Source organism: Ovis canadensis, chromosome X (genome assembly GCF_042477335.2).
Source record: "Ovis canadensis isolate MfBH-ARS-UI-01 breed Bighorn chromosome X, ARS-UI_OviCan_v2, whole genome shotgun sequence".
Taxonomy (NCBI): domain Eukaryota; kingdom Metazoa; phylum Chordata; class Mammalia; order Artiodactyla; family Bovidae; genus Ovis; species Ovis canadensis.
The window spans coordinates 25,776,318-25,848,200 of record NC_091727.1 but is presented as its reverse complement, the minus strand read 5'-3'; the positions used below and the strand labels follow the sequence as shown (position 1 = coordinate 25,848,200).

Here is a 71,883-nt window from a genome sequence, read left to right as displayed (position 1 = left end):
TTTTTTTTTTGTTGTTATAGGTACTCAATGCTGTGTATACCTCTTTATTGATTTTGCTGTATCACACAACTTCTGATAAGTTGTAATTTTGTTTTCATTTTGTAAAAATATTTTAAAATTTCTCATTAGAGTTTCTCTTTGGCCCATGTGTTATTAGATGTTTTTTGTTTAGTCTGCAAATAATATTTAATTTTCCTACATGTCTGTTTGTTATCAATTTCTAGTTTATTTCAGTCACACATTTCTTGTAATTGTGAGGGTTTTTTTTTTTCTTTCTTTTTTTTTTTTTTTGTCTTTGTTTTAAATAGACACTCTCAGTAAAGGAAGATGAGGGGCTTATGTCAGATGTTGGCTGGAACAGATTCCTTTGGTAGCCTTGAAATTTTTTTTTAACAGGAATTCAGGGCTGGCCGAGATGTCCTAGAATGTGGCCTTAGATTGCTGCTAGAAATCATGCTAGAGGTCAGATAAGGTTCTTAAGGCAGATGTTTGGACAGAGTTGTTCATGCCAATAGTTTCTGCAGTTCTCTGTTCCTAACCTCAGCTTGCAGTTCCATGACACATTGCCCTTTTTATAGGTAACATCTGCTTGAGATCCACAGAAGGGTGGGGATTGCCAGCATTGTAAGGTCGTGGTGTGGTGAGGTATGCCAAAAATCTAGAGAAGAATGCAGAGTCCCTCAGTTTTGGCCTCTGATGCAGTTCTGGTCCTGGAAACACACTCAGATTAAGAACGTGTAGGGAGGGAATTGGGCTCTAGGACTTAGAGAAGAAACTCACCCAATCAAGTCCCTGATTATTTATTTGGTCTTAATTTGAACGTCATGCAGTCTTCTCGGTTAAACTTCTTGCCTCAAAATGGATAGAGCCATAGGGGAAATGAGAAAGACTGAGAGGAGAAAAGTCTTGGCCTCAGTGAGCGCCTTCACCATTGGGAATTCTGTCTACCAGGCCCAAAGACAGTGTCAACTGCCACCTAAGCGTTCTTTGGGGATGCACAGCCTGGGCGTCCTGCTTGCAGCTCTTAATTGAGGGGAGCCATGACACAGTGAGCTGACCCAGATCTTGCCCTGTGGGTCATGGAAAGAGAACAAAGCACAGAGTGACAGCAAGCAAGTGTTCATGGGAGAGATAGGGTAAAAGTCAAGAGTCTTCAGCCAGCAGTTTGGGCAAGGCCACTGAGATCACCATGGCAGCATCCTAGCAGAGTACGAAACATGTCACTGGTGAAAAGAGATTTCCTCAGTTCTTGCCCTTGTAAAGAAAGGGAAGGACTCTGGACTACTGCACATCAGGGGACTTGTCTGATGAAGGTCACTTTACCAGTCTTGTGAACTTGAAATAATTGCAAGTTATCCATCTATAAGTGGAGTCTGCTAAATCCTATCCTGCATGAATGCTGGAATGCATGTACTACATATAAAGCAGAGTCATGCTGATTAAGAAACACTGTTCTTTAATTTAATGGAAGTCATTATTATTATGAACCTCCAAAATACCATCTTCCTATCTGAGGTTATTTTTATCCAGTAGATAGCAGAGACTACACAGTGCATTGGGACAAAAGAAATAAATACTCCTAAATGAGCTAAATTAAGGCAAAGTATATTTTATTTTACCAAAAAAAAAGGGTTAGAGGAAATAAGGCAAACTACAAATTAAAAGATTTTCCTTTATATTTGCTTAATTGTTTTTTGGTTTCTCAATATTTTCTGTAGTCGTGTTTCACATTACCATGAAAATCTCTCATTCAGCAACATATTACCTACTTCCAGATCATAAAGACAATACAGATGGTTCACGAATTTCTTTTACATCTACCAAAACTGTAACTTTAAAAATCCTAAAACTGCAATAAATAAAACTGGAATATCATTACAAGTCAATATTCTGAAGAAAAAGAATCTGTTAGAAGTAAAAATATTCAATAAAATGAAATAAATAATATGCAGAAGTTACTAGTTTAAATCAAGAAGAAAATAGAGATCTAAACTTGGTTTGCTCGACCCCTACTAACCTGCACTATCTAGCAGCTTGACTACTCTTTGAGAAAGTTCTGTTCCAGTGTCATCTTACCTTGTGTAGATGGTGAACAACATATTCAGTACGTTCAATGTGTTTTACATATACCCAATCTGTGGCTTTCAAAACTTTAAAACAGCAAACAATGTGATTTATATGATTAACACATTTGTATTCTGAGGCACAATAAACCTTATGAAAAGTAATTAACATTTGAAAATACTAAACTCCTCCCTCATCTCCTTAATCTACTTTAAATCAGCGTTCACTAGATATTTCTCCTATGGATAAAAGAAAAATGGTATTTTTAAAAATGAGTTGTACCTAAACTCCCTTACTACATAAAACAGGAAAGAACATACAAGTTTTGTTCCCTCCACCCTACTACTCTCTACTATTTAGGAGCTTGACAGCTCTGTTCCAACACAAAAGGGTAGAAAGTGTCAGGGTCTCCCTCCCTAGATGTGGGAGGAGCTGTAGGACTTGGCCCTAGAAGGGGCACTGGCTTCAGCCATTGTGGGAGCCCTGGCCGTGCCTCTCAACCCTGCTCTCTCCGCCTGATCTCTCAGAGCCTCGGCATGGAGGACTGGGAAGGAAGTCAGGACGGTATCGTGGATCTTGGCCAGCACCTCCAACACCTTCATCTTATTGATCTCAACACAAGTTCTTGGGCCCCACAGGAACTCGTAGTGCGGAGGATCGCCATTGGGCACCTGATGGTACTTCAGGTACTTCTTCTGCACCAGATCTTTGGTGATGAGCTTTCTGGGCTCCCCAAAGATGCAGTGCTTCCTCCCAGTATAGACCCTCAACACACTGAGGAATTCCCAGACCTCCTCCCCGGGGGCGTGGTTGCCCTTCATAAAGATAATGCCCAGGAGCACCATGAGGAAACCAGACTTGGGCAGACCACCCTCCTCACTCGGACCTTCATCGCCCCGGAGGTTGAGCTTCTTGATGAGGGTGTAGATGTTCCTGCTACGGTCAACTTCCATCATCTCCAGGCCAAATACCAGCTCCATGTGCTTACAGGCTCTCCTGAGGATCTCATGGAAGTGCTGCCTATACTTCCTGCCAACGACCTTCAGCAGAGATGGGCTCTTTCTGGGTGTATTTCTCCAGAAGGAACTCCACCAGCATGCTGGCCCTCCTGGTCAGAGGATTTTTGTGAGGGCTCTGAGTGGCAGGGGCTGCATGGGAAGCACCTGCACTTTCCTCTTCTGGGCCCTGGGCACCTTCATCAGATCCTGCACAGGAAGGCAGGATCCTGTGCCCTGTGCCCGGCATCAGGAGAGCGAAGGGCCATGGCTTAACATAATTTGTTTCCCCACTCATCTACTGAAGGTCATCTTTGGCGATTTTGGTTTTGGGCAGCTATGACTTATTCTTCTATTAAAATTTGGTTGAAGGTTTTTGGATGGGCTTAAGGATTTGGCGCTTTTGAATAAATACCTTAATGTTCATTTGTTAGATCATATGATAAGACTATATTTAGCTTAAAAGAATTTGCCAAGACAGTTTGGAAAGTATCAGTATCACTGCATTCCCTTTAGCAATGAATTAATTTTCAGGTAGTTTGCCTGTTTCCTCTTCATTTATTTGGACTTCTGTGTTTCTGGTTGGTTCTTTCATTTGTGTAGTATATCTGTGCTTTCTTCATTATTATTATTATTTTAATTATGGTGTTTAAGGTCTCCTTTCCCCAGGCTTCAAGGTTGAATTCTTTCTTCCTTTTTGTTTCTGCCCTCTAAGGTTGTTCCAGTGATTTGTGTAAGCTTCTTATAGGGTGAGATTTGTGCTGAGTGTTTGTTTCTTTGTTTATTTTTGCCTCTGATGGGCAAGGCTGAGTAGGTGGTAATTCTGTCTGCTGATGATCAGGTTTGTATTTTTCTTTTCTTTGTTGTTTAGATGAGGCATCCTGCACAGGGGCTATCAGTGGTTTGGTGATGCCGTGTCTTGTATTCCAATGGTTTCCTTTGTGTCAGTTCTCACTATTTGATATCTTTGAATCAGTTCTCTGGTAGTCTAGGATCTTGGAGCCAGTGGACCCACTCTAAAGGCTCAGGGCTTGACCTCGAGTTTTGCGTGGGTCTATATATGCTTTTCTGCTGGTCATGTACTCCTGTCCACTCTCAGCTGGTATTCTGCATACACGTCTGTTCTGAAGGTGTATTCCTGACATATCCGTGGAGAGAGATGTATTGCACATCCACCAACTCCTCTTGCCATCTTGTTCCTCCTGGGCAAAAATCGAGAGAGTCCCTTGGACTGCAAGGAGATCTAACCAGTCAATTCTAAAGGATATCAGTCCTGAATATGCATTGGAAGGACTGATGCTGAAGCTGAAGCTCCAGTACTTTGGAGACCTGATGTGAAGAACTGACTCATTGGAAAAGACCCCCATGCTGGGAAATATTGAAGGCAGGAAGAGAAGGGAAGGGCAGAGGATGAACTGGTTGGGCGGTATCACCTACTCAATGGACATGAGTTTGAGCAAGCTCTGGAATTGGTGATAGACAGGAAAGCCTGGGATGCTGCAGTCCATGGGGTTGCAAAGCGTCAGACATGACCAAGAGACTGAACAGAAGAGATGAGTCATCAAAATATTCTTGTCATTCCTATATTTTCTGGATGAGTTGAAGCCTTCCCTTGCTGCAAGGCTGATTCCCTTACAGTGGCAAAGAAAGTGTGAGAAAATGTGTTCTCTGCTCGGTTTATCAACTGTAATCCAGGCATACATTTCCCTGGGCAAATTATACAAGCTTTAACCAAAACCTTGCAGGCTTCTTGAAATTATCATTGTCCCTATGACCCACAAACATCAGGGAGGATTGACAGAAACAATACAAAAACTGCACTCTAGCAATATAAGAATTAGGAACATGGGGCTTTCAGTTCAGTCACTCAGTCGTGTCCAACTCTTTGCGACCCCATGAATCGCAGCACGCCACGCCTTCCTGTCCATCACCAACTCCCGGAGTTCAGTCAGACTCACATCCATCGAATCCGTGATGCCATCCAGCCATCTCATCCTCTGTCGCCCCCTTCTCCTCCTGCCCCCAGTCCCAGCATCAGAGTCTTTTCCAGTGAGTCAACTCTTTGCATGAGGTGGCCAAAGTACTGGAGTTTCAGCTTTAGCATCATTCCTTCCAAAGAAATCCCAGGGCTGATCTCCTTCAGAATGGACTGGTTGGATCTCCTTGCAGTCCAAGGGACTCTCAACAGTCTTCTCCAACACCACAGTTCAAAAGCATCAATTCTTCGGTGCTCAGCCTTCTTCACAGTCCAACTCTCACATCCATACATGACCACTGGAAAAACCATAGCCTTGACTAGATGGACCTTTGGGAGCAAACTCATGTCTCTGCTTTTCCGTATGGATTCTTAGTTGCCAATAACATTTCTTCCAAGGAGTGTCTTTAAATTTCATGGCTGAAGTCACCATCTGCAGTGATCTTGGAGCCCAAAATAATAAAGTCTGACACCGTTTCCACTGTTTCCCCATTTATTTCCCATGAAGTGATGGGATCAGATGCCATGATCTTCGATTTCTGAATGTTGAGCTTTAAGCCAACTTTTTCACTCTCCACGTTTAACTTTCACCAAGAGGCGTTTTAGTTCCCCTTCACTTTCTGCCCTAAGAGTGATGTCATCTGCATATCTGAGGTTATTAATATTTCTCCCAGCCATCGTGATTCCAGCTTGTGCTTCTTTCATCCCAGCGTTCCTCATGATGGACTCTGCATATAAGTTAAATAAGCAGAGTGACAATATACAGCCTTGACGTACTCCTTTTCCTATTTGGAACCAGTCTGTTGTTCCATGTCCAGTTTTAACTGTTGCTTCCTTACCTGCATATAGGTTTCTCAAGAGGCAGGTCAGGTGGTCTGGTATTCCCATCTCTCTCAGAATTTTCCACAGTTTATTGTGATCCACACAGTCAAAGGCTTTGGGATAGTCAATAAAGCAGAAATAGATGTTTTTCTGGAACTCTCTTGCTTTTTCCATGGAGCCATAAAGACCCATTGGAAAAACAGCCTGGGAACTTGCTGACAGAATTCCCATAAGCATTACCAAGTGAGTAAGGAAAATCACTTCTGGCAGGCACAGGAACTTTAGGATGTTTTGGTGACTTCAGGAAGAGAGGAATTCATCCAGCTCTCTAAGTTTGACAACAAGTCTTTGCTGTGGCTTCCTAGCCTCAAGAAGCTATTAAAATTTCCTTCTGGACACTCCTTATAAACCGTTCCAGCAAAGCAGATTGAAAAGCGCCTATATGGCAAATCGTTATTCTTACTGTACTTAGATAAATAGTCAGGCCAAGTTAATTGAATATAGACTTCCTTTGCAAACAAATTAGGTCTTACTTTTCCTGTCTTTGGTAGAAATGAGGGAGATGATAGACAGCAAAAGATGGTTCCATAGAAAGTGTACTACCCATGTGTGGATATTAGCTTCTAGTGGTATTACGTTTCCTTGAAGTATTGTTATTTACCTGCAAACTGGGTCGGATCCTGAATTTTTCTAGTATCCACTCATATCTAGCTGCGACTTTCTTACTAAAATTCCCAATTTCTCCCATCCTTTTGATGTGTCTGTGGGGAGACAGTGAGCTCTGAGCGATACACCTCTGCCATCTTGATCCGCTCACTCTCCCATTCTTTGACTTGAATCACTGAGAACTAACATTGGCATTTTCCTGAAGTCCTGCAACGTGAAGCTACATGACTTGATGCAAAGATCAGAGAAATTGTCACAACAGCTCACGTTCAAATAGACTTCATGCCCGTTGCTATACGAGCCACTCAGAAAGTGAACCTGATCACCCAGAGATATTGCTAACTGTGATAGAGACATTTCAAACTGCAATAGTTGCTTTGATCCTGACACCTAGAAAACTTTTTGACTGACTATCCCCTGGGCTCAGTAACTGGTTGATAACCAGCTCCAATCATTAACATCTGTTTTTCTTTTGTTTCCATACAAATGCCTCTTATTAATAACAACATGATACTGCTTGCACCCTAGTCCTAGCTTTGGGAGCCCACCCGCATCACCACCTATTGAAATGCGATACCACTCTTTAAATGAACTGACCTGTTCCCAGAATTATGCAACTGCTGCCATGAAATGGAGGACTCCACTAGTCCATTCTCTCTCTCCACTTTGAGCATATCAGCTTTTATCATGTGAGACTTGCAGGCAAGTTTCAGAGGAGGGACCTGTCAAGGCTTAGGGCACTCTGCCCCCAAATATACCACAGTGGCATTGATTATTTTGAATTCAAGTTACTTAAGAAGCAGCCAACAGAGGAGGGACATCCTGCTGCCCCCGATTTCTGCCTCCCTGAGAGCAGGAAACTCTTCTCATATGAAGGATGTACGGCCTGCATCTGGAGGCAGAGGGAAACCCTTCTAACCAGAAATAGGCAGTTCAAGCAGAGAAGCCTGTATACACAAAACTTGTTAAGTCTTTAGTTTACTACCCTGGGTACAGATTCTGTTTAGATTCCTTACTAGTTGAGTACCTTACAGCTAAGTGGATTTGTCCTGTCAATTCCTCACAAATTGTTTTGTTGTCTACTAAATAAAGAAGCTGCCTGCTTTGCCCACTTCTTAGGTCCCCTTTCTATGACACTTCTTGTGCACATGAATTGCATTTGTCTCTTGTTCTCCTGTTACCCTGTCTTGTGACAAATTTACTAGTAGTCTGACCACAAGAATTCAAAGAGGTAAAGGGAGGAAGTCTTGCTTCCCTACACACCTCAAGGGAGTTCACCCTTACATCTCAGAAACTCCCTGGAGACAATGTGCGTAGAATACCAGTCTGTGCACTGGAATCTCCTGCATTGAGATAAGAGCAGAGACACCTTAGATTTCTGTCAGTTAGGGGCCAAATTGTGTCCCCTCCACAAATGCATATTGAAGGCATAACTCAGAGTACTTCAGAATGCAACTATAGTTAGAAATATGGTCTTTAAAGAGATGGTTGAGTTAAAATGAAGTCATTAGTGTGGGCCATAACCCAGTGTGACTATCAGAAGAAAGTGAGACACAAAAGGAGGCACCAGGGATATATGCACTCAAAAGGAATGCCAGTGAAGAGGGTAGCTGCCTGGCAGCCAAGGGGAGAGGCCTCAGGGTTATCCAGCCTTCGTCTTGGACTTGCAGCCTCTAGATCTCTGAGAAAATAAATTTCCGTTGTTTCAGCCACCCATTCTGTGGGTTTTTGTGTGGAGAGACTAACAGATCCGTACGTTACGGCAGGTAGAGATTTCTTCCTGGATAGTCTTTTTACTTTCCTGTCATTCCTAAAGGCTATCTCAAGATCTTGCTTATGTGATTGCAGCTCCTTCTTTCTAAAGTTGTAATGGGATAGGCTAGGTCTTGATCTTAGTCTCATCAGAACTAGCATAGAGCCTTTCAAAGAGCAGGTGCTCAAAAAATAAATGAAGACAGTAAGAGGTCTAACTTGGTAAGGTTTAATACCTCCTGCATTTTTCAAGAAGCATATCGAGGTATAAATTATTTAGTTTTACAAAACAGAAGACTGAAAAGATGGAGAACAATCAAGGTTGATCATGTTTTGAAACTTTTCTCATTTTATTTTTTCATTCCATTGTCCCAGCAGTTTTATTGCGGGATTGCTTCCCATTTCGGCAAAAGTCCCAATTTTGATGTCACATTTTCTTATCTGGATGATCTTTTAAAACTCTTGGTCTTCGGTAGGGGTGGGAGAAGCTGCTGGACGTGGCAGTGGATCATGCCTGGAAGGGACAGTGGTGCCAGGCATGGCTGGAACTGTGGCTCGAGCTCTCTCCTCCTCATCTTACAAAGCTTCTTCATATTGTGATGAGAAGGCACTGGGGACCGTATCATTGACTTTTGCCAAAAATTCCAGGACTTTCATTTTGCTGGTTTCAGCATGGGCTCGTGGGCCCCACAGGAACTCGTAATGTGGAGGATCGCTGTGGGCAACCTGACGGTACTCCATGTACTTCATCGTCACTAAGTCTCTGGTGATGAGCCTCCTGGCTCTCTGTAGATGAAATGTTTTCTCCCAGCATATACCCGCATCATATTCAAGAATTTCCAGATGTCTTCCTCAGTGGCACAGTCGCCCTTCATGAAGATCGCACCCAGAACTGTCATCAAGAGACCAGTCTTAGGTAAGCCCCTACCATCCCACACCCTCCCATTGTTGGGCAGATTCAGTTTGCTGACGAGGTCATAGGAGAGGATGGTTGAGTCAACTTTCTTCAACTCAGCTGCAAAGACAGCTTTGATGTGTTCAGAGGCTCTCTTGAGAATCTCGGCAAATCAGTCGTGGTATCTAGGGTGGATAATCTTCAGCATGTCTTCCTTCATGATGGGCTGCTTCATGTTATACTTAACACAGAAGGAACTGCTCCAACAAACTTGTCATGCTGTTCAGAGTATCATGGTAGGTGTTTTCGGTAGAAGATGAGGAACGTGAATCTTCCTCATCTTGACTGGTATCTTCTTCATCAGATGTTGGGTCAGCAGTAGTTGAAAAAGTGCTGGTAGTAGATGGGGCTTCCAAAGACCCCTGGGAAGTGCTATTTGACCCAGTAGCTGATGAGCTCTGTGATTTATCTTCTAAAAGAGAAGAGGTAGAGGGAAGCTCTTCCATTACTGCAGTGGGCTGAACTCCCTTGTGACTCTGGGGCTCATATCAGGCCTGGTGGCGTTTCTCATGGATGCAGAGCTTGTGAGTCTGACCCCGAGGCATGATGACTGCTCTGGGGGACAATGATTAGAAGTGTGAGTAGGAGGGCAGGTGATAAGGGCCCACAGGATAACGAAGGTTGAGTGTGCGGCCGCAGCAGGGGAATACCACCTTGGTTATCAGGAAGGCTACATTTGTGGTTTTCTTGAGGGCACTGTTCTGAAAACCCCCAGGGTTCCTATTCTCTTAATCAGCCTGTCCTTTGGGAAACTTATTGAAGGAAATTAGAGTGATCTTTAGGCTGCATCCTGCTACCCCTGCCTCAGGCATGCTGGGGTGACAGAAGGGGCTGGTAGTCTCCTACACAGAGGCATCTGTTATTTCACATTCAAGACCACCAACCCAACTAGTGGCCAGTCCTAGGACCTATTCCCTCTGCTGTTCTGTAGTTGGCATCACAAAGCTCCCTGGGATTTCTGAGAAGTGAAGAGGTCCTCACGGCATCACCTCAGTCACTAGTTATCACGCAGTACTGAGTGTGTACTGGGAAGTTTTCTGTCCCTGCCTCTGGAGTCCTCAACACGAATTAAGAGTGCTTCCTTTGGTTCCCCATAGGGCCTGGTGTCCCCACCCCTTTCTTGGAATGGTGTCTACACCTTCATACTAAGGGTTTCACCTCCGACACACCTGATACAAATGAATGTTGGTGGAACTTCAGCTTGATAGCTCTGTCCTGGTTCTTCAAGGGCTATAAGGAACAGGGCTGGATTCATTATCACTTCTTTTTATTGGTAGATGATCCCTCAGTCCTTGCTTTGACCTCTGTTGTGGCCTGAAATTCTACCCTCCCTTCCCCTTAGGTCCGCCCCTTCTACTACTATACTTTTCTTATAGTAGGGCAAGCATCTCCGTGAGACCCCTAGGAGAAAGTAAGATGCTCCTCATCCGTCCATACCCGTCCTTGGTCTTCTGAGGCGCAGACGATGAATCATAAGGTAATGGGGTGTGTGGTTCCCTTCGTCTTCAGGGTATTCAGTTGGTTTCTGGAAAACCTGGAAATAATCCCACTGCTGGACCTAGGCTATACCCCTGGGACCATGTCCCAACCCCCCTTGTGACATCATAGAAGGAAATGGGCATGTCATGTCATCAATGAGCAGGTATCCCAGGGATGCCAGGAAGGGCAGGGTTCTGTGCGATTTCCTCAGAGTTCTGAGGTCAGGGGCTTTCATACGTCCAAAGTTTGACTCCTGGCAGAGTGTGGGACTCCTTTGTTTACATAAGGGAGCTCTCCTCAGACTAAGCTTCTCCCTCCCTGTGATGCCCGAGAGGGAAAGTCTGGGAATGCCACACGAGTCTGCTCCTACCTGTGCCTTCAGGGATGACATCAGGATTGAGGCTTCTTGGGGCCCTCTGTGTTCAGTGTAGGGGTATGACCTGACTCAGGTGCCTCACCTTGACTCCTGGGGGACTCTGGATTTCCACTTTCTTTCAGCCTGAGGTGACCCATGTAGAGCAAAGACCATGTCCTTGCAAGCCCTGAAGAGAAGTGAGGGAATGTGCAGCCTGGCAGCCCTGTCTTGGCTTTCTGAGAGCAGACACAGGCCAGTCTCTCTGTGACTTCAGTTCCTCATTCATCTGTCTTTACCTTGACTCCTGTCTCTTCTATGAAAGACTTCTTGGGAAATGCCACATCTTTGAGAAGTCTTAGTCTGCCTGCACCAAATCTCACAGACAATGAGTTGAGACCCAGGAGTGATGGGGAAGCTGCAGTCCGGGAGGGGGCCCCAGCATAGGTGGTGTGCTATCAGAGAAAACACGGTGATCTCTTCCTTCTCTTCACTGACCAGAAACAGCCTCTTGTACAACCTTCACTATAACAGATTTACTCTCTGAAAGGAAGGGGCTCAATTAAATGATTTTGTGCATCCCTGATCTTTTGTGGTTTACTGATGTTTCCTTTGTAGATAAATTGTCACTGAATGCTCTTTCTTTATTCGTACTTCACTTTTATTTTCCTATTTTTGTTACTTATTTCTGGGGTTTTTAAATCCAAAACCGTGTTTGGGGAATGAAATTCTGGTATTTAATGTGTGAAATACCTTTTTTGACTAATGTTCAGAAAGAGGAAGTGACCAAGGCTGGCCTCATCCTGGCAGAATGGCACAGTATGGGCTCCGGAGGAATTCAGTGCTGGGGTTCAGTCCAGCTCCTATCATTTATGAGCTTTGAATTTGGCCTTCTTTATTCCAGCTTCTTTATCTGCAAATTGTGTTTGAAAAAGTCTATAGTGTAGGACCACATACATGTGTGATGTATGTACATCACCTGGCACAGTATGAGACAAGCTTTGGTACGTTGAATGAATGGCAGTTATTACGAAGGTGATTTTGACCCTGAATGATCACAAACTTCCATCACATTATTTTATTTCCAGGCTATATTAGAGAATATGCAACTCCAAACAATAATCAAATCCACATCAGCACTAATGCTCCCAAGCGAGTAAAACTAAGCAGTATTTCCCTATTAGAGCACCTGTTTAGGATGTGTTTGGGGTTATCTTCTCCACATAAATGCAAGTACAAGTTCATTTGTCTCAAGGACCAACAACTTCCCTCTCAGGTGCTGTTTTTTGTCTAAACCACCCCTAATTTAAGCCCACTGACAGTAAAAATTGAGCCCACCCTTAAAGTTTGCCAAAGTACACTAAACACAACCTAATTAAACTGCCCATTTAACAGAGCAAGTTCTGGTGCTCCCATCCCAGAATAAGAGAGACAGTCCAGTGACGTCTTGGCATCTCGCTTCAATGGGTATCACCCTTATTTCTCAGAAACTCTCTGGACACCTTTTGAGGAAAACACATAGTGTGAGTGTTCACTTGCCTGGCTCAAGTGCACAGGGCCCCTTCCATTCCCTATGTTGAGATTCCCTATGGTTTTCGGATATCCCCAAATAATGGTAAACATATGGTTGAGATATATTCCAGATTTACAGCATCACCTCTGAGAACCATGATATGAGTTCTGGCATCACTCCCACAGCTTCATCTAGCCCATCATGCATGTGGACTGAAAATGACCTCCCACCGAGGAACTAGACATTTCTCAAGACCCAGTGCCGCCTTAGTCAGGTAACTTAGACGTGCTTGCTCTCAGCTGGAACCTCCTCTTCCACACCTTCCCCATTTAACTTTATGATTTGTTGATTCCTTAGAGTTAGCTCACCACCTTCCTTATATGGTATCGGCTGCTAGACTCAAAATTCCATGGGCAGTGGCTTGGTCTTCATTCTCTTACCAACCCAGTACTATAAGAAAGCCTTCTAAACAGAAGATGGTCAATTCATTTGGCAGAAAACAGGAATAATGAGCAAAGACTCTATTTTATTATGATTTAAGTGTCATACAGTTTGAATAAGCTACACAAATCTAAATCCATGTTATTAGCTTTTACAAGGAAAGACGACAGATAAGACAAATGAAGAAGAAACCCGTGTTTACTCTGAAAGCTTTCTTATCCCAAATATTTATCTTTAGGATTCTTACACATTTCCAAGTAAAATCCTATTCCAATGCTGTATTACCTCATTCTGGACCATAAGGAAAATATTGAAGTCTTTTCAGGTTGTTTACAAAATATGAACTCCTAGTCATAAACCTAATAGCAGTAAACATGACTCCATGACATTAATAAACCTAGATTCTGAAGCAAAATAAACCTTATGAAGAGTAGTAATATTTAAAAATTGTATACAACACCTCTACCTACCTACCGAGATCATCTATTTTTGACTAGATAGTATTCATATGTATAACAGGAAAACATGCATATTTTGTTAAAACTGCACCTAAACTCCCATACTACTTAAAACTGTGAAGAATATATGGGTTTTGTTCCCCCCAAACCCTACTACCCTGTGCTATTTTGGACATGGACGGTTCTCTTCCAACACAAAAGGAACGAAGTGTCCTGACCCCTCCCTAGATGTGGGAGGAGCTGTAGGACTCAGCCCTGCTTTATCTGCCTGATGTCTCAGAGCCTCGTCATAGAGGTCTGGGAAGGAACTTGGGACCGTATCCTAGATCTTGGCCAGAACTTCCAACACCTTCATCTTATTGGTCTCAGCATAAGATCTCGGGCCCCACAGGAACTCGTAGAGCAGAGGATCGCTATTGGGCACCTGGCGGTAGTTGAGGTACCCCTTCTGCACCAGATCTTTGGTGATGAGCTTTCTGGGCTCCCCAAAGATGGAGTGCTTCCTCCCAGCATAGATCCCCAACACATTGAGGAAATCCCAGACTTCCTCCTCGGTGGCACGGTTACCCTTCATAAAGATGATGCCCAGGAGCGCCATGAGGAGACCAGACTTGGGCAGCGCCTCCTCATCACTTGAACCTTCCTCAACCCCGAGAGTGAACTTGTTGACGAGGGCGTAGATGTTCCTGCTGCAGTCGACTTCCTTCAGCTCCAGGCCAAACACCAGCTCCACGCGCTCAGAGGCTCTGCTCAGGATCTCCGGGAAGTGCTCCTTGTACTTCCTTCTGATGACATTCAGCATGGCATTCTTTGTGATGGGCTCCTTCTTGGTGTACCTCTCCAGCAGGAAATCCATCACCGTGCTGGCCTTCTGCATGAGAGGATCTTTGTGAATGCTCCGAGCAAGCAGGGCTGCTCGGGCGGCATCTGCACTTTCCTCCTCGGGGCCCTGGGCACCTTGATCAGATCCTGCACAGGAAGCCTCTGCATCAGGAGAGCTAGGGGCCATGGCTCCCTGAAGCTCCTGGCGATTGCCAGTAGCAGGGGAGCCCGGGGGAGAACCTTGAGGGACAGAAGAGGGGGAGGAGGGGTACTCCTCTCCAGGGGTTGCAGCAGCACTGGCCTGGGCCTCCTGAGTGTCCCCCTCGACCTGGTGGCGTTTCCCGTGGGCATGATGCTTGTTTTTGTGCTTCCGAGGCATGATGACACAGGTCAGGAAACGCAGGCGGGCGTGCAGTTAGGAAGGCAGGCAACGAGGGCACCTGGAGGAAGGACAAAGAAATGTTGTGAGCACCTTCACCAGGGAGAGTCGTCCCAGCTTAAAAAAGTCTGCTTCCTAGGGGGCCTTGAGGCCACTGCTCTACGACCCACAAGTCTCCTGTTCTCCTAGTCAGCCTGTCCCCTGAGACCCCTAAGGAGGAAGTGAGAGTGAGACCTGGGGCGCAGCCAGACAGCTCTGCCTGGGCGTTAGACGGGGGCCTGTGGGGGCTGGCAGGGGAGGCATGTCCTTTCAGTTCACATTCAGAGTTAGGATGAAAAACGGGGAATTGACCCCCTAGCACCCGCCCCGATCCCTCTTCTGCTCTGAAGCTGATGCTGCCACCTTCCCAGTGACTCTGGAGAAGGAGAGGAGGGAGTGCTCAGACTCCCACCTAAGGGTCCCGGGACCCGCCCTTCTGTAAGCAAGCTCTAACCTCCCCAATCAGACCGTAGCCTCCCTTCCCCCTGTTTGGCCAGGAGGAAGCGCTGAGTACAGGGGAGGGTCCTGACTGCCCCTTGAGTCAGGGACGATGGTGTTCACCCTGGCTCTTCCTGAGCCCTGATATCCTCCCTGTACTGACCAGCTACCAATGTCTCGGACCGAGGTCCCCTCCTCTCTCATTGTCCCACATCCGAGATCAAAATAAGGGTGCCCCCAAACCATTAGAGCTGCCCGGATCCTACCCGCATGCTCTGAGGCCATGTCGCGGGGGTTGGGGGTTTCATGTGGCTGCGTTTCTCGGGTGTGGAGACCCTCTGTGCCCCCCGAGGGTCCCTCCTTTAGCTACAGGGCTAGGTGTTTTCCCTCTACTGAGCAGAACTGGAGTCCACCAGCCCCGGACCGAAACCATCCTCTCGGAGGCCACCTGGGTGACATGGCTAGACTTGGGGCTTAAGATGCAGGCCCGAATCTTCCAGGGGACAAGAGGGACAGGGTGGCCGGGGGTTGTCCGGTCCCCCCTTTTCAGAGGGAAAGGCTTGGTCGTGCCGGACGTTTGTCCCCTCACTTGTAACTCACGTCATCTCACACTTGGACACCTTTCTGAGACCTGGGAGTCCTCCGTCTGGGCACCCTGCACGGCAGTTCTCTAAGACTACAGCAGCTCTCCAAGATGGCTTCGCAGCCGCAGCGTGTGTGCGTGGTCGTCACTTCCTGTCATGTGCTTCTGTGTTCCAGGCGGACAGCAGAGGCGGGGCCAGGGTGGGCGGGGTTCCGGGGGAGCTTCCCAGAGGATTGGCATGTGCACCTTTCCTTGAATCAGCAGATCCTGAGACCTTCCCTGTACTGAGCGGAGTCTATGGGCCTCCCTCCCAGGCTCTAGCTTCCGTCAGCACCCCAGCAGGAATTGTTTCTGGCCTGGCCAAACTGGCTTCCTGGATCTCCTGAGAATGACAGTGAGGGCACTTTCGGGCCCCGTCTTCTGGGCTGAGTGATGCTCCATCCAATCTCCGTGTCTTCCCTTGTCCCCTGTAGGTGGTGGGCTACGTGCCATCTGCTGACCTGAGGCCAAGGCCTCACATCGAAGACATCACGTCCCGAGACTCCTGGTGAGAAGTGCACATACATCTCCTCTGGACACTTCTGCCTGAGGCTTCCAGGAAATGGCTGCTGCCGGTAAGATGAGCTGAGAGGGAAGGATCGGAGACTGCCTTCTGTGGTGTGGAACCCCTCACATCTCACTCAGGATCTTCATATTGACTGCTGGCAGGGCCTGGAAATCCTTCTCTTTCTGGTATGTATCCACCTCTGTCTCCAACCGTGCCCCACACAATCCCAGTAGAGAAGTGAAGGAGCTCCTTAGCCTGACGGTTCTCACTGTGGCCTCTTAGTCGACTGCAGGGGCATTGCTCGAAAGTTCTGAGGTGAATTTCTGTCCTTTGGTACAACTTTTGTGGTACTACATTTTCTGTTTTAGTCCCTGTGTGATAGTCCATTAAGGTGATCACTTAAAAGGGCCAGTTGTCATCCACCAGCAAAGTTTGTGCTGGTTATTTCATGACCTCTGGGCCATATGCCACATCCAACTCAAACTTCTGTTCCCCATGGTCTTGGCATGGGAGCTCTGAGATGCTACCTCAGATTCCTTCAGTGAGGCTGTAGCGATTCATGGCCCCAGGGCACTATGGAAGTATTAAGGGCTGAACTTTAAAGCCTTTTCCAGCTGATCTTGTTGTCTTCTTCCCTTGTAGGCCCCACACCCCTTGTCAGTCTCCAAGTACTCCCTCACCTTGGCACTCATAGGGTCAAGTTCATTAGAGACTTACTTTGCCTCTGGGATTATGTAGTTTTGTGTTTTTGCTTCTGTTAATAGTTGTCTTTATTCCTTGTATAGTTTTCCATGGTTTATTCTGGGTACAGCAAATAGCAGCCCATGTTTGATTGTGATCTGAGCTGTTCTGACTGGAGTAGATCTGTACAGGAGTTAAGGAACATTAATAGTCTTACAATCTGCTCCTCAGGAATACACATAACATACTATTCTGTTTGAGACTTCTTTCTCCTAAGGCTGTCAAGAAGTTCTTCTTGTTGCCTCAATGTGGAATCTATACATTGTTCTGAGGTTTCTTTGTAGGTACGATTTTTGTACGGTTGCTTTTATTTGTGGTGTATTTTCCATTACGTGACCAAAGAAATTGTTGACTCTTCCAGGCCAGACTCTTGATTTTGTTATGGTGATCTATTTTATATGAGATAGCTAAAATTTTTTATATGTTTGAATATTTCCTGTTCTTGTTTTCTAAGATTTTTAATTTGAGGGTAAATTCTTATGTTATCTTTTGGTTTTCATTGTTCTTATTCATTTGGCATTGTTTTATATCAGTCTGTACTGGCTATGTGTCCTTGTCCAGATTTTTACTACATTTTAAATAAAAGCGTTTATGAAAAATTTTAATTGGAGGTTAACTGCTTTATAGTGTGTTAGTTTCTGTTGTACAACACTATGAAGCAGCCATAAGTATACATATATGCCCCTCCATAAGCATCCCTTACGCCACCCCCATCTCAGTCCTCTAGGTTGTCACAGACAGCAGTCTGAGCTGCCTCTGTTCCAGAGCATCTCCCCACTAGGTATCTCTGGTACACATGGCAGTGCATATACGTCACAGCCTCTCTCAGTTTGTCCCTCTCTCTCCATCCCTTGCTGTGTCCACGTCTTTTCTCTGCATGTGTCTCTATTCCTACCCTGGAGATAGATTCATCAGTGCCATTTTCTAGATTCCATATAAATGTGTTAATACACAATAATTTTTGTTCTCTTTCGGCCTTACTTCACTCCATGTAAGATACTGTAGGTGCATCCACCTCACTACAGGTCAGTTCAGTTCAGTCGCTCAGTCGGGTCCGACTCTTTGCGACCCCATGAATCGCACACGCCAGGCCTTTATGTCCATCACCGACTCCTGGAGTTCACTCAGACTCACGTCCATCGAGTCTGTGATGCCATCCAGCCATCTCATTCTCAGTCGTGTCCTTCTCCTCCTGCCCTCAGTCCCTCTGAGGATCAAAGTCTTTTCCAATGAGTCAACTCTTTGCATGAGGTGGCAAAAGTACTGGAGCTTCAGCTTTAGCATCATTCCTTCCAAAGAAATCCCAGGGTTGATCTTCTTCAGAATGGACTGGTTGGATCTCCTTGCAGTCCAAGGGACTCTCAAGAGTCTTCTCCAACACCACAGTTCAAAAGCATCAATTCTTCGGCACTCAGCCTTCTTCACAGTCCAACTCTCACATCCATACATGACCACAGTTAAAACCATAGCCTTGACTAGACGGACCTTAGTCAGCAAAGTAATGTCTCTGCTTTTGAATATACTATCGAGGTTGGTCATAACTTTTCTTCCAAGGAGTAAGCATCTTTTAATTTCATAGCTGCAGTCACCATCTGCAGTGATTTTGGAGCCCAAAACAATAAAGTCTGACACTGTTTCTACGGTTTCCCCATCTATTTCCCATGAAATGATGGGACCAGATGCCATGATCTTTGTTTTCTGAATGTTGAGCTTTAAGCTAACATTTTCACTCTCCTCTTTCACTTTCATCAAGAGGCTTTTCAGCTCCTCTTCACTTTCTGCCATAAGGGTGGTGTCATCCGCATATCTGAGGTTATTGATATTTCTCCCCACAATCTTGATTCCAGCTTGTGTTTCTTCCAGTCCAGTGTTTCTCATGATGTACTCTGTGTATAAGTTAAATAAGCAGGGTGACAATATACAGCGTTGACACACTCTTTTTCCTGTTTGGAACCAGTCTGTTGTTCCATGTCCAGTTCTAACTGTTGCTTCCTGACCTGCATATAGCTTTCTCAAGAGGCAGGATAGGTGATCTGGTATTCCCATCTCTCTCAGCATTTTCCACAGTTTATTGTGATCCACACAGTCAAAGGCTTTGGCATAGTCAATGAAGCAGAAATATATGTTTTTCTGGAACTCTCTTGCTTTTCCCATGATCCATCTCACTACAACTGTCTTAAATTTGGTTCTTTTTATGGTTATGTAATAGTCCATTGTATATATCTACCACAAATTCTGTATCTATTCATCTGTTAGTGAAGTTGAGGTGGTTGCTTCCATGTCCTACCTATTGTAAATAGTGTTTCAATAAACAGTGCGGCACATGAATGTTTTCATGCATGGCTTTCTCAGTGTGTATGCCCAGTTGTGGGATTGCTGAGTCATAGGGTAGTTTTATTCCTAATTTTAAAGTACTCTCCATACTGTTCTCCATAGTGGCTATATCAATTTACTTTCCCCCTCAAAGTGCAAGAGGGTTCTCTTTTCTTCATGCCACTTCAGCACTTATTGTTTCTAGATTTTTTTCTGAAAGCCTTTCTGGCAAGTGTGAGGTGATGCATCATTGTAGCTTTGGTTTGCATTTTTTCATAATGAGTGGTGAGCATCTTGTCTTGTGAGCATCTGCATTTTTTTAAAGAACAGATTTAGGATTACAGAAAATTTAGCAGATAGTGTACAGAGTTCCTATAGAACCAGTCTCTTCCTCCACTTAGCATCTTCTGTTATTAACATTTTGGATTGGTTCAACTGATACAAGTTCATTTGTTAAAACTGAGCAACTAATATCAATATGGTGTTATTAACTATTGTCCGTCGCTTACAATATATTTTACTTTTGTTGTTTTGCAGTTCTATGTTGTTGCTTTTGTTCAGTTGCTCAGTCATCTCTGACTGTGACCCCATGATCCATAGCACGCCGGGCTCCCTATGCTTCACCATCTCCTGGAGTTGGCTCAGACTCATGACCATACAATCAGTGATGCCATCCAACCATCTCATCCTGTGCTGCCTCCTTTTCTTTTTCCCTTCCATCTTTCCCAACATCAGGGTCTTTACCAATGAGTCAGCTCTTCCCATAAGTGGCCAAAAGTTTGGAACTTCAACTTCAGCATCAGTAATCCCATGAACATTCAAGGTTGATTCCTTTTAGGAATGATTGGTTTGATCTCCTTTCTATCCAGGGGACTCTGAAGAGTCTTCTCCAGCCCCACAATTCAAAAGCCACAATTTTTCATCACTCAGCCTTCGTTATGGTCCAGTGTTCACATCCACACATGACCCCTGGGAAAATCATAGCTTTCACTAGACACACCTCTTTTGGCAATGTAATATCTCTGCTTTTTATTATGTGATCTAGGTTTGTCATAGCTTTTCTTGCAAGGAATTAACGTCTTTTAATTTCATGGCATCTTTTAATTTGGGGCTTCCCTCATAGCTCAGTTTGTAAAAGAATCTGCCTACAGTGCAAGAAATCCACAGTCAATTCCTGGGTCAGATAGATCGCCTGAAGAAGGAAATGGGAACCCAATTCAGCATTCATGCCTGGAGAATCCCAGGGACAGAGGAGGCTGGGAGGCTACAGCCCATGGGGTCGCAAGAGTGGGACATGACTTAGTGACTAAACCACCACCACCACTGCTATGGCTGCATTCACCATCCACAGTGATTTTGGAGAAGAAATTTAAATCTTCCATTGTTTCTACTTTTTCCCCATCTCTTTGCGATGAAGTGTTGGGACCAGATGCCATGATCTTAGTTTCTTGAATGTTGAGTTTTAAGCCATGTTTTTCATTCTCTTATTTCACGCTCATCAAGAGTCTCTTTAGTTCCACTTCACCTTCTGCCATAAGGGTGGTATCATATGCACATCTGAAGGTATTGATATTTCTCCTGGCAATTTGATTCCAGCTTGGGTTCTTCCATCTGGGAATTTTCATGATGTATTGTGCATTTACCTTAAATAATCAGGGTGACAATATGCAGCCTTAATGTATTCGTGCCCTAATTTTGAACCTGTCTATTGTTCCTTGTCCACTTCTAACTGTTGCTTCTTGACCTGTATACCGGTTTCTCAGAAGGCAGGTAAGGTAGTCTGGTATTCCCATCATTTAAGAATTTTGCAGTTTCCTGTGATACAGGCAAAGGCTTTTGCATAGCCAAACAAGTAGAAGTTTTCTGGAATACTCTTGCTTTGTCTATGACCCAGTGGAGATTACCAATTTGATATCTGATTCCTCTGCCTTTTCTGAATCCAGCTTGTACATATTGACGTCCTCTTTTCAGATACTGTTGAAGCGTAGCTTGAGGGATTTTGAGCATTCCCTAGCTTCCATGTGAAATGAGCGCAATTATATGATAGTTTGAACATTCGTTGGCATTGCACATCTTTGGGATTGGAATGAAAGCTTACCTTTTCCAGTCCTGTGTCCTCTGCTGAGTGGTCCAAATTTGCTGGCCAATTGAGTGCAGTACGTTAACATCATCATTATTTAGGGTTTGAAATAGCTCAGCTGAAATTTCATCACCTCCACTAGCTTTGTTCTTAGGAATGCTTCCTAAGGCCCCCTTGACTTCACAGTCCTAGATGTCTGGCTCTATGTGAGTGATCACAACATCGCTGTTATCTGGGTCATAAAGACCTTTGTTGAACAGTTCTTCTGTATCTCCTTGCCACCTCTTCTTAAAATCTTTTCTTCTGTTCTGTCCCTAAAGTTTCTGTCCTTTATTGTGCCCATCTTTGCATGAAATGTTCCCTTGGTGTCTCTAATTTTCTTGAAGAGAACTCTAGTCTTTCCCATTCCATTTTTTCCCTCTATTTCTTTGCATTGTTCACTTGAAAATGCTTTCTTATTACTCCTTGCTGTTCTTTGGAAATCTGCATTCAGATTGGTATATCTTTCCTTTGCCTTTTGCTTCCCTTCGTTCTCAGTTATTTGTAAGGCCTCCTCAGACAACCATTTAGCCTTTTTCATTTCTTTTTCTTGTGGATGATTTTGGTTACCACCTCCTATACCTTGTTCTGAACCTCCATCTTTAGTTTTTCAGGCAGTCTTCCTACCAGATCATATCCCTTGAAAGTATTCCTCACCTCCACTCTGTAATCATAAGGAACTTGATTTAGGTCATATCTGAATGGCCTAGTGATTTTCTCTACTTTCTTCAACTTAAGTCTCTATTTTCCATTAAGGAGCTTACGATCTGAGCCAGAGTGAGCGCCGGGTCTTGTTTATGCAGACTGTGTAGAACTTCTCCATCTTCAGCTGCAAGTTATTCCTTTACTTCCTACTTTTCCATTCCAGTCCCCTATTATGAAAAGGACATTGTGGGGGGATGTTAGTTCTAGGCTGTGATGTACATCTTCATAGTACCACTGGACTCTAGCTTCTTTGGCATCAGTGTTTAGAGCATAGACTTGGATTACTGTGATGCTGAATGCTTTACCTGGAAATGAACCAAGATCATTCTGTCCTTGTGGACACTTCCCCCAGTACCTGCAGTTCGCAGTCTTTTTTTGACTATGAGACTGCTCCATTTCTTCTAATGGATTTTTGCCCACAGATACAATGGTAATCTCAATTAAATTCACCCATTCCTGTCCATGTTAGTTGTCTGATTTCTAAAATGTTGACGGTCACTCTTGCCACCTCCTGCCTTACCAATTTCCATTGATTCATGTACCTTCAAGATTCCTATGTAGTACTGTTCTTTACAGCATCAGCCTTTACTTTTACCACCAGACACATCCACAACTAAGCATCATTTTTACTTTAGCCCAGTCTCCTCATTCTTTCTGGAGCTATTTCTGGGCTCTTCCCGAATAACATATTAGACACCTAATGACCTGGGGGGCTCAGGTATCTCCCCCTGGTATGATCTCCTGGTATCATTTCTTTTTGCTTTTTCCTGATGTTCATGGGGTTCTCACGGCAAGGATACTGAAGTGGTTTGCTATTCTCCTCTCCAGTGGACTGCATTTGGTTAGAATTCTCCACCGTGACCCGTCCACCTTGGGTAGCCCTGCAGAGCCTTATCCATAGCTTTTGAGTTACACAAAGGTGTGATCCACGTGATCATTTAGCTTAGTTTAGTGTGATTGTGGTTTTTGTTCTAGAGAATAGGGCATTGTGGTTCTTCTCTCTGCCCTCTGAAGAATGAGTTTAAGAGGCTTGTGGAAGCTTGCTGATGGGAGACTCTGGCTCTGAGGAAACCTGGCTCTTGTTCTATTGGGCGGGGTAATGCTCAGTTAATAAATAAATAAAAATTAGAAAACCATAAAGAAAAATATAATTATATCAATATGACTAAAATGATTAATGACATTCATAGCTTTTAGTTTGTTATTGAACACCTCATGAAGAAGGATTTTGAACACAGAAAGAAATATGTGAGATGTAGCTAATATGGAGGAGGATGAAATTCCCCTCTGCCCTTCGGGTTTTTTGTGGGTGGTTGAAGAATTAAATTGATGTGAGACAGATTAATAGGATAAAATAAAAGTGTAATAACACACAGACATGAGAGAGACACAGGAAAACTGAATAACTCATCAACATGGGCAAAGCCCAGAGCCAAAGACAGAAGAAAATGTTAATGGTAGTTGTTTGGGACATGAAAGGATAGGAAGGCAGTTCACAGGGAGATGGAAATGGGAATGTTGGTAAAGGAATGTTTTCTGTGCCAGGCAGAGACTCCGGGCCAGAGTGGACTCTCATCTCTAGGCCCTGCCAAGATTTCACCACCACATCTTGCCCATAATGTTTGCAGCTATCTCTGGTCATAGTTCTCTTCAGCGAACAGGACCTGTGTCTAAGTTCTTTCAGGCACTTAGGCCTTAGAGCTTAAGGAGTTCTGGAGCCCGAGGTTAGAGAGCCAAGCATTGTTGATGGGGCCGGGAGCAGTGGTGTTCAATGCTGAGTATAGTGAAGAAGAGGTCTCTGGTCCAAGAGGCTCCTTCTTTTGCCCAGAAAGAGTTCCTGTGAACAGGGCTCAGGGGCTGGCTGATGGTTAGTATCATCGGGAGAAGGGGAAGGGCTTTTCTAGGCAAATTAAGCATTGTCAAGCCAGACGAGTCTACCTGGCAAGTCTTTCAAAGTTCAGAGGTTTTCCTTAAGGCACAGAAGACTTGGACATAAGGGACCTCGCTGGAATCCTAAGGGGAAGTCTTCAGCGATGCACAGTCAGTTATCCATATGAAAAGGAAATGATGAATGCTCATAAGGGGCTTCAGGTGTCACTGAAGTCCCTTATGGCTTTTCATGGCTGTGGCATCTCTCACCTGTGAGCTTGCTGGGCAGAATGTTGTTCAGTTCTCGCCCCAGGGGCCATTGTGGCTTTCCTGAGTAGTTTTTTAAAGAAATTATGTATTTAATTTTGGTTGTGCTGGCTCTTCATTGCTGCGTGTGTGTTCTCTAGTTTCGAGGAGCAGGGGCTACCCTTCATTGGGATGCACTGGCTTCTCATTGTGGTGGCTTCTCTTAGTGCGGAGAACAGGCTCTAGGACGAATGGGCTTCACTAGTTGCAGCAAGAAGTGGTAAAGTAGAAGTGTTAGGAGATTGCTGTTATTGTTCAGTCTCTAAGTCATGTCTGAGTCATTGTGGCCCCATGGAATGTAGCCCTCCAGGATCCCCTGTCCATGGGATTCTCTGGGCAGGAATACTGGAGAGGGTTGCCATTCCCTTCTCCAGGGGAACTTCCCAATCCAGGGATTGAACCCGGGTCTCCTGCCATTTCAGGTAGATTCTTTACCATCTGAGGCACCAGGACACCCATATTTTGGAAGGTAGCCAGAAAATTTTTAGCTCAATTTCTTTTTCTTTCTTTGTCCATTCTCTCCCTATCCTGTAGACACACTCAACTTTAATTTTATAAACACAAAGTGGAGGCTTTCATGGCATACAGTGTCTGGATTTGTCCACCCAAAAGCAAAGATTTTGGGAGTCTAGGCACAGAGAAATGCAGAAGAAATTGACTTTCATTCTAGCCTTATGAGCCAGTCTAACAGGACATAGGTTAAAATTTTTGATTGGGTAGCATGGAGACCTCCTCTACCTGAAACCTATCACATCAGGTTTTGACTCAAATCCACATGGCCAGGACTGCAACCCCACCCCAAATTCCAGTTTGGGACTTGAACCATGGTCTTTTAATTAGAAACACTTACCTGGTACCTGGACGTACTGTGGCTCAGGCTGTTTGTGTCTTAGCGCAGAAGGAATTCAGCCAGGGGCAAAATGTTAGGCAAGAAATAGATTTATATATATATAGGATGCATGTAAGAGATGCAAGCAGGCAGGTTACAAAGCTCTGCCTGGAGGATTAAGTGGAATATATTCTATAGTCAATGGAAAGTGGAGGACTAGCAAAGACTGCCTTCTCTGATAGAGGTCAGGCTTACATCACTCCCTCCCAATTCATTTGGAGCAGGAGAGTGTCTGACCTTATGAGGTCAAACTTGGATTATTCTAGAACTTCTTCAAATGGACAGAAGGGCCGTGACATTCCTCTTTTACCTAAAGGCCTGGGGAACATCTCATGGATTATTTATGGCTTTATATTTAAACAAACCTGCCTTCCTCCACTACATTCTGATACCTTTCTTGAACAATGTTAACTTACAATGGTCTACCAATGGTTCCTAGGTTTCTCTATCTCTATTCACCTCCTAGACTTCTAGATCTACCTCTCTGTCTGTCTGTCTGTGCTCAGTCCCTCACTGATTTCTGACTCTTCGCAACCCCATGAACTGCAGCACTGCAGCCTCTCTGTCCATGGGATTCTCCAGGCAGGATTATTCGAATGAGTAGCCACTTTTTCCTCCAGGAGATGTTCCAGAACAGGGATCAAACCTTCATCTCCTGCATTGCAGGTGGATTCTTTTCCACAGAGTCACCTGGGACAGCTATCTGTATCCTATGCTATTCTATCCCTGTCATATGGAGGCAGGCTTCTCCAGTGAAGAGCTGTCATTTCTCTTGGTGGGAGCCTTCTAAATGAAGGGCTCCAGCTTGGACTATTGTATGGAATTTAGTGAGCAATTTTCTTCCCAACAAGTGAAAGGGGCAGTCATGATTGTGCAGAAATATCAAAGGTAAACTTTCCTAGCAAGGACTTGAGGAGAGGGGCACGCCACTTGGTTTGGGGTGTTCCTTCAATTCCCATTACATGGAGGACTTGAAGTTAAAAACCCAGGGAAATCAGTCTGCACAGAGTAGCTGATGCATGTATGAAAGAACTGTCCTTCCTGCCACATCAAGGGTTGCCTGAAGCTCCTCTGGTGAAATGACCAGGTGTCCTCTGGGAACTGCTGGGAGGTCTTGGAGCTCCTGTCTCTTTTCCTGAGGGTATGTGCTCAGAGTAAGGCCCACAACTCTCTGAGACCCAATAGAAGAAAACAGAGGTTGCCCAACTTACCACATCTACCTGTGGTCTCCCAGGACAGAATGCTGGGATTGGAAATTGAGGCCTTCTGATGGCTGACTGCACCTGTCCTCAGTCAGGCTCCTAGGAAGACCTGTATTTCCTCCCTCCTTTCACTATTACTGTCCTCTCTCCAGGTCCTCACACTGACTTCCCATCTCCTAATGAGACCTGTCCTCTCATGCTACAGCCTTAAATTCCCTGAGGAATTTATCTATCAGAGGCTGGGACTCTTCCATCCATTGACCTGAGGACACAGCACTTAAGCTAAGGCTTTTATGTCCCTGAGAATCAGGAAGGATAAATGAGGGCATGTTGATCTTTTCAGGGTATCTGACATTGCATGTGTTCATGACCACCTTGTCCCTGAGTAGTTTTGTCTTCTTTCATACCATTCATTTATCAGCATTTTTTAAACTTCATTCCAAAACAGTTCTTTGGGACAGGGCCCCATGTATTCAACGAGACACATTTTTTGGAGTGTTTAGAGGAAAATTGAATGAAAAGACATGATTTTTTGCTTAGGCTGGGAGAAGTGGCACATTGTGGGCTCTGCACGAATCCAGATCAGGGGACTAGTCCCAGGAAGGTCACTTCATCAGTTTGTGAACTTGAGAAATTGGCAAGTTATCCATCCAGAAAGGGAGTCTGCTAAATCCGATCCTACATGAATGCTGGAATGCATGTACTACATATAAAGCAGTGGCATACTGATGAAGAAGTATTGGTTTGTAATAAGTGGGAGTTATGTTACTATGAACCCCTCAAATACCACCTTCCCATCTGAGTTTATTTTTAATCCAGGAGAGAGCAGAGAATATGCAGTGAATTAGCACAAAAGAAACAAATACTCTTAAATGAGCTAAATAAGTCAGAGTATTTTTTTATTTTTACTAAAAGGAAGTTTAAAATAAGGTACACCACAAGTTAAAGACTTTTTACTCTATTCTTTTCTTCATTTTCTTTTCCTTTCTCAATAGTTTCTGTGGTCTTCCTTCACATTTGCATGAAAATCACTCTTGCATTGCTATGTTACCAACTTGCAGATCAGAAAGAATATAGATGGCTCCTGAATCTTTTATGTCTACCAAAACTGTACCTTTAAAACACTTAAAACAGCAGTGAATATAACAGCAGTATCATTACCAAATTAATACTCTGAAGAAAAACAACCTCTTAGAAGTAAAAATATTTGAAAAAAAGAAACATATAATATGTAGAAGTTACTTGTGTGAAGCAGAGAAATATGATTGAAATAAATGTGATCTACCCACTACTACCACGTGCTCTTTAGAAGCTTGAATGCTTTTCAAGAAACATTCTCTTCTAATGTCATGTTATCTTGTTTGCATTGTGAACAATATATTCAGTACTTTCAGTGTGTTTTACAAATACCCAAACTTTTAAAACATGAAAACAGCTAGAAACTATGATTTATAAAATTCATACATTTGAATTCTGAAGCACAATAAAACTTATCCAAAGTAAGAACATTTGAAAATACTAAAACCTCCTTCACCTCTTCACCTTTCTACTTTAAATTATCATTCACTATATATCTCTCATATGGATAAAAGAAAACAGATATATATTTTGTTAAACTAGACCTAAACTACCTTATCATTTAAAACTGTAAGAAGATATGGGTTTTCTTCCCTCCACCCGTACTACTCTGCAGTATTTAGGAGCCTGACTGCTCTCTTCCAACACAAAGGGAACAAAGTGCCCTGCCCTGTCCCTAAATGTGGGAGGAGCTGCAGGAATTGCCTTGGAAGCAGCACTGGCTTCAGCCATGGGTGGAGCCCTGGCCGCACCTCTCAGTCCTGCTCTCTCTGCCTGATCTCTCAGAGCCTCCTCATAGAGGTCTGGGAAGGAACTAGGGACCCTACCGTGGAATTTGGCTAGAACCTCCAGTACCTTCATCTTACTGGTCTCAGCACAAGCTCTCGGGCCCCACAGGAACTCATAGCGCGGAGGATCACTATTGGGCACCTGGCGGTAGTTCAGGTACTCCTTCTGCACCAGATCTTTGGTGATGAGCCTTCTGGGCTCCCCAAAGATCCAGTGCCTCCTCCCAGCATAGATCCCCAACATACTGAGGAATTCCCAGATCTCCTCCTCGGTGGCGCGGTTACCATTTATGAAGATGATCTCCAGGAGCACCATGAGGAGACCAGACTTGGGCAGCCCCCCCTCACCACTCGGACAATCGTTTCCTCCGAGGTTGAGCTTGCTGATGAGGGTGTAGATGTTCCTGCTACGGTCGACTTTCTTCATATCCAGGCCAAAGACCAGCTCTAGGCGCTCACAGGCTGTACTGAGGATCTCAGGGAAGTGCTGCCTGTACTTCTTGCTGACGATTTTCATCAGGGCATTCTGTGTGATGGGCTCTTTCTTGGTGTACTTCTCCAGCAGGAACTCCACCAGTATCCTGGCCTTCCTGGCCAGAGGATCTTTGCAAGTGCTCTGAGTGGCAGGGGCTGCCTGGGAGGCACCTGCACTTTCCTCCTCTGGGCCCTGGGCACCTTCATCAGATCCTGCACAGGAAGGCCCTGCATCAGGAGAGCTAGGGGCCATAGCTCCCTCAAGCTCCTGGCGATCGCCAGCAGCAGGGGAGCTCAGAGGAGAACCCTGAGGAGAAGAAGAGGGGGAGGAGGGGCACTCCTCCTTTGAGGCTGCAGCAGCACTGGCCTGGGCCTCCTGAGTGTCCCCCCAGAGCTGATGGCGTTTCCTGCGGGTATGGAACTTGTTCTTGTGCCTCCGAGGCATGCTGACAGCAGATCAGGGGCCGCAGGTGGGAGTGCAGGCAGGAAAGCAGGCAAGGAGGGCACCTGGAGGAGGGACAAGGACATGCTCTGAGAACCTTCAGCGAGGAGAGTCTTCCCTGGCTTGAATGGAAGCCACCTCTGAGGGGCCCTCGAGGCCAGTACTCTAGGACCCACAGGGCTCCTGTTCTCCTGGCCAGCCTGTCCCCTGAGACTGGTGAATAGCAAGGGAGAGTGAACCCTGGGGCACAGCAGACAGTCCTGACTGGGCGTTAGAAGGGGCGGGGCAGTGGGGCCTGTCAGGGGAGGCAGGTCCTCTCAGCTGACATTCAGAGTCAGAATGAAAATTGGTGCGAGACACCCCCATATCCAACGCCCCCTCTCCTGCACCCAGCCCGTTCCATCTCCTGTCTGAAATTGACACTGCCACCTTCCCTGTCACCCCAGACAAGGATAGGAGGGCGTACTCAGCCTCCCATGGAGGGTCCCAGGACCTTCCCTTCTGCTGTCTCCTGGTTGCCCCTTCACAACCAGGCTCCAAGCTCCCCTCTTAGACCACCGCCCCACTTTCCGATGTTTGGTCGGGAGGAAGCACTGAGCACAGGGGAGGGTACTGAGCTGACGATTTGTCACGGAGGCTGGTCCTCATCCTGACTCTCCCCGAACCCTCACATCCTTTCTCTACTGACCAGCTGTCAGCAACTCAGACCCAAGTCCCCTCTTCTTTGAGTGTTCCATGTCCGAGGTCACAGTGAGGGAGCCCCTCAGCCTTTACAGCTGCCCGGATGATCCGCAGCCAAATCGCGGTGAGTGGGGGTTACACATGGCTGCCGTTCTGCTGCATGGAGACCCTCAGTCCCCCGAGGGTCCCTCCTTCACTCCACAGGGCTCGTTGCTCTCCCTCTAATGAGCGGAGCTGAGGTCCAGCAGAGCCTGACTGAGGCATTCTTTCCTGAGACTCCCCCCTAGGGGTTAGTGGATGGTTTTGAGGCCTAAGAGCTAGGCTGGATCCTCTGGTCTGAGTGCAGGGCTAGGGTGGCCGGAGGCTGTGCGGCCCCCTCTTTTCAGATAGAAAAGGGATTCGGGGAGCAGAGACGTGTCCCTGCACTCGTAACTCACGTCACGTCCAATCTTGACACCCGATGACACTTGGGACTGCTCCCTCTGGCCACCGTCGATGGCAGCTCTCAGAGATAGCAGTACTGTCAAGGATGGCGTCGCTCCCCCAGCGTGCTTAGGAGGACGTCACTTCCTGTCCTGCGCATCTGGGCTCCAGGAGGGCAGCAGGGGCGGGACCTGGACAGGCGGGGTTCCGGGGGAGCTTCTCCCGGGATTGGCACGTGGACTTTGCTTTGACTCTTAAGGGGTCCTGGGACGTCCCTGTCCTGAACTGTCAGCTGGCTCACTCCATGCCGCTCACTTGTGTCAGCACCCACAGCAGGAAGAATTGGGGAGCCCAAGCCTAACAGCCGTCCTGGAGCCCATGAGACCAACAGCGAGGGCTCTCTGGGCTCCCTCTTCTGGAGTAAGCGATGCTCTGTCGTTCTCCATGCCTTCCCTTAACCCCTGTAGATGCTGGGCTATGTCCCATCTGCTGATCCGAGGACAAGGCCTCATACTGAAGATGTGAACCCCCGAGTCTCCTGGTATGAAGTGCACATACGTCTCATCTCACCATTTCTACCTGAGGCTTCCTGGAAATGGCTGCTACAGGTAAGATGAGCTGAGAGGCAAGGATGGGAGACTGTCTTCTGAGGTGTGGAACCCCTCACATCTCACTCAGAAACTTCATTCATATTGACTGCTGACAGGGCCTGGAAATCCTTCCCTTTCTGGTATAAGTCCACCGCTGTCCCCAACCGTGCTCATACAATTCCAGAAGAGTAAGTGAAGGGGCTCCTTAGCCTGACAGTTCTCACTGCGGGCTCTCAGTCGACTGCAGGGTCATTGCTCAAAAGTTCTGAGATGAAGTTCTGTCGCTTTTACAATTCCTGTGATACTAACTTTTCTCTTTTAGTCCCTGGGTGATAGTCTATTACGGTGATCATTCAAAAGGACCAGTTCTCATCCCCTAGCATACCCTGTTGGCTCAGACACTAAAGAATCTGCCTGTGGCATGGGAGACCTGAGTTCAATCCGGGGGTTGGGAAGACCCCCTGGAGGATGGCATGGCACCCCACTCTAGTATTCTTGCCTGGAGTTTCCCCTTGGATAGAGGAGCCTGGTGGGCTACAGTCCATGTGGTCGCAAAGAGTTGGACACAACTCAGTGATTAAGCGCACAGACAACAAACTTTGTGCTGGTTATTTCATGATCTGGGCTGTACTGCCACATCCAAGCCAAGCTTTGGTGCCCCATGGTCCTGGCATGGGCCCTCGGAGGTGCTGCCTCAGATTCCTTCAGTGAAGCAGTGGAGATTCATGATCCCAGGGCTCAAGTTTAAAGCCTCTTCCAGCTGATCCTGTTTTCTACTTCCCTTGCAGGCTGCCCATTTGTGCCAATCTCTTAAGTACTCCCTGACCTGGGCACACATAGGGTCAATTCAGTGGAGACTTACTGTCCATCAGGGATTATTTATTTTTACCCATAGGGTCAAGTTCAGTGGTGACTTACTGTCCATCAGGGTTTATTTAATTTTTATGTTTTCACTTTTTTAATAGTTTTCTTCATTCCTTCCATAAGATTTCCGTGGTTACTTCTAGGTATAAAAAGCAGCAGACCGTGTTTCATTGTGATCTGAACACATTCTACTCTGAATGTGGTACTAACTGTACTGGAGTTACAGAAAATTGACAGTCTTACAATATCTGTACGTCATGAATATACATAACATACTATTCGGTTTGAGCCTTTTTGTTCCTAAGTCTCAGGAAATACTTCTTGTTGCTTCCATGAAGACTGTATACATTTTTCTAAAGCTTCTTTGTGGGTAAATTTTTTCTATGGTTGCTTTTGTTTATGGTGTATTTTCTGTTACTTGGTGTAAGTAAGTGTTCATTCTTCTAGACCAACTGGATGATTTTGCTGTCGTGATCTTTTTTTTATTCCAGATTTTTAAAGTCTCTTATATGTTTGAATATTTCCTGTCCTGTTTTCTAAGATTTTTAATTTGAAAATCAAATTGTTACTATGATCTTTTGCTTTTCATTACTTCTGACTTTTATTCATTTGGCATTGTTGTATATAACTCTAGTGGCTATGTGTACTTCCCTAGATATTTTTTCTAGTTTTTTAATTCATAGATTTTTAAACAATTATTTAAATTAGAAGATAATTAAATGGTGTGTCAGGTTCTCTTGTATGAAGCAGCGATCAGTATACATATATCCCCTCCCTCATGAACCTCCCTCCCACCCTCGACCTCACCCGTCGAGGTCTTCACAGAGCTGATCCTGTGTCACCCAGCAACTTCCCCCCCATGCCTGTTGTCCACATGGTAATGCACATTTGTCCATGCCACTCTCTCATTTCGTCTCACTGTCTGCTTCCCCCGATGTGTCCACACGCCCGTTCTCTAGGTCTGTGTCTCCATTCTTGCCCTGCAAATAGATTTGTAACTACCTTTTTGTGGCTTTTCTTTCTCATTCTCTTAATAGTATCTTTTGCAGATAGAAGTTTTTAATATTAACAAGGTTCCACTTATTATTTTCTTTCATGGACTGTGCTTTTGGAGTTGTTCCTAAAATCTCATTACCAAACTCAAGTTTTGCCCCCATGTTATCTTCTGGATTTTTTTGCCTATTCCATATGGCATGTGAAATCCTAGTCCCTGTCCAGCGATCAAACCTCTTCCCCCAGCAGTGGAAGTGTTGAGTCTTAAACACTGGACTGCCAGGGATGTCCCTGCAATTTTTTTTTTTTTACTTGTGAGTTTTTCATTTAGGTCTGTGATTCCCTTTGACTTAATTATTTTGAAAGGTTTAGAGTTAGTATGTGGATTCATTTTTCTTAGATATGAATGTCTAGTTATCCCAGAACTGTAAGTTTAAAGACTGTCCTTTTCCATTAAATTGCCTTTGCGCCTTTGTTAAAGGTCGGTTGAGTGTTTGGAGTGTCTGTTTCTAGATTTTCTGTTCTGTGCCATTGATGTGTCTAGTATTCTGTTAATAGCATACAGTCTTGAGTATTGTAGCTTTAAAGTAAGTTTTGAAATCCAGTAATATCAATTGTCTGACTTAGATCTTTAATATTGACTTCAGTGGGTATTATGGATCATTTCATTTTTGACATTAAATTTAAATTGTTGGCTGCCATCGACAAGCTAACTTGCTGGAATTTTGAACAGAATTGCATTAAGTATCTAGGCTAAGTTGGAAATAAGTGACATCTCAACAATACAGCATCTCCCTATCTATGAACATGGTGTGTCTATTTATTTAGATCTTCTTTAATTTTTTTCAGTGCAGTTTACGAGTTTATCTCATGTAAATTTTACACATATTATTAAAGAAATATTTCTAATATATTTTGGTGCTAATATAAATGGTGTTTTTAATTGTAAGTTCCATCTCTTTATTGGAAAAGAATTGATTATCATATATTAGCCTTATTAATATATTAATTATATAACAATTATATATTGATCCTATATTAACCTTGTTAACCTATACTCCTGGCTTATTAATGCCAGGACTTTTCTTACTGATGATTATAATTCCATTTTTCTCTTCCAAATATCTGTATCTTTTGCTTCCTTCTCTTATCTCATTGCATTGGCTAGGCCTTTCAGTACAGTGTTGAATAGGCATGGTGAGAAGGGATATCCTCGCCTTGTTCCTCACCTTAGTGTGACAGCATCTGTCTTCTCACTCTGAAGTATGATGTTTTACCTGTATTTCTTTTCAAATGTTGTATATGAAGCTGAGGAAATGCCTGTCTGTACCTAGTTTGCTGAGAATTTTTATGATGAATGGGTGTTGGATTTTATCAGATGATGTTTTCCTTTCATCTGTTGATCTGATCTTGTGATTATCTTCCTTAGACTATTGTTATTATGATTTATAATTACTGATTTTCAAATGCTACACCTCTGAAATGCATCTTACTTAGATATAGTATGTAATTCCTTCTATGGATTGTGAGGTTTCTTTTATTTTCTTGGGGATTTTGCTTCTATGTTCATGAGAGTTATTTGTGTGCAATTTTTTTCTTTTAATTTCTTCCTCTGATTTTGATGTTCGAGTATAATACTCACCTCACAGAAAGGAATTAGGAGGTGTTCCCTTTGCTTCTATTTTCTGGGAGAGATTGTAGAGAATTGTTATCATTTCTTCCTTAAATTTTTGATAGAATTCATCAGTGGAAACCTCTGGGTCTGTTACTGCCGTTATTGGAAGCTTATTAGCTATAGATTAAATTTCTTTAATAGATACGACCTATTCAGAGTATGTATTTTTCTTTGTGAAAGTGGTGCTAAGTTATCCCTTCAAGCAGTTTCTCAACTGAACCTTTCATTTTTGTAGGCACAGAGTTGTTTATAATATTCACTGATTATCCTTTTAATGTCCATGGAGTCAGTAGTAATGGCTCTTCTTTCATTTCTACTATTAGTAATTTAATTTGTGTTTTCTCTTTTTTTTCTTGTTTAGCCTGGGGAGGATTTTATCTTCTTTTTATTTTGTATCTTTAAAGAAACTTCCTTGGGTTATGTTCTTTTTCTGCATTACCTTCCTTTCTTAGTGTCATTGGTTTCCGCTTTGATTTATTCTTCCTCTGCTTTTTCTTTTCTTTTACAAGTTTACTAATATAGAAGCTTAAGTTATTAATTGTAGGTTTTCTTTGTTATAGGCACTCAATGCTGTATATATCTCTTTACTGATTTTGCTGTATCACTCAACTTCTGTTTTTGTTTTCTAAAATATTTTAAAATTTCTCATTAGAGTTTCTCTTTGGCCCATGTGTTATTTAGATGTTTATTGTTTAGTCTGCAAATAATCTTTAACTTTCCTGCTGTCTTTTGGTTATCAATTTCTAGTTTATTTTCGTCTCATTCTGAGAGCATTCTCTGTATTATTTGTATTATTTTAAATTTGATGATGTACATTTTGTGGCTTAGACTGTGATCTGTCTTGATGTATGTTCCATATGAACTTGAAAATAATGTGTTTCCCTGCTGTCACTCAATATTCTATAACTGTCATTTAGATCTCGTTAATGGTTGTTAGTACTGCCCATTTTTATTCCTGATTTTCTTGTTCTGAATACTGCTTTACCAGAAGGAGTTTCAGTGAGTACATTTTTTTTTACCACTCATATTAGCATCATATAGTTTTCTCTGTCCCTTTACTTTTTATCTATTCATGTCTTTGACTTTAGAGTGGGTTTCTTATAGATCCTAAGTTCTTAGTCACTCAGTCATGTCCCACTCTTTGCAAGCCCATGGACCATAGCCTGCCAGACTCCTCAGTCCATGGGGATTCTACAGGCAAGAGTACTGGAGTGGGCTGCCATGCTCTACTCCAGGGAATCTTCCCAACCCAGGTATCCAACCTTGGTCTCTTGCAATGCGTGTGGATTCTGTACGATCTGAGCCTCCAGGGAAGCCCAAAATAAAGATGGACAGTAAGGGCTAGGTATACTTTGTTGTTTCAATTTCTTTTCATAAATCTCTACCTTTTAATTTGTATATTTATACCATTCACATTAAAAGTGATTATGCAGAGTTTGTTTCAGTTCAGTTCAGTCACTCAGTCGTGTCCGACTCTTTGTGACCCCATGAATCGCAGCACGCCAGGCCTCCCTATCCATCACCAACTCCCAGAGTTCATTCAGACACATCCATCGAGTCAGTGATGCCATCCACCCATCTCATCCTCTGACGTCCCCTTCTCCTCCTGCCCCCAATCCCTCCCAGCATCAAAGTCTTTTCCGATGAGTCAACTCTTCGCACGAGGTGGCCAAAGTACTGGAGTTTCAGCTTTAGCATCATTCCTTCCAAGGAAATCACAGGGCTGATCTCCTTCAAAATGGATTGGTTGAATCTCCTTTTTTTTAATTCATTGATTTTATTCTTTGTTGTTGTTATTGCTGTGTTAATATTCTGCTGTTTTTCTGCCTTGTCTACTTTTAAATGAAGATTTAACATTATTTCCTTTTCTCTCCTCTTGGGAGATCAGTTATATGTTTAATTTTTTTTTTACTGCTTTTTGTAGAGTTTGCATGATACATTTGCAACTCATTGAAATTCTCTTTTAAATAACACCATCCTGCTTCATGGTTGGTGCAAGTATCTTGTTTCCCAGTTCCTCCTCTCCTGGCCTTTCAACCATTTCTGCCATTTTTCTTTTATCCATAAGGTATAATCACTAGATGCATTGTTGGTTTACTATTATTTTCAATAAATAGTTATTTTTTTTGATCAATTGAAGGTCATACAAAGGTTTATTTTAACTTCATTTATTTTTTCTGTAACTCTGTTCCTTTCTTTACATAGACCAGAGTTCCTGACCTATATAATTTTCCTTTTCCCATAAAAATTTCTTTTACCATTTCTTGCAGAGTAGTTCTGCTAGATTTCCATCAGTTTTTGTTTGTTATATAAAGTCTTTGTTTTTCATTATTTTTGAAGTATTTTCCCCACTTGCTACTAAATTCTAGGTTGGTACTAGTGGGTTTTTTTTTTTCTTACAATGAATTGAAACTTTAATTCTGGTCTTTTCTTGATAGCATGGTTCACAAAGAGAAATTTTAAGTAATTGTTACTCTTGTTCTTCCATAGCAAGTTCTTTTTTTTTTTTTTTTTCTAGTGTTCCTCAAGAATTATGTTTCCTTTTGGTTTTTGGAAGTTTGAGTGTGATATGTCAAAGTTTAGATTTTTTTTTCTGTTTATCCTGCTTGGTATTCTCTGACCTTGCTAGATGCCATCCAACCATCTCATCCTCTGTCATCCCCTTCTCCTCATGTGCTCAATCTTTGCCAGTCTCAGGGTCTTTTCAAAAGAGTCAGTTCTTTGCATTAGGTATAGCATAAAGTATTGGAGTTTCGGCTTCAACATCAGTCCTTCCAATGAATATTAAGGACTGATTTACTTTAGGATGGACTGGTAGGACCTCCTTGCAGTCCAAGGACTCTCAAGAGTCTTCTGCAGCACCACAGTTCAAAAGCATCAATTCTTCAGTGCTCAGCTTTCATTACAGTCCAACTCTCACATCCACACATGACTAGTGGAAAAGGCATAGCCTTGACTAGATGGACCTTTGTTGGCAAAGTAACATCTCTGCTTTTTAATATGCTGTCTAGGTTGCTCATATCTTTTCTTCCAAGGAGTAAGCGTGTTTTAATTTCATGGCTGCACTCACCATCTGCAGTGATTTTGGAGCCCCCAAAAATAAAGTCTGACACTGTTTCCACTGTTTCCCCATCTATTTGCCATGAAGTGATGGGACAGGATGCCATGATCTTGGTTTTCTGAATGTCGAGTTTTAAGCCAACTTATAACTCCAATGGCGCCTTCACCATTGGAAATTTTGGGTCTCCCAGGCCCAAGGACAGTGTCAACTGCCACCCATGTTTTCTCTGAGTATGCACAGCCTGGGCATTCTCCTTGCAGCTCTTAATTGAGGGGAGCCATGACACAGTGAGCTGACCCAGATCTTGCCCTGTGGGTCATCGAATAGAAAAAAGCAGAGAGTGACAGGAAGCAAGTGTTCATGGGAGAGAGAGAGCGAAAGTCAGGGGTCTCCAGCTGACAGTTTGGGCAAGACCACTGGAGTTCACCTTGGCAGCAATCGTAGTCACGGTACCAAATATGTCACTGGTGAAAAGAGATTTCCTCAGTTCTTGCTCTTGCAAAGAAAGGGAAGGACTCTGGACTACTGCACATCAGGGAACTTGTCTTATGAAGGTCACTTTATCAGTCTCGTGAACTTGAGAAAATTGCAAGTTATCCATCTATAAATGGAGTGTGCTAAATCCTATCCTGCATGAATGCTGAAATGCATGTAATACATATAAAGCAGCGTCATACTGATTAAGAAACACTGGTCTTTCATTTAATGGAAGTTATGATTCAATGTGTTTTACATATACCCAACGTGTGGCTTTCAAAACTTTAAAACAGCAAACAATGTGATTAATACATTTGTATTCTGAAGCACAATAAACCTTATGAAAAGTAATTAACATTTGAAAATACTAAACTCCTTCCTCAACTCCTTAATCTAATTTAAATCAACTTTCAGTAGATATTTTTCCTATGGATAAAGGACAAAGATATATATTTTGTTAAAATGAGTTGTACCTAAACACCCTTACTACATAAAACTGTAAAGAACAACAACTTTTGTTCCCTCCAAACTGCTACTCTCTACTATTTAGGAGCTTGACAGCTCTGTTCCAACACAAAAGGGTAGAAAGTGTCCGGGCCTCCCTCCCTAGATGTGGGAGGAGCTGTAGGACTTGGCCCTGGAAGGGGCACAGGCCTCAGTCATTGTTGGAGCCCTGGCCGCGCCTCTCAGCCCTGCTCTCTCCGACTGATCTCTCAGAGCCTCGTCATAGAGGTCTGGGAAGGAAGTCGGGACCGTATCGTGGATCTTGCCCAGTACCTCCAACACCTTCATCTTATTGGTCACAACACAAGCTCTCGGGCCCCACAGGAACTCGTAGTGCAGAGGATCACCATTGGGCACCTGTCGGTACTTCAGGTACTTCTTCTGCACCAGATCTTTGGTGATGAGCCTTCTGGGCTCCCCAAAGATCCAGTGCCTTCTCCCAGCATAGATCCCCAACATACTGAGGAATTCCCAGACCTCCTCCCCAGTGGTGAGTTTACCCTTCATGAAGATATTCCCTAGGAGCACAGTGAGGAAACCAGACTTGGGCAGACAATTCTCATCACTCAGACCTTCATCATCCCCGAGGTTGAGCTTGTTGATGAGAGCGTAGATGTTCCTGCTACGGTCGACTTCCATCAGCTCCAGGCCAAACACCAGCTCCATGCGCTCAGAGGCTCTGCTCAGGATCTCAGGGAAGTACTGCCTATACTTCCTGCCAACGACCTTCAGCAGGGCATGCTGCGAGATCGGCTCCTTCTTGGTGTATTTGTCTAGCAGGAACTCCACCAGCATGCTGGCCTTCCTGGCCAGAGGATCTATGAGAAGGCTCTGAGTGGCAGAGGATTCCTGGGAGGCACCTGCACTTTCCTCCTCTGGGTCCTGGGCTCCTTCATCAGATCCTGCACAGGAAGGCTCTGCATTGGGAGAGCTAGGGGCCATGGCTCCCTGAAGCTCCTGGTGATCTCCAGTAGCAGGGGAGCTCGGGGGAGAAGCCTGAGAGACAGACGAGGGGGAGGAGGGGCACTCCTCTTTGGGGGCTGCAGAAGCACAGGTCTGGGCCTCCTGGGGATACTTAGTGTCCCCTGGACCTGGTGGAATTTCACACGGGCATGTTACTTGTTCTTGTGCCTCTGAGGCATGGTGACACAGGTTATGGATCACAAGCGCGTGTGGGCAGAGTGGCAGGCAACGAGGGCCCCTAGAGGAAGGACAAGCAGATGTTGTGAGCAACTGCAATGAGGAGAGTCCTCCATGGCTTGAACTCAAGCCACCTCTGAGGGGTCCTTGAGGCCAGTGCTCTAGGACCCACAAATCTGGTGTTCTCCTGGTGAGCCCCTCCCTTGAGACTGCTGAGTAAGAAGTGAGAGTGAATGCTGGGGCGCAGCCAAACATCCCTGCCTGGGCGTTAGAAGAACTTTGGGAGCTGGCAGGCTAGGCAGCTCCTTTCAGGTCATGTTTCAGAGTCATGATGAAAACTGGGCAAGACTCCATCATATCACCCCGGCCCCCAAAGTCACCCACCTTGTTCACTCTCTTGCTTTGAAGTTGATGCTGCAACCTTTCCTGTCACCCCAGACAAGGACATGAGGGAATGTTCAAGCCCCCAGTGAAGGGAGCAGGGACCTGCCCTTGTGCTGTCTCGATACTGCCCCTTCACAACCAAGCTGCAGCCTCCCCTGACAACCACCGCCCCTGGCCCTGTGTTTGGCTGGGAGGAAGTTCTGGTCACAGGGGAGGGTCCTGAGTCGGTTGTGTGATGCGGAGGATGTTCATTACCCTGACTCCTCCAGAGCCCTGACATCCTCCCTCTGCTGACCGGCTGCCAGACCTTCAGAACGAGGTCCCCACTTCCCCGATTATCCCGTGTTGGTGATCGCAGTCAGGGAGCCCCTCCGAATTTAGAACTGCCCAGATGCTGACCAGTTGCTCTCTGGCCAAGTCAGGCTGGGTGAGGGGTTAGGCGTGGCGGCCAATCTGGTATGTGGAGACACTCAGTCCCCACGCGGGTCCCTCTTTCACTCCACAGAATCCCGGACTTCCCTCCCACCGAACAGAGCCAGGGTCCACCAACCCTGCACCCAGATCCACCACCCCTGAACCTAGGTTATGTCCCGAGAACCCGTGTGTGTAGCCGATGGACATTGCACCTAAGAGTCAGGCCCGAGCCTCTAGGCATAGAGCAGGTGTGGGATTGCCAGTGGGCTGTGAAGTCCCCTCTTTTCAGATGGAAAAAGTGTTAGGAGTGCCAGGGCATATCTTTGTAACTATCCAGTGCACTTGTAATTCATGTCACCTTCGACTTGGACCCCTGATGAGACCTCGGACTCCTCCCTCTGGGCACAGCTACAGCAGCTCTCAAAGACAGCAGCCCTCTCAAAGATGACATCGCACCCCAGCGTGGATAGGGGGCCATCACTTCCTATCATGCTTCTGGGCTCCAGGAGGACAGCAGGGGCAGGGCCTGGGTGGGCGGGATTCCGGGGGAGTTTCCGGCAAGAGGGGGGATGTGGTCCCTTCTTTGACTCATAGTGGGTCCTGGGATGTCCTTGCTGATCTCAGTCAACTGGCCTCACTCCTTGCCTCTCACTTCTCTCAGTAAACCAAGCAGGAAGAATTTGGGAGCCCAAGCCTGACAGCCTTCCTGGAGCTGCTGAGACAGACAGTGAGGGCACTCTGGGGCACATGTGTGCTGAGTGAGGCTCTCTGTCCACTATCCCGTCTTCCCCTGACCGTAATGCTGTGTTACGTGCCATCTGCTGACCTGAGGGCAAGGCCTCACCTGGAAGATGTCAATCCCCAGACTCCTGATGAAAAGTGCACCAGCATCTCATCTGATTGCTTCTGCCTAAGGCTTCCTGGAAATGGCTGCCGCAGGTAAGGTGAGAGGGAAGGATGGGAGAATGGCTTCTGTGATGTGGAACCCCTGACATCTCACTCAGGATCTTTATATTGACTGCAGATGGAGCCTGGAAATCCTAACTTTCTGGTATAAAACCACCCCTGTCCCCAACCATGCCCCACACAATCCCAGCAGAGAAAGTGAAGGGGCTCCTTAGCCTGACGGTTCTCACTGTCAGCTCTTAGTCGAGTGCAGGGGCATTGCTCGAACATTTTGAGATGATTTCCTGTCCTTTTGTACAATTACTGTGATACAAGCTTTGCTCTTTTAGTCCATGTGTGACAGTCTCTTAAGCTGACCATTTACAAGGGCCAGTTGTCATCCACTAACAAAGCTTGTGCTGGTTATTGCATGACCTCTGGGCCATACTGCCATGTCCATCCCAAACTTTGGTGCCCCATGATCCTGGCATGGGGCTCTGAGATGCTGCCTCAGGTTCCTTCAGTGAAGCAGTAGAGGCTCATGATCCCATGACCCAGGGGAAGAATCAACTGCTCCAGTTTAAAGCCTTTTCCAGCTGATCCTGTTGTCTATTTCTTCTGTGGCCTACACACCTGTGTTAGTCTCAGAATACTCCCCGACCTGGGCACTCAGAGGGTCAAGTTCAGTGGAGACTTATTGTTCCTCAGGGATTATTTCTTTTGTGTTCTTGCTTTTGCTGCTAGTTGTCCTTATTCCTTGTATAAGTTTTCCATGGTTTGTTCTGGGTACAGGAAATCATCCCCCAACCTTTGATTGTGGTCTCAGCTACTCTGGATGTGGTACTAAATCTGTAAATGATTTAAGGAAAATCGACATTCTTAAAATATGTCCTCATGGATACGCATAACATACTATTCTGTTTGAGACTTCTTTTTCCTAAGGGGCTCAGGAAATTCTTCTTGTTGCCTTCGTGTAGACTGCATACATTTTTCTAAGGTTTCTTTGCATCTACATTTTTCATATTGTTGCTTTTGTTTATGGTGTGTTTTCTATTACATGGTCTGAATATTGTCGGTACTTCCAGATCAGTCTCTTGATTTTGCTGTGCTGATCTTTTTTATGCCAGCTTTCTGAAGTTAGTTATATGTGTCAATATTTTCTGTGCCTGTTTCCTAAGAATTTTAATTCGAGGATCAAATTCTTACCATGAGAGTTTACTATTCATTATTGCTGACGTTTATTCATTCTCAATTGGTACATGTAACTCTGTGCTGGCTTTGTGTTCTTATGATATTTTTTTCTAGTTTTAAATTAGTAGACTTTTAAAAAGTTGTTTTAATCAACAGGTACTTGCTTTGTAATGTTGTGTTGTTTCTGCTATACAACAGGATGCATCAGCGTTACGTATACATAGTCCTCCTGCCTGATGAGACTTCCTCCCACACCCTCATCTCACCCCTCTAGGCTGGCACACAGCACCAGGCTGAGCTCCCTGTATTATATAGCAGTTTCCCGCCAGCTATCTTTTGGACACATGGGACTCTATATTTGTCAATTCCACACTCTCAGTTCGTCCTACCCACGCCTACCCTTGCTGTGTCCACAGGTCCATTCTCCACATCCATGTCACTATTCCCGTCCTTCAGATAGGCTCGTGAGTACCGTTCCTACTTTCCATGTATATGCGTTAATGCACGTTACTTTTCTAACTTTCTTCGCTCTGTAAACAGGCTCTAGGTGCATCCACCTCACTACAAGTGACTTAAATTTGCTCCTTTTTATGGCTAATATTCCATTGTATGTGGCTACCACAACTTCACTATCCAGTCATCTGTCAGTTGAAGTCTACTTTGCTTCCATGTCATGTCTATTGTAAGCAGTGCTGCAATGAACATTGGATACAGGTGTCTTTTCAATTCTTCTTTTCTCAGTGTATATGCCCAGTATTTCTATTGCTAGGTCATATGGTAGTTTTAATCCTAGTTTTAAAGGAACTTCCCTAGTGTTCTCCATAGTGGCTATATCAATTTCCCTTCCCCCGTTTTCTCTAAACTCTCCCCAGCATTTGATGCCTGTAGAAATTTTGATGATGACCATTCTGACCTCTATGAAGTGACACGTCATTGTAATTTTGATCTGCATTTATTTCATGAAGAGTGATGTAGCTCCTCTTTTCATGTGTTTATGTGTTTGTTGCCCCTTTGTATTTCTTTTTTAAAAGAACAGACTTAGGATTGGAGAACATTCAGCAGATAGTATAGAGAGGACCCATATAGCCACTCTCTTCCTCCACTTGGTATCTTCTATTATTATTATCTTGTATTGGTTCAATGGATACAAGTTTGTTTTTTACAGTTGATCAACTAATGTCAATATGTCATTATTACCTATTGTCCACTGTTTACAATACATTTTACTTTTGTGTTTTACAGTTCTTTAGTGTTTGACAGATGCATGATATTATCAACTCAACCAACACGGTGTCGTGCAGAGGAGTGTGAATGCCCTATGGATCTCCCATGCTCCATCTGTCCATCCCTCAAAACCTCACTTGGAACCCCTGACAACTACTGAACGTTTTACTCTTTCTAAAGATTTGCATTTTCCAGACTGCAACATTGATGGAATCATACAGTATGTAGGCTTTTTATACTGGCTCCTTCTGCTAATCAATATACATTGAATTGTCTCTATAGCTTTTTATGCTTTGAAATGTTTTCTTCCAGGACTGAATAGCATTCCATGAAGCTTACCATAGTTTGTTTCCCCACTCATCTACTGAAGGTCATCTTTGCTGATTTTGGTTTTTGGCAGCTATGACTTATTCTGCTATTAAAATTTGGTTGAACGTTTTTGGATGACCACAAGGTTTTGGCTCTTTTGAGTAAATACCTTAACGTTCATTTGCTAGATCATGTGATGAGACTATATTTAGCTTAAAAGAATTTGCCAGACAGTTTCCAAAGTATCAGTGTCACTGCATTCCCTTTAGCAATGAATTCATTTCCAGTAGTTTGCCTGTTTCCTCTTCATTTATTTGGACTTCTGTTTTCCTGGTTTGTTCCTTCATTTGTGTAGTATTTCTCTGCTCTTTCCATTATTATTATTATTATTTTAGTTATCGTGTTTCAGGTCTCCTTTTCCCAGGCTTCAAGGTTGAATTCTTTCTTCCTTTTTGTTTCTGCCCTCTAAAGTTGGTCCAGTGGTTTGTGTAAGCTTCTTATAGAGTGAGATTTGTGCAGAGTTTTTTTTTTTTCTATGTTTGTTTGTTCCTCTGATGGGCAAGGCTGAGTAGGTGGTAATTCTGTTTTGATGATCAGGTTTGTATTTTTCTTTTCTTTTGTGGTTTAGATGAGGCGTCCTGCACAGGGTGCTATCAGTGGTTTGGTGATGCTGGGTCTTGTCTTCCAAGTGGTTTCCTTTGTGTCAGTTCTCACTATTTGATATCCTAAGGTTAGTGCTCTGGTAGTCTAGGATCTTGGAGCCATGGACCCACTCTAAAGACTTGGGGCTTGACCTTAAGTTTTGCTTGGGTCTATATATGCTTTTCTGCTGGTCATGTACTCCTGTCCACTCTAAGCTGGTAATCTGCATGTACCTCTCTGTCTGAAGGTGTATTCCTGATGTATCCGTGGGGAGAGATGTATTCCACCTCCACCGACTCCTCTTGCCATCTTGTTCCCCTTGGGCAAGATTCAAGAGAGTCCCTTGGACTGCAACGAGATCTAACCAGTCAATTCTAAAGGATATCAGTCCTGAATATACATTGGAAGGACTGATGCTGACGCTGAAGCTCCAGTACTTTGGAGACCTAATGTGAAGAACTGACTCATTGGAAAAGACCCCCATGCTGGGAAAGATTGAAGGCAGGAAGAGAAGGGAACAGCAGAGGATGGAATGGTTGAACGGCATAACCTACTCAATGGACATGAGTTTGAGTAAGCTCTGGGAATTGGAGATGGACAGGGAAGCTTGGCGTGCTGCAGTCCATGGGGTTACAAAGAGTCAGACACTACCGAGAGACTGAACAGAAGAGATGAGTCATCAAAATATTCTTGTCATTCCTATATTTTCTGGATGAGTTGAAGCATTCCCTTGCTGCAAGGCTGATTCCCTTACAGTGGCAAAGAAAGTGTGAGAAAATGTGTTCTCTGCTTGGTTTATCAACTGTGATCCAGGCACACGTTTCCCTGGGCAGATTATACAAGCTTTAAGCAAAACCTTGCAGGCTTCTTGAAATTATCATTGTCCCTATGACCCACAAACATCAGGGAGGATTGACAGAAATAATACAAAAACTGCACTCTAGCAATATAAGAAATAGGAAATTGGGGCTTAATGAATTACAAATTGGTGATAATTTTCCAATTTGATAAATTGTACCTTTGTCATTAGAATTGAAACATTAATTTTTCTCTCTCTACCATATCACTCCAGAAATTAGAAACTCTCTGTGTTCTTATTTTCTTAGGAAAATAGGTATTATTCAAAAGTTAAGTAAGAATCTGTTCTTATCGTGGGACACAAGTGGAAACATTGATTATACTACTGAGACTTTGAGTGGAAAGTCATATTTGACAGACACAGGTAGACTTAGATATGACCAGATAACTTCAGGAAACTAAGGTTAACCATCAGTTCAGTTCAGTTCAGTTGCTCAGTCGTGTCCAACTCCTTGCAACCCCATGAATTGCAGCACACCAGGCCTCTCTGTCCAGCACCAACTCCCGGACTTCAATGAAACTCAGATCCATCAAGTCGGTGATGCCATCCAGCCATCTCATCCTCTGCTGTCCCCTTCTGCTCCTGCCCCCAATCCCTCCCTGCACCAGAGCCTTTTCCAATGAGTCAACTCTCCACCTGAGATGGCCAAAGTATTGGAGTTTCAGCTTTAGCATCATTCCTTCCAAAGAACACCCAGGGCTGATCTCCTTTAGAAGGGACTGGTTGGATCTCCTTGCAGTCCAAGGGACTCTCAAGAGTCCTCTCCAACACCACGGTTCAAAAGCATCAATTCTTCGGTAATCAGCCTTCTTCACAGTCCAACTCTCACATCCATACATGACCACTGGAAAAACCATAGCCTTGACTAGATGGACCTTTGTTGCCAAAGTAATATCTCTGGTTTTAAATATGCTATCTAGGTTAGTCATAACTTTCCTTCCAGGGAGTAAGCGTCCTTTAATTTCATGCCTGCAATCACCATCTGCAGTGATTTGGGAGCCCAGAAAAATAAAGTCAGCCACTGTTTCCACTGTTTCCCCATCTATCTGACATGAAGTGATGGGACCGGATACTATGATCTTGGTTTTCTGAATGTTGAGCTTTAAGCCAATTTTTTCACTCTCCTGTTTCCCTTTCATGAAGAAGCTCTGCAGTTCTTCTTCACTTTCTGCCATAAGGGTGGTATCATCTGCATATCTAAGGTTAGAGATATTTCTCCTGGCAATCTTGATTCCGGCTTGTGCTTCTTTCAGTGCAGCGTTTCTCATGATGTACTCTGCATATAAGCTAAATAAGCAGGGTGACAATATACAGCCTGACGTACTCCTTTTCCTATTTGGAATCAGTCTGTTGTTCCACATCCAGTTCTAACTGTTGCTTCCTGACCTGACCTGCATACAGGTTTCTCAAGAGGCAGGTCAGGTGGTCTGACATTCCCATCTCTTTCAGAGTTTTCCACAGTTTATTGTGATCCACACAGTCAAAGGCTTTGGCATAGTCAATAAAGCAGAAATAGATGTTTTTCTGGAACTCTCTTGCTTTTTTGATGATCCAACAGATGTTGGCAATTTGATCTCTGATTCCTCTGCCTTTTCTAAAACCAGCTTGAACATCAGGGAGTTCACGGTTCACGTATTGCTGAAGCCTGGCTTGGAGAATTTTGAGCATTACTTTACTAGCATGTGAGATGAGTGCAATTGTGTGGTACTTTGAGCATTCGTTGGCATCGCCTTTCTTTGGAATTGGAACGAAAACTGACCTTTTCCAGTCCTGTGGCCACTGCTGAGTTTTCCATATTTGCTGGCATATTGAGTGCAGCACTTTCACAGCATCATCTTTCAGTATTTGAAATAGCTCAACTGGAATTCCTTCACCTCCACTAGCTTTGTTCATAGTGCTGCTTCCTAAGGCCCACTTGACTTCACACTCCAGGATATCTGGCTCTAGGTAAGTGATCACACCATCATGATTATCTGGGTCATGAAGATCTTTTTTGTACAGTTCTTCTGTGTATTCTTGCCACCTCTTCTTAATATCTTCTGCTTCTGTTAAGTCCCTACAATTTCTGTCTTGTATTGAGCCCATCTTTGCATGAAATATTCCCTTGGTATCTCTAATTTTCTTGAAGATATCGCTAGTCTTTCCCATTTATTCTTTTCCTTTATTTCTTTGCATTGATTGCCGAGGAAGACTTTATTATCTCTCCTTGCTATTCTTTGGAATTCTGCATTCAAATGGGTATATCTTTCTTTTTCTCCTTTGCTTTTCCCTTCCCATCTTTTCACAGCTATTTGTAAGTCCTCTTCAGACAGCCATTGCTTTTTCCATTTCTTTTCCTATTTCCCCTCTTACTCTGTATTAGACACTGGCACCTTCCCTGTCACCCAGAGGAATGGAGGAAGGAGTGATAAGTCCCTCTCCAAAGGGTCTGGGATCCTCCCTTCTGCTGCCTCTTGGCTGTACCATCACAACCAAGTTCTAACCTGTCCTCTCAGACCCCACCCACCTTTCCTGAGTTTGGCCAGGAGGAAGTGCTGACCATAGGGGAGGGTCCTGATTCACCCGTGTGTGTGTGTGTGTGTGTGTGTGTGTGTGTGTGTGTGTGTGTATGTGACCCTGTGACTCTGGAGAAGGAGAGGAGGGAGCGCTCAGCCTCCCACCTAAGGGTCCCGGGACCCGCCCTTCTGTAAGCACGCTCTAACCTCCCCACTCTGACTGCAGCCTCTCTTCCCTGTGTTTGGCCGGGAGGAAGTGCTGACCGCAGGGGAGGATTCTGATTCGCCCATGTGTTAGGGAGGATGGTCATCACCCTTGCTCCTCCTGAGCCCTGACATCCTCCCTGTACTGACCAGCTACCAACCCCTCAGACCGAGGTCCCCTCCTCCCTGAGTGTCCCGCATCTGAGAATGCAGTGAGGGAACCCCTCAGCCTTTAGAGTTGTCAGGATGCTGCCCAGATGCTCCCCAGCCAAGTCACAGTGGGTGGGGTTTAGGCGTGGCTGCCTTTTTGGGGTGTGGAGACCCTCAGTTCCCCCAAAGTTCCATCCATCACTGCACAGAGTCCAGGGCTTTCCCTCTACTGAGCAGAACTGGAGTCCACCAGCCCCGGACCGAAGCCTTCCTCTCAGAGACCACCTGGGTGAAGCAGATGGCTTAAGATACAGGCCTGCATCTTCCAGGGGAGAGCAGTGGCGGGGGTGGCCGGGAGTTGTCAGGCCCCCTCTTCAGAGGGAAAGGGCTTGGTCGTGCCAGACTTCTGTCCTGGCACTTGTAACTCACAGCACCTCACAGTTTGACATCTGCTGAGACCTGGGTGTCCTCCCTCTGGGCACCCTACATTGCAGTTCTCAAAAATCACAGCAGCTCTTGAAGATGGCATCTCACCCACAGCGTGTGTAGGAGGCACTCACTTCCTGTCACGAGCTTCTGTGTTCCAGGCAGACAGCAGAGGCAGCGCCAGGGTGGGCAGTGTTCCGTGGGAGCTTCTGCAGGATTGGCATTTGGACCTTTCCTTGAATCTTAGTAGATCCTGTGACAACACTGTGCTGAGCTGGGTCGACTAGTCTCCTTCCGAGGCTCAAATTTTCCCAGGCAATTATATGATAGTTTGAATATTCTTTTGCATTGTACTTCTTTGGGATGGAAGGAAAACTGACCTTTTCCAGTCCTGTGTCCTCTGCTGAGTGGTCCAAATTTGCTGGCCAATTGAGTGCAGTACTTTAACAACATCATCATTTAGGGTTTGAAATAGCTCAGCTGAAATTCCATCACCTCCACTAGCTTTGTTCCTAGGAATGCTTCCTAAGGCCCCCTTGACTTCGCACTCTTGGATGTCTGGCTCTACGTGAGTGATCACAACATCGCTGTTATCTGGGTCATAAAGACCTTTGTTGAACAGTTCTTCTGTATCTCCTTGCCACCTCTTCTTAAAATTCTTTGCTTCTGTTCTGTCCCTATAGTTTCTGTCCTTTATTGTGCCCATCTTTGCATGAAATGTTCCCTTGGTATCTCCAATTTTCTTGAAGAGATCTCTAGTCTCTTTCCCATTCTATTTTTTCCCTCTATTTCTTTGCATTGTTCACTTGAAAATGCTTTCTTATTACTCCTTGCTGTTCTTTGGAAATCTGCATTCAGATTGGTATATCTTTCCTTTGCCTTTTGCTTCTCTTCGTTCTCAGGTATTTGTAAGACCTCTGTAGACAACCATTTAGCTTTTTTCATTTCTTTTTCTTGTGGATGGTTTTGGTTACTACCTCCTATACCTTGTTCTGAACCTCCATCTTTAGTTTTTCAGGCAGTCTTTCTACCAGATCATATCCCTTGAAACTATTCCACACCTCCACCGTATAATCATAAGGAACTTGATTTAGGTCATATCTGAGTGGCCTAGTGATTTTCTCTACTTTCTTCAATTTAAGTCTGTATTTTGTAGTAAGGAGCTTATGATCTGAGCCAGAGTAAGGTCCAGTGTCGGGAGCCAGCGTGAGGAATTCCACCCGTGACAAGGTCATGCGGCAAGAGCTCTGATGGCAAGGCTAATCAGACCTCAGGTTTTCCCCCTGGAATTTCCTGAGCATCCTCCCCCCCCAAAATAAGAATCTGCCTGCTTTTCCACTTTTCTAATATTCTCTGGAAAAAGTCAACTCAGGGCTTTAGTCGTCTGCATTTGAAAGGGATAGCTCTCTAGCTTGCCTAACAGGTTCCCCAGACCTCTTACAGCTTGTGAATTGCTTACAGCCCCCCAACCGTGAGAGGCACAAAGCTTGAAAGCATCTTAAAGATACAGAGCCTTTTCTAAAGAGTTAAAAATTATATTGGTAGAGGGCTTTCACTGTTGACTTAATGACTGCTGCCAGGCCTCCATATTCTTTATCTTTTAGGCACCTGGAAGGATGTTACTCAATGTAAGCAGGATGTAGAAAAAGATACATAGTAGTTTTGATGTTAGCAACACTAGACTTTTGAGTTAATTGCTTCTCTTTTGCTGTAAATCACTGTACTCCCTCCACTTGTTATAAGTTGCTGTATCTTTGCTGTGTAAGAATGTAACTTTATTTAGTGCTTTCTGAGAGTGGCACTAGACCTTGGGAAGATCAACACAAATAAGTCTTCTGGTTGACAAACCCTTATCAGAAAAAAGGCTGTAAAATATTAATTGGCCCTTTTGGCTGGAAGATGATGTAAATTACCTAAGCCTTGTGTATACAATTAGGTATGCAGAGAGAAAAGCCTGGTTTTGATAAGTGTCTGGACTGCTAACGCTGCATAACTTTGTGTTACCCATTGATCTCCATGTTTTATCAAAAGTATAAAAGGCCTTCTGAACAATAGAGGACGGAGCCAGTCGCTGGACTGGTTTCCCCTGTGTCTCCCTCTCTCCTTTTTTCCCTTTCCCTCCCTTTGCTGTTTACTTTAACTTCAGGTTGAATTCCCATCTGGGGCACAGAGGCTCGCCAAGTCTACTTACTTGCCCTGGCTGTTAAGACCCGCGCGAAAGGGAGCCTAAGGCGAGGCACCCTTAAATATTCAAGCCAAGTGAGCGCTGGTGGCCCAACGTAGATGGTGCAAATTCCTTGTCTGGAATTTTATTGGCCTTCCACTTAATCCAAGTTGTTCAGCCCTCTTTCTCCACTTAATTTTCCTACTATGCTATTGTTTCTTAATAATCTTATATCAATCAATATATACGTTTTTCTCACGCCAACGCCGTCCACCCTTCGAATTCCCTGGATCCACTGGGGCTGGACCCCGGCACTCCAGGTCTTGTTTTTGCAGACTGTGTAGAGCTTCTCCATTTTCAGCTGCAATTAAATTTGGCCATTCACATCCATCTTAGTTGTCTGATTTCTAAAATATTGATGATCACTCTTGCCATCTCCCCTTTGACCAATTTCCATTGATTCATAGACCTAACATTCAAGGTTCCTATGTAGGACTGTTCTTTACAGCACCAGACTATACTTTTACCACCAGACACATCCACAACTGAGCATCGTTTTGACTTTGGCCCAGTCCCTTCATTCTTACTGCAGCTATTTCTGGGCTCTTCCCCAATAGTATATTAGACATCTACTGACCTGGGGGGCTCATCTCCTGGTATCATATATTTTTGTCTTTTCATACTGTTCATGGGGTTCTCAAGGCAAGGATACTGAAGTGGTTTGCTATTTTCCTCTCCAGTGGACCGCTTCTGAAACTTGGACGAATGCCAGAAATATAATACTGAATGGGAAAAGCAATGTTCAGTTCAGTTCAGTCACTCAGTCATGTCCGACACTTTGCAACCCCATGGACTACAGCATGCCAGGTTTCCCTGTCCATCACCAGCTCCTAGAGCTTACTCAAATTCATGTCTATCCAGTCAGTGATGCCATCCAACCATCTCATCCTCTGTCATCCCCTTCTCCTGCCCTCAATCTTTCCCAGCATCAGGGTCTTTTCCAATGAGTCAGTTCTTCACATCAGGTGGCCAAAATATTGGAGTTTCAGCTTCAACATCAGTCCTTCCGATGACTCTTCAGGACTGATTTCCTTTAGAATGGATTGGTTGGATCTCCTTGTTGTCCAAGGGACTCTCAAGAGTCTTCTCCAACACCACAGTTCAAACGCATCAATTCATTGGCACTCAGCTTTCTTTATAGTCCAAGTCTCACATCCATACCTGACCACTGGAAAATCCAGAACTTTAACTAGACAGACCTTTGCTGGCAAAGCAATGTCTCTGCTTTTTCACATGCTGTCTATGTTGGTCGTAGCTTTTCTTCCAAGGAGCAAGTGTCTTTTAATTTCATGGCTGCAGTCACCATCTGCAGTGATTTTGGAGCCCCAAAATATAAAGTCTCTCACTGTTTCTATTGTTTTCCCATCTATTTGCCATGAAGTGATGGGACCAGATGCCATGATCTTAGTTTTGTGAATGTTGAGTTTTAAGCCAATTTTTTCTCTTTCCTCTTTCACTTTCATCAAGAGGCTCTTTAGTTCTTCTTCACTTTCTGCCATAAGGTTGGTGTCATCTTCATATCTGAGGTTACTGATATTTCTCCCAGCAGTCTTGACTCCAGCTCGTGCTTCACCCAGCCTGGCATTTCACATGATGTTGTTTGGATATAAGTTAAATAAGCACAGTGACAATATACAGCCTTGACATCATCTTTTAGGACTTGAAATAGCTCAACTGGAATTCCATCACCTGCACTAGCTTTGTTCATAGTGATACTGCTGACCCATGCCTCCGCTGGAGACTCCTGGACACTTACAGCTACGAGACGAAAGATGGTGGAGTAGAAGGACATACGCTCATCTTCTCCTGCAAGAACTCCAAACTTATTACTAGCTGCTGAACAACCATCGACTGGAGGATGTTGGATCCCACCAAAAAAAGATTCCCCACGTCCAAGAGCAAAGGAGAAGCCCCAACAAGTTGGCAGGAGGGGCAAAATCATGTTAGAATCAAACCCAATACCTGCCAGAGACACTCAGATGGCTCAAATAAAACGTTGTGTGCACCACAGAGACTGAGCCAGATCTGCCTTTGAGTGTTTGTCTCCTGCGGAGGTACAGATCAGCAGTGGCCTGCCACAGGGTCAGGGGCTCTGGGTGCAGCAGACCTGGGTATGGCGTAAGCCCTCTTAGAGGAGGTCACCATTAACTCCACTATTGAGCCACCAGAACTTACACAGGACTGGGGCAACAGACTCTTGGAGGGCACAAACAGAATCTTATGCATACCAGGACCCAGGAGAAAGGAGCAGTGATATCACAAGAGACTGACTCAGACTTGCCCATGATTGCCCAGGAGTCTCTGGCTGAGGCTTTGGTTTGTGGTGGTGTTTTGAAGTTGCCATATCTTCATTACCTCCACCATCGTTTGGCCTCACATCAAACAACAGGGAGGGAACACAGCCCCATCAGAGAATTGGATTAAAAATTTACTGAGCATGGCCCTGCCTATCAGAACAAGACCCAGTTTCCCCCTCAGTCAATCTGTCCCATCAGGAAGCTTCCATAAGCCTCTTAGCCATCAGAGGGCAGACAGAATGAAAACTGCAATCACAGAAAACTGATCTAACTGATCACATGGAGCACAGCCTTGTCTATCTCAATGAAACTATGAGCCATGCCGTGTAAGGATACCCAAGACTGATGGGTCATCATGGAGGGTTCTGACAAAACGTGGTCCACGGGAGAAGGGAATGGCAAACCACTTCAGTATTCTTGCCTTGAGAACGCCATGAACAGTATGAAAAAGCCATATATATAAATATAAAATATGGTTTATTTTCTATATTAAGTCAAAAATAGTCAGAAGTAATCTATAGTGATCAGTCAGGAGAGTAATTCCTTTGGAAGATGGGTGTTTTCAGTGGGAAGGGCCATGATGGAGGCATCTGGGATGCTGATAACATGTATTTCTTGATCTGTGTGGTTCTTCCTTTGTAAAAATTTACTATCCACCTAAGGTTTTTGTACGTCTATGTGTTATACTATATATTTCAACCAAAAGTTTAAAAATTGTACAATACTTAGGTACTTTCTTTGCAGTCCAGTGACTAAAACTCTGCACTTCCACTTCAGGGGGCACAGGTTCAATCCCTGGTCAGGGAACTAGGATCCCACATGTTGTGGGTGCAGTGTGGCAAAAAAAAAAAAAAAAATTGTATCCTATTTATTGGTCTATTCAATTGCTTTCTTAGAATAGTTTTGGCATTTTGCATATATCTTTCATAAATAATATAGCTTGACAAATATATGAGTATTGGTAGTATTATCTTTTTATTTTTACTGTTATGTGTCTCCACAGTTATTTCTTTTCTTTTATTATTCAATTTTATGTTACTTCACAATTTTCTCTTTTTAAAACTAATTTTGCCATCCTAGAATAAACTGTCTATGACTGGTTTGAGTTGCTTTGGGCGGTAGTTTTAAGTTTAGTTGTTAATGCTTTCACTTTCTATTTTTATAATCTTTTTTGTGTTAAAATCAGGAGTTAGCATTTGAATTATTATGTTAACTTTTTGTAACATACTGTCTTTATATGTGACATGTTACAGAACATTGAAATGAATCTTATTTGTAGAGTGTTACAACTCTGTAAAGAATATGTGCTGAATTCTTTTTAGAGTGACCAAGATTGCCTTAATTTTCCCCTGAGCTTAACTAACTTTAGACAGGCGTCTACATACCTATAGGCCTTGATTTTTCTGTTCTTAGAGCATTAACTTTAGAAAATTTGGAATGATAAATTCTTTCTCTTCTCCTTTAGAGATAACTCTTCTTTCCTGTTTTCCAGCTAACAATATCTTTTTCAAGGAAATAGGAGTCATCTCTTTGAAATAATCTTGGTTGGGAGGGTAAGAACCTAACTTCATAGATGGAGTAATCATGTTGAACAACCTCTCCCTAATGTCCTTCAGTACTAAACCAGTAGCTCACTCCAGCACTTAAAAAATCTCCTGCCTTTTGTTTCAGGGCAATTGAATTAAATCTGTCTCCCCTATTGTGCTAGTCTTGACCCAGTTTCCATGGCATTGGGTAAGGTCTTCCTTGCCAGTTTAACTTGTTCAATGCAATTGTGTTTCGACAAGAAAGATCACTAGTTGTTTAATGTCATGATCTGGGTGCAGGTCTCCTGGGTCTTCTGGATCCTGGTGTGCATAAGATTTTGTTTGTGCCCTCCAAGAGTCTGTTTCCCCAGTCCTGTGTAAGTTCTGGTGGCTCGATAGTGGGGTTAATGACGACCTCCTCTAAGAGGGCTTACGCCATACCCAGGTCTGCTGCACCCAGAGTCCCTGACCCTGTGGCAGGCCACTGCTGACCCGTACCTCCACAGGAGACACTCAAAGACACTCAAAAGAATTTCCAGACATGAGGCAGACTGAGAGAAGAATAAAGTTTATTAGAGTGGGAGATGCTGTTAGAACAGTCAGCCAGTTCAAGGGAGAACCAACATTGAATGGGGGTCCTTAGTCCACTTTTATACCCAGGGTACAAGGAGTGCGATAGGGGTCTTGTGGGTCATTTGCTGATTGGATGAGGCGCATATACTGGGTGGAGGGACGAGTAAGGCAAATACCTTCTCCCTGTGGAGTTTGACAGGTTATACTGCTCAGGAGGACCTGAAATTCATTAATAGTTACAACATAGGGGAGGGAAGGATGATAAAGGCTTGGTTTTTCTGTTCCTGCATTCCAAGACCCTCCTTGGTTTTACCTGCTTTTCTGTCCTTGGGTCACCACAGTTAATTTTTAATCCTCCATGGTTATCCATTAGGTCTTCTTCTCCTGTTCCTTTTGAATATATTGTAATCACTTTGCTGGATCAGAAAAATTACACTTTTCTCAAGAGGTTATCAGTTCACATGAGCATTCCCCTTCCCTGTCATTTCTACCTTTTTGCCTTGTTCTAGGAGAAGGCAATGGCACCCCACTCCAGTACTCTTGCCTGGAAAACCCCATGGACAGAAGAGCCTGGAAGGCTGAAGTCCATGGGGTCGCTAGGAGTCGGACACGACTGAGCGACTTCACTTTCACTTTTTCACTTTCACGCATTGGAGAAGGAAATGGCAACCCACTCCAGTGTTCTTGCCTGGAGAATCCCAGGGATGGGGGAGCCTGGTGGGCTGCCGTCTATGGGGTCGCACAGAGTCGGACACGACTGAAGCAACTTAGCAGCAGCAGCAGCCTTGTTCTAACAGGTGAGTTGATTAAATCTAATTCCTGACCTTCATCTACTCACTTTGAGGTGCCCTATTATACATTATCCGGAGAAGGCAAAGGTGCCCCACTCCAGTACTCTTGCCTGGAAAGTGCCATGGATGGGGGAGCCATTGGGTGGCTAAGGGTCGGACACTACTGAGCGACTTCACTTTGACTTTTCATTTTCATGTTTTGGAGAAGGAAATGGCAACCCACTCCAGTGTCCTTGCCTAGAGAATCCCAGGGATGGGGGAGCCTGGTGGGCTGCTGTCTATGGGGTTGCACAGAGTCGGACATGACTGAAGTGACTTAGCAGCAGCAGCATTATACATTATCATAGAAAATCATGTGTTCAATCTATTCTGTTGCTTGAAATTTGTTGACTCTTGCACCTAACATCCTAGAACTGGCTTCAAAGCACACCTATCCAGTCAATTCTTTCATCATTAGTCAACAGCTATTCATCTAAAGAGAAAAATGAGTTCCAGCCTCCCCAGTGACAGCTAGCCATTCACACGGGTGAGGGAGAATGACCTGGCAGCAAATCTGACCTTTTCTTCATACTCCACTGGCTTCTTAAACAACTGTCTTCTTTCTCTGTGGTTCCTCCATATGCTCTCCAGTGCAATAGATTTACCCTCTACTTGTGTGTGTGTCTATGCTCAGTCGTGTCTGACTCTTTGCAACCTCATGAACTATAGCCTGCCAAGCTCCTCTGTCCGTGGAATTTTCCAGGCAAGAATACTGGAGTGGGTTGCCATTTCCTCCTCCAGGGCATCTTACTCACCCGGGTGGAACCCATGTCTCCAGCATTTCCTGCATTGGCAAGTGGATTCTTTATTGCTGAGCCATCTGAGAAGCACCCCCTACTGAGTACTGTCCATTTATTATTTTTAGATTTACCCCAGCTCCCCTTTATCCTCTACAGCATTTCTGTAACCTTTACAATAAGAAACCACAGAGGGAGAGAAACTCTGACATTGTATTCTTTTTCAGTTCAGAAGCCACTTCCTCAACTTGAGACTTTGAAATATCCCAAGGGAAAGACAAAACAATCCCAAGGTTCCCAGTAGCAGGGAGGAGACATAATTTTCCTTCTACTCTTCTAGGCTCCTGGCTGATGCCCCTGCTGTAATAAAAAATGGATTAACAGGAGAAAAACAAACAAGTTTAATAACATGTATACCTCCTGTACACATGGAAGAGACTCAGGGACACAATAACTCCCAGATATGACCCAAGCTGCTACTTTAAATACCATCTACAGTTAAAAGCAAAAGAAAGATGTTGGCCAGTTATGCACAGTTTTCAGGCAAAGCCCAGAAAATAGGGTATGGTTGTTATGCAGATTTAAGTTATTGTTTTCTCCATTGATAAGAGTTTCTAGGCATTTAGAGTCATCCTTCTCTTCCTGGAGCAGTAAGACAGATCCCTTTCCAAATGGAGATTTCCCTAATTAATGTAGCTGTCTCTTACAAAAGGGTTACTCCTACTATCATTTCCAGAGCTTTTCCTGTCTGTAGCTGCTTAAAACAAATCAGTGCAAAATAATCCTTATGCCAAAGAGACATATTTGTGGGTGCTATTCTGCTCCCTTTCACCAGCTTCAGTGAAGTCAAGTATGTTGCCAGCTACACCCCTCTTCCTACATTTGTTGGCTCTAACTAAACAGGTCTTCTTTACATAAAAATTATGTCAGAAATAAAGCTTTTTGACTCTTCCATATGAACTTGGTAACCCAGTATTATTTGGCTAATGAATTTAACACCATCCCAAGACCTCAGAACACTCTACTTGCGCATTATTCATGCACATTTTCTTCTACCTTTTAAAAATGTTGCAGGAAGGAAGCCAATTCTGACTGCATGTTGGGAACTGTCCCTTTGACTTGCTTTTCCTTTTTGCTTTTGTTGTTATAATCATGCTTAATAGCTTGCCTCAGAGGACCCTGCCCCTCTGCTTGACTGTAAACTAAAGAGCCTTTCTTCAGTTCATAGGTCCCTATCCACCTGTGAACAGAAGAGATTAATACATTCTATCTTTTGTAGATGTTTTGCAAGAATGAAGATCCTTTCATTTTACTTCCACACTGCCTCTCCCTCTCTATTCTACCTTTTGACTTTAGCTCCTCATTGCTTTTCCTGTGACTGTACAAAAGAACTTGGCATCCAGACCTAGACAAGATGGATATTTTGAGGTGCCAGATTGCCATCTTCTTGGTCAGCTTCTTTCCGAATAAAGTTGTTTTCCTTGCCTCAACACCTCGTCAATTGGATTCACTGGCCTGTCGTGTGGTGAGCAGAGCAAGCTTGGACTGGGACTCAGTAACAAAGAGAGATTTCAAAGAAAAAGTTTTTAATGTACTTATTCCAAGGTTATAAAAGTACATTTTTATAAATGTATATACAAACTTACATATGTTTTACAAATGTATATAAGTACATTTTTTATACTTTTGCCTAAAATAGCATTTTATTTTTCTATCTTGAAGACACCTGAACTTCAAAAGACAATTATGGCTGAATTCCAACCCTCTAACTGCCATGTATTTTGTTCCTAAAACAGATGAATTGCTACCATTAGCTGGAGAATCAAAACTCTATTGAAAATGGAAAAGTAGGAAAATCAAAAAGTGATCTCAAATTAAAATAAAGTCGCCGATAGTTAAAGTAATAAATTTGTTTTTTGCTTTTCTGAGGTTTTCCTCCTCACTTCCAACTAATTGTTTGGTTTTTTGTTTTTGTTTCAGTTTTTTAAGGAAATGGAGTCAGTAAGAATAAAAACACATCTCAGCTCTAAGCTCACCTCTTTGTCCCTGAAACTGATGTCAAAACACAGCCTCTGTGCACTGGTGCCCAATCGAATCTTGGAGACAGGTTTTGGGTGAGGTAGAAAGTTCTGTTCATTTGCTCAGTCATACCCAACTCTTTGCAACCCCATGGACTTCAGTGCGCTAGTCCTCCCTGTCCACCACCAACTCCCGGAGTCTACAGAAACTCAGTTGGTGATGCCATCCAACCATCTCATCCTCTGTCATCCCCTTCTCCCACCTTCAATCTTTCCCAGCATCAGGGTCATTTCAAATGAGTCAGCTCTTCTCATCAGGTGGCCAAAGTATTAGCGTTTCAGCTTCAGCATCAGTCCTTCCAATGAACATTCAGGACTGATTTCCTTTAGGATGGACTGGTTGGCTCTCCTTGCAGACCAAGGGACACTCAAGAGTCTTCTCCAACACCACAGTTCAAAAAGCATCAATTCTTTGCGCTCAGCTTTCTTTATAGTCCAACTCTCACATCCATACATGACCACTGGAAAAACCATAGCCGTGACTAGACAGACCTTTGTTGGCAAAGTAATGTCTCTGCTTTTTAATATGCTTTCTAGGTTGGTCATAGCTTTCCTGCCGAGAAGTAAGCACCTTTTAATTTCATGGCTGCAGTTACCATCTGCAGTGATTTTTGAGCACCCAAAAAATAAAGTCTGACACTGTTTCCCCTGTTTCCCCATCTATTTGCCATGAAGTGATGGGACAGGATGCCATGATCTTAGTTTTTAGAATGTTGAGCTTTAAGCCAACTTATTCACTCTGCTCTTTCACTTTCATCAAGAGGCTCTTTAGTTCTTCTTCACTTTCTGGCATAAGGGTGGTGTCATCCACATATCAGAGGTTAGTGATGTTTCTCCCAACAGTCTTGATTCTAGCTTGTGCTTCCTCCAGCACAGCATTTCTCATTATGTATTCTGCATAAAAGTTAAATAAGCAGGGTGACAATACAGCCTTGACATACTCCTTTTCCTATTTGGAACCAGTCTGTTGTTCCATGTCCAGTTCTAACTGTTGCTTCCTGACCTACATACAGATTTCTCAAGAGGCAGGTCAGGTGGGCTTGTATTCCGATCTCTTTCAGAATTCCCCACAGTTTATTGTGATCCACAAAAGGCTTTGGCATAGTCAATAAAGCAGAAATAGATGTTTTTTGGGAAATCTTTTGCTTTTTTGATGATTCAGCAGATGTTGGCAATTTGATCTGTGGTTCCTCTGCCTTGTCTAAAACCAGCTTGAACATCTGGAAGTTCATGGTTCACGTATTGTTGAAGCCTGGCTTGGAGAATTTTGAGCATTACTTTACTAGCGTGTGAGATGAGCTCAACTGTGTGGTAGTTTGAACATTCTTTGGCATTGTCTTTCTTAGGGATTGGAATGAAAACTGACCTTTTCCAGTCCTGTGGCCGCTGCTGAGTTTTCCAAATTTGCTGGCTTATTGAGTACAGCACTTTCACAGCATCATCTTTTAGGATTTGAAATAGTTCAACTGGAATTCCTTCACCTCCACTAGCTTTGTTCATAGTGCTGCTTCCTAAGGCCCACTTGACTTCACACTCCAGGATATCTGGCTCTAGGTGTGTGATCACACCATCATGATTATCTGGGTCGTGAAGATCTTTTTTGTACAGTTCTTCTGTGTATTCTTGCCACCTCTTCTTAATATCTTCTGCTTCTGTTAGGTCCATACCATTTCCATCCTTTATTGAGCCCATCTTTGCATGAAATATTCCCTTGGTATCTCTAATTTTCTTGAAGAGATCTCTAGTCTTTCCTATTCTATTGTTTTCCTCTATTTCTTTGCACTGATTACTGAGGAAAGCTTTGTTATCTCTCCTTGCTATTCGTTGGAACTCTGCATTCAAATGGGTATATCTTTACTTTTCTCCTTTGCCTTTCGCTTCTCTTCTTTTCCCAACTGTTGGTAAGGCCTCCTCAGAGAGCCATTTTGCTTTTTTGCATGTCTTTTTCTGGGGATGTTCTTTATCCCTGTCTCCTGTACAATGTCATGAAGCTCCGTCCATAGTTCATCAGGCACTCTATCAGATCTAGTCCCTTAAATCTATTTCTCACTTCCACTGTATAATTGTCAGGGATTTTATTTAGGTCATACCTGAATGGCCTAGTGTTTTCCCCTACTTACTTCAATTTACATCTGAATTTGGCAATAAGGAGTTCATGATGTGAGCCATAGTCAGCTCCCGGTCTTCTTTTTGCTGATGGTATAGAGGTTTTTCACCTTTGGCTGCAAAGAATATCATCAATCTGATTTCGATATTGACCATCCGGTGATGTCCATGTGAAGAGTCTTCTCTTGTGTTGTTTGAAGAGGGTGCTTGCTATGACCAGTGCATTCTCTTGGCAAAACTCTAGTAGCCTTTGCCCTGCTTCATTCTATACACCAAAGCCAAATTTGCCTGTTACTCCAGGTGTTTCTTGACTTCCTACTTTTGCATTCCAGTCCACTATAATGAAAAGGCCATCTTTTTGGGGTGTTAGTTCTAGAAGGTCTTGTTGGTCTTCATAGAACCATTCAGCTTCAGCTTCTTCACCATTACTGGTCAGGGCATAGACTTGGATTACTGTGGTATTGAATGGTTTGCTTTGGAAAGAATCAGATCATTCTGTTGTTTTTGAGATTGCATCCAAGTATCCCATTTCAGACTCTTTTGTTGACTATGATGGTAACTCCATTTCTTCTAAGGGATTCTTGCCCACAGTAGTGGATATAATGGTCATCTGAGTTACATTCACCTATTCCAGTCCATTTTAGTTCATTAATTCTTAAAATGTCGACGTTCACTCTTGCCATCTCATGTTTGACCACATCCAATTTGCCTTGATTCATGGACCTAACATTCCAGGTTCCTATATAATATTGCTCTTTGCAGTGTCAGACCTTGCCTCCATCACCAGTCACATCCACAAATGGGTGTTGTTTTTGCTTTGGCTCCATCTCTTCATTCTTTCTGAAGTTTTTTTCTCCACTGATCTCCAGTAGCATATTGGTAGAAAGGAGGTAGAAAGGAATAGCTTTATTGCTTTGCCAGGCAAAGGGGGCCAGAGCTGGCTCCTGCCCTCAACAACTATGAGTTCCAACCCAGGAGGATGTGATGGGAAGTTTTATAGCAATAGTTTAAGGATGGAGTTTCAGAAGATTCAGGTGTGTGCATGGCTTGTACTCCTTTAATCTGGTCTCAGGTAACCTTGATGAGCTTCTCTAGTCCCTTTAATCTTCCCTTGGGTGGCTTCTTGGCTTCTCCTCCCTTGATTAACAACAGCTTGAACCCACCCTTTGGAACTCAGGGTAGGTCATAGAGGCTGGAGTCTGTTTCATAGAAGCAAGAAAATGGGAAAGAAAGGCTTCCATGCCCACGAGCCCCACAAGGCCTTGCTGGGTTTCAAAACCTCAATACTTATGTACCTAGAAAGTGTAGGAGAAAAAATTGCCTCCCCAAAATGTGTCTGTCTGTCATGAGGATTATTCAATTTTTAAGAATCAAAAGTCTTAGGAAGTCTTTCTTTTCTACATTCCTTTAATCTCCTAAAACAATTTAGATAGAGGGCCTAGTCCTGAAATAGAGCTATCACCAGAGATATCTGTAAATATGGGAAAGCTGTGGTGGGGGAGATTTTAGGCAGCACCTAGAGCTAAGAGTCTACTCTGTGTCCCATGGTCTCTCAGCCCAGCAAACATTTGTGTACAAAACACTTGCTTTTCCACCTCCATGTCAATTGCCTTCCTCCCCTTTGAAGTCCCAATCCACTACCTCCAACATCCTCTTTTGTTGTTAACTGAAGATGATGTTTAAGGTGTGGGTTTTGGCTAATTCAGTGAGTTACTCAGATCTCCTGGGTCTCTCCCATGTATCCATGCTGTTAAATTTTGTTTGATTTTCTTCTATTAATCTGTCTCATATCAATTTAATTCTAGACCAGCCAGAAGAACTGGGTACAGAAAAGTTTTGTTTCTCCCTCACAAAATGTATTGACGATAAGTCTAGCATTATCCAACTGGTAAGATGGGCTTCCCAGGTGGCGTTAGTGGTAAAGAACCTGCCTGCCAATGAAGCAGATGTAAGAGATGTGGGTTTGATCCCTGGGTTGGGAAGATCCCCTGGAGGAGGTTATGGCAACCCACTCCAGTATTCTTGCCTGGAGACTCCCATGGACAGAGGAGCCTGTGGACTACAGTCCAGACCCTATGGGACACAGCTGAAGTGACTTCGCATGCTCACACAGTGATAACATGTAGCCGTTAGGTATATCTGAGATGTAATCTGAACCTTGGCAGTTTCAAATCCCTTTTGGGGGATTCTAGATCCCTTTGATAGTTTTAGTACCAGCAGCATTAATTACACTTGGAAACTTGGTATAAATGCAAATTCCTGGCCTCCATGTTCTAACAAACCCTCCAGGTGATTTGTGCCTGCTAAAGTTTGGCAGCTGTTGTATCATCCACACAGCTTCGGCTAACAGCAGTGTAGGAGGTATCTAGAAACTGCATTCTGGACCCCTTTGACTTTGCCTCAATTTGTCCATAATTGTCCACAAGGCCTAACCAGTTGTACATGGGGGAAGACAAACTTACTGACACAATATCCTTACCAAATAAACCTCCTTTATCAGCCTAAACATCGGAAGACAAACTTACTGACACAATACCCTTACCAAATAAACCTCCTTTATCAGCCTAAACATCTTGAGTTTGGAGCTCTACTTTCCAAATTGGGCAAGGAGTACATCTAGGCTGTATATTGTCGCCCTGCTTATTGAACTTACATGCAGAATACATCATGGGAAATGCCAGGCTGGAGGAAGCACAAACTGGAATCAAGATTATTGGGAGAAATATCAAAAGCCTCAGATATGCAGATGACACCACCCTAATAGCGGAAAGCAAAGAGGAACTGAAGAGCCTCTTGTTGGTGAAAGAGGAGAGTGAAAAAGCTGGCTTAAAACTCAGTGTTCAAAACATGAAGATCGTGGCATCTCTTCATGGCAAATAGAGAAACAATAGAAACAGTGACAGATTTTATTTTCTTGGGCTCCAAAATCACTGTGGGTGGTGACTGCAGCCATCAAATTTAAAGCTGCTTACTCCTTGGAAGAAAAAATATGACCAACCTAGACAACGTATTAAAAAGCAGACATTACTTTGCCCACAAAGGTTCGTATAGTCAAAGCTATGGCTTTTCCAACAGTCATGTACAGATGTGAGAGCTGGACACAAAAAAGGTTGAGAGCCGAAGAACAGATGCCTTCAAATTGTGGTGCTGGGGAAGACTCTTGATAGTCCCTTGGACTGCAAGGAGATCAAACCAGTCAATCCTAATGGAAATCAACCTTGAATTGGAAACTGGAAACTGGAAACTGGAAGGACTGATGCTGAAGCTGAAACTCCAATACTTTGGCCACCTGATGTGAAGAGCCGACTCACTAGAAAAGACCCTGATGCTGGGAAAGATGGAAGGCAGGAGGAGAAGGGGCGACCGAGGATAAGATGGTTGGATAACATCATCGACTCAATGGACATGAGTTCGTGCAAACTCTGGGAGATGGTGAAGAACAGGGAAGCCTGGTGTGCTGCAGTCTATGGGGTCAAAAAGAGTTGGACACGACTGAGCAACTGAACAACAACTTTCTCCCTTGCCCACCCAAAGCTCCCTGTTTCCTTCTTCAGTTCTGCACACTGCTTTCTAAAATCTAAATATAATACTGCAGCATCCAGGCTAAAAAAACCCATCCCTTGAACTACAGAATTTCAGATGGTTTGCACACTGGCCAGAGGAAACAAGGCACCCTCTGTAAGTTCAGCTATTATTCAGCTAAGAAAGTGAAGTTTATAGAAGTGAGATGACTACTAGAGCAGGGTTAAGGTGAAATGGTGAGCATCTTGGTTACTTTCCTTGGCCCCTGTGTTTCCTAGTAAGATACACATCTGCCAGGGACACTTTTCATCCTGATATGTTCTTTTTAAGCAAACAGCTGAATAACTTCTATACTACTGCTCTTCTATACTAGAAGCTTACATCACCGTACCAGAAGCAATTAACCAATGATCAATACACTTCTGTTCAAATGGATGCAAACAAAAAATGAATGCATTCTTTTTTCTTAAAAGTTACTCAGAGGAGTATATCATCAGCAAAGAGAAGCAGCAAGGTTGGTCTCTTACCAGGTATCCATGCATAATAGTTCTGCTGCCAGATTTTCAGGGTCTAAAAGTGTTCCTCTGAATTATCATTTATCTACTTTTTAAAATATGGCATTTTCTTGAGCATTTCCTCTTTGAAAAATCTTTACATTATATATATATATATATATATATATATATACGCACTAAAAACAGCATTAAGGGCTTCCTTGGGGGTCCAGTGGTTAAGGCTCGGTGTTTCCAATGCAGGGAACACGAGTTTGATCCTTAGTCAGGCAACTGAGATCCCACATGTCTTGTGGTGTAGCCAAAAAAAAAAAAAAATTCAGCAATATAGATAAAATCTTCCTTGAACATCACTACAAAGCCCCTTCCCTCCCTCAGATAGCTATAAATCAGCCAGATCTCTCCCATGGATTTAGTTTTGTCTTTACCATAAATCACATGGTGTTTTAAAATATAACTTGTGTGTACCATTTTGCATTTGTTTTTTTTTTATTACTTAACAATCTACCTTCGTTATATTGACAAACCCATACACCTATGTTAATCACAAACATATAATTATTGAAGAATATTTCTTGGTATCCTATGGTTTTTGTCAATATCCACTTGATAGACATTTAGCTTTTATCCCATTTGTAATTACTACAAATATCAATGCAAATAAAGGAATGAAACATTTTTGTACTTACCTCCGATGGGACAAATCTCTAGTGTAAACACTCATAAAATAAGCACTTTTTTTAATTTTAAAATATTCTAGTAATTGCTCTCCAAAGCAGTTTCAGAAACGTACTCTCCAATCAGCAAAGTATGACATTATTTCTTCTTCACAGTCTCTTCTCAATATTACTAAACTTTTAAAATGTTTGTTTCTCCATTTTTTCACAGCAGTGGCCAACATTTTATTACTAAGAAAGTGGACATTAGACAGTAATCTTATGCCAGATCACAGTTTCAGATGATCCAGTTTTCAGCATTACTATTCAGAGTATATTATCACTTAGAAGGCATTTCATGTATCAGCCAGGATGCATACTTCATTCTGTGCATAATTAAACCAATATCTAAGGCATAATATTGTTGTCAGAGGAGTGGTTAACAGATTCTCAGTTAATGATTCTCAAATATGAAGCTTTTTGCTTGGATTTTTTAGTAACTTGCCCAATTTGAGTTAGTGTCAAATCAAGACAAAAATCTAAGATTTCTGATATTCAGAGCAAAATTGACTATTTATGAATGTTCATTTGTTCTGGGGGCTCACCCAGGTAGCACAGTGATAAAGAATCTGCCTGCCAATGCAGAAAATGCAAGAGATGTGGGTTCAATCCCTAGGTCGGGTAGACCCCCTGGAGTAGGAAATGGCAACCCACTCCAGTATGCTTGCCTGAAAAATCCCATGGACAGAGGAGCATGGTGGGCTACAGTCCATGGGACTGTAAAGAGCTGAACATGACTGAAGAGGCTGAGCATGAGCACGCACACATGTACATATATGTTGCTTTTATATACATATGGGCCTGAATATGTATTTGTAGAGATATTTTCCTACATTATTATATAGCCTGAAAAGGAGGATACTAAGGTAGAATTGGTAAGAGGAAAGCACATAGAATCTTTGGTTTGACTCTGGCTCTGTCACAGGTTTTGTGAGTTTAGCAAACTTCACCTACATAATGTTGTTTCATGCCATCTTATTATCATTGCAGAATGGTAGAAAGTCTTAATTAAGTGCCAATCATTGTCAAATGGGTTAGGTGTAAAGTTTTTCCCATTTTGTTCTAGATTCAGTGTGTACATTCTAGCAAGGTATCATTATTTTGTAAAAAAAAAAAGAAAAGTTGCATTTTTTTCTAAGTCATTTTTTTTGATTGATGCATGGAGTATTTCCCTCCATCTTTCTTTCTTTTCTTTGTTAACACATCTATATTTTCTTTTTTTTAAATATTCTTGTCTATTATGGTTTATCCAAGGAGATTGGATATAGTTCCCTGTGCTTTACCTGGGAACCAGTAGGACCTGGTTGTTTATAAATATTATTATTATTTTTTCTTTTTTGACCATGCCAAACAGCCTGTGGGATCTTAGTTCCCTGACCAAGGATTGAACCCAGGCCCTTGACAGTGAAAGCATGGAGTCTTAACCACTGGACCACCTGGGAATTCCTTCCATCTTTATTTCAAATATTTAATTGGCTACATCAGATTGTATCTCTTTTAAAAAGTGATATAATTAACATATATCATTAGTTTTAATTCCATAACATAATGATTCAATATTTGTATATATGGTGGAATCTCAATAAGTATAGTTAAAATCCATCATTACATGATTTTTCTTTTCTTGTGCTAAGAATTTTTAAAATGTGCTCTCTTTGCAACTTTCAAATATACAATACAGTATTATTAACTCTGGGCTTCCCTGGTGGCTCAAATGGTTAACAATCTGCTTGCAATGCAGGAGACCTGGGTTTGATCCCTGGGTTGGGAAGATCCCCTGGAGGAGAGCATGGCAACCCACTCTAGTATTCTTGCTTGAAGAATCCCCACGGACACAGGAGCCTGGTGGGCTACAGTCCATGGGGTCACAAAGAGTCAGACATGACTGAGCCATTAAGCAGAGCATTATTAACTGTAGTCACTTTTCTGTATACTATCACATACCCATGACTTATTTTATAACAGGAAGCTTGTACATTTTGACCACTTTCACTCATTTTCCCTATGCCCTAACCCCTACCTCTGGCAACCACCAACCTGTTCTCTGACTCTATCAGTTTGGGTTTATTTTTTAGATTCTACATACAAGTGTGATCCTATGCTATTTGTCTTCCCCTGTATGGCTTACTTCACTTAGCATAATGCCTGTAAGTTTCATCCACGTTGTCACAAATGGCAAGATGTCCTTCTTTATGGCTAAATAATATATATCTCTCACAATTTGCTTATCCTATCATCCATTGATGGGCATTTAGGTTGCTCCATGCTATGTATTTACCTTTGCTCCAGTTCTTCTATTTTTTTTTTTCTGCCTTCAAGGGCACAGGGAATTTGTAGTGTAAAATAAAATGCATTTTTTAATGGCAAAACAAGAAAAATTTAAACATAAAAAAATTTCTCTGCCCTTTGGCCTCCTCTCTCACCATCGTTGGGCTTCCCTGGTGGCTCTGTGGTAAAGAATCCACCTGCCAATGCAGGAGACATGGGTTCAATCTCTGTGTTTGGAGGATTCCCTGGAGAAATAAATGGCAACCCACTCCAGTATTCTCACATGGGAAATCCCATGGGCAGAGGAGCTTGGCAGGCTACAGTCTACGGGGTCTCAAGGGTCGGACACAACTTAGTGACTAAACAACAACTCCTCACCGTTATATGTTGTGTACTTGCATTATGGGCTGACCGAACCTCCACAATAGGCAGAAATATCTATGTGACCATAAAGAGCAACATTCTTCTAGCAGTAACGAGACAATTCCTTAAAAGATAATATTCCTTCTTGAACTTGTAATGGCCACAATGACAATTAGGTCTACATTGTGTAAATCGTCATTAATACATCATTTAATGTAGAGTCCTCTGTCTCTAAAAAATGTATACAGTATAACTGTGCCTTGACTTCTAATGAGTGGCACAGTTCTCAGAGCTTTCTGGGATGTTCTTCCGGGGTTATAATCCTCAACTTTGGCTTGAACAGAATTTCCCTCTTTCTCAGACTGATTGATTAATTTTCCATCAATAACAGAGTGAACATTTATTGTCATTTATTTAAAAACACCTGTTTCAGTTCGTCCCTCCTTGTTTTCATTTTTGTACTTTTCATGGATCTATTCTCTGCCTTGCTACCTGTAGGGAAGCAAAACTTGCCATTGTAAAATGTCTCTTTAATATGCAAAATATTTTTAGCTTAAAACAATCAAGGCACAAAAGATTAAGGAAGAGACTTTGACCTTCCTCCTAACTGCCTAAAATCGTTTAGATTGTGGATCTGTTCCCAGAATAGAGCTATCACCAGAGATCTCTGCAGATAATATGTTCAAGATGTGGTGGGGGAGTTCCTCTTTTGGTATCCTATCATTTTGCCTTTTCATACTATTCACAGAAGCAAGATCCGATGCTGTAAAGAGCAATATTGCATAGGAACCTGGAATGTCAGGTCCATGAATTAAGGCAAATTGGAAGTGGTCAAACAAGAGATGGCAAGGGTGAACGTCGACATTCTAGGAATCAGAGAACTAAATTGGACTGGAATGGGTGAATTTAACTCAGATGACCATTATATCTACTACTGCGGGCAGGAATCCCTCAGAAGAAATGGAGTAGCCATCATGGTCAACAAAAGAGTCCAAAATGCAGTACTTGGATGCAATCTCAAAAACAACAGAATGATCTCTGTTCGTCTCCAAGGAAAACCATTCAATATCACAGTTATCCAAGTCTATGCCCCAACCAGTAACCCTGAAGAAACTGAAGTGGAACGGTTCTGTGAAGACCTACAAGACCTTTTAGAACTAACACCCCCAAAAAGATGTCCTTTTCATTATACGGGACTGGAATGCAAAAGTAGGAAGTCAAGTAACACCTGGAGTAACAGGCAAATTTGGCCTTGGAATGCAGAATAAAGCAGGGCAAAGACTAATAGAGTTCTGCCAAGAAAATGCACTGGTCATAGCAAACACCCTCTTCCAACAACACAAGAGAAGACTCTACACATGGACATCACCAGATGGTCAACACCGAAATCAGATTGATTATATTCTTTGCAGCCAAAGATGGAGAACCTCTTTACAGTCAACAAAAACAAGACCGGGAGCTGACTGTGGCTCAGATCATGAACTCCTATTAACCAAATTCAGAGTCAAATTGAAGAAAGTAGGGAAAACCACTAGACCATTCAGGTATGACCCAAATCAAATCCCTTATGATTATACAGTGGAAGTGAGAAATAGGTTTAAGGGCCTAGATATGATAGATAGAGTGCCTGATGAACTATGGAATGAGGTTCATGACATTGTACAGGAGACAGGGATCAAGACCATCCCCATGGAAAAGAAATGCAAAAAAGCAAAATGGCTGTCTGAGGAGGCCTTACAAATAGCTGTGAAGAGAGGCAAAAAGCAAAGGAGAAAAGGAAAGATAAGCATCTGAATGCAGAGTTCCAAAGAATAGCAAAAAAAGATAAGAAAGCCTTCTTCAGCGATCAATGCAAAGAAATAGAGGAAAACAACAGAATGGAAAGACTAGAGATCTCTTTAAGAAAATTAGAGATACCAAGGGAATATTTCATGCAAAGATGGGCTCGATAAAGGACAAAAATGGTATGGACCTAACAGAAGCAGAAGATATTAAGAAGAGGTGGCAAGAATACACGGAAGAACTTTACAAAAAAGATCTTCATGACCCAGATAATCATGATGATGTGATCACTCATCTAGAGCCAGACATCTTGGACTGTGAAGTTAAGTGGGCCTTAGAAAGCATCACTACGAACAAAGCTAGTGGAGGTGATGGAATTCCAGTTGAGCAGTTTCAAATCCTGAAAGATGATGCTGTGAAAGTGCTGCACTCAATATGCCAGCAAATTTGGAAAACTCAGCAGTGGCCACAGGACTGGAAAAGGTCAGTTTTCATTCCAATCCCAAAGAAAGGCAATGCCAAAGAATGCTCAAAGTACCACACAATTGCACTCATCTCACATGCTAGTAAAGTAATGCTCAAAATTATCCAAGCCAGACTTCAGCAATACGTGAACCATGAACTCCCTAATGTTCAAGCTGGTTTTAGAAAAGGCAGAGGAATCAGAGATCAAATTGCCAACATCCGCTGGATCATGGAAAAAGCAAAAGAGTTCTAGAAAAACATCTATTTCTGCTTTATTGACTATGCCAAAGCCTTTGACTGTTTGGATCACAGTAAACTGTGGAAAATTCTGAAAGAGATGGGAATACCAGACCAAATAACTTGCATGTTGAGAAATTTGTATGCAGGTCAGGAAGCAACAGTTAGAACTGGACATGGAACAACAGACTGGTTCCAAATAGGAAAAGGAGTACATCGAGGCTGTATATTGTCACCCTGCTTATTTAACTTATACGCAGAGTACATCATGAGAAACACTGGACTGGAAGAAACACAAGCTGGAATCAAGACTGCGGGGAGAAACATCAATAACCTCAGATATGCAGATGACACCACCCTTATGGCAGAAAGTGAAGAGGAGTTAAAAAGCCTCTTGGTGAAAGTGAAAGAGGAGAGTGAAAAAGTTGGCTTAAAGCTCAACATTCAGAAAACGAAGATCATGGCATCCGGTCCCATCACTTCATGGGAAATAGATGGGGAAACTGTGGAAACAGTGTCAGACTTTATTTTCTTGGGCTCCAAAATCACTGCAGATGGTGACTGCAGCCATGAAATTAAAAGATGCTTACTCCTTGGAAGAAAAGTTATGACCAACCTAGATAGTATATTCAAAAGCAGAGACATTACTTTGCTGACTAAGGTCCGTCTAGTCAAGGCTATGGTTTCTCCTGTGGTCATGTATGGATGAGTTGGACTGTGAAGAAGGCTGAGTGCTGAAGAATTGATGCTTTTGAACTGTGGTGTTGGAGAAGACTTTGAGAGTCCCTTGGAATGCAAGGAGATCCAACCAGTCCATTCTGAAGGAGATGAGCCCTGGGATTTCTTTGGAA

At 43.4% G+C, this 71,883-nt stretch overlaps 2 protein-coding genes and 2 pseudogenes across 2 annotated transcripts; all 4 read right to left on the bottom strand.

The window, feature by feature from the left end:
* Nucleotides 1-8,727: 8,727 nt before the first annotated feature.
* LOC138930642 (melanoma-associated antigen B3-like) lies at nt 8,728-9,404 on the bottom strand (annotated as a pseudogene).
* A 4,231-nt stretch (nt 9,405-13,635) lies between these two features.
* LOC138930641 (melanoma-associated antigen B17-like) lies at nt 13,636-14,673 on the bottom strand (annotated as a pseudogene).
* Nucleotides 14,674-28,059: 13,386 nt separating this feature from the next.
* LOC138930640 (melanoma-associated antigen B4-like) lies at nt 28,060-29,208 on the bottom strand. Its single transcript, XM_070291146.1, has one exon. It carries the CDS (start codon nt 29,206-29,208, stop codon nt 28,060-28,062), a length of 1,149 nt encoding a protein of 382 aa, XP_070147247.1.
* Nucleotides 29,209-38,575: 9,367 nt separating this feature from the next.
* On the bottom strand, nt 38,576-51,315 carry LOC138930639 (melanoma-associated antigen B4-like). Its single transcript, XM_070291145.1, has 2 exons — nt 51,209-51,315; nt 38,576-39,674 (listed from the first exon to the last, which is right to left on the bottom strand). Exons 1-2 carry the CDS (start codon nt 51,313-51,315, stop codon nt 38,576-38,578), a joined length of 1,206 nt encoding a protein of 401 aa, XP_070147246.1.
* Between the last annotated feature and the right edge of the window lie 20,568 nt (nt 51,316-71,883).

Bases quoted from the DNA above. Each gene is read 5' to 3' on its own strand.
- LOC138930639 (XM_070291145.1), bottom strand. From the start codon at position 51,315: ATGGAGAAGCTCTACACAGTCTGCAAAAACAAGACCTGGAGTGCCGGG. The intron at 39,675-51,208 runs GTATATATTGAT...TCCTTCCTCTAG, and splicing joins GGCGTTGGCGTGAGAAAAAC to GGGCCCTCGTTGCCTGCCAC.
- LOC138930640 (XM_070291146.1), bottom strand. From the start codon at position 29,208: ATGCCTCGGAGGCACAAGAACAAGTTCCATACCCGCAGGAAACGCCAT.